Source organism: Podarcis erhardii (assembly GCF_964252035.2).
Source record: "Podarcis erhardii genome assembly, chromosome: 16".
Lineage (NCBI taxonomy): Eukaryota > Metazoa > Chordata > Lepidosauria > Squamata > Lacertidae > Podarcis > Podarcis erhardii.
Window position 1 is genome coordinate 37,508,965 of NC_138514.1, and position 60,948 is coordinate 37,569,912.

General features: G+C 50.0%; 3 protein-coding genes and 1 long non-coding RNA gene across 10 annotated transcripts in view; all 4 read left to right on the plus strand.

The window, feature by feature from the left end:
• Nucleotides 1–2,803, plus strand: part of FLOT2 (flotillin 2) — a 27,182-nt gene extending 24,379 nt beyond the window's left edge. For all 3 annotated transcript variants that reach the window (XM_081844234.1, XM_081844235.1, XM_081844233.1), the window contains one exon: nt 815–2,803. In XM_081844234.1, coding sequence (XP_081700360.1) covers nt 815–853 — 39 coding nt within the window. In that variant the 3' untranslated portion in view covers nt 854–2,803. The remainder of the gene's footprint in view (nt 1–814) is intronic.
• A 5,020-nt stretch (nt 2,804–7,823) lies between these two features.
• On the plus strand, nt 7,824–10,767 carry LOC309331806. Its single transcript, XR_014151976.1, has 2 exons — nt 7,824–7,868; nt 9,578–10,767. It is a non-coding gene; the product is annotated as an uncharacterized lncRNA (long non-coding RNA).
• A 2,939-nt stretch (nt 10,768–13,706) lies between these two features.
• ERAL1 (Era like 12S mitochondrial rRNA chaperone 1) lies at nt 13,707–22,307 on the plus strand. 2 transcript variants are annotated; one of them, XM_081844216.1, is made up of 11 exons: nt 13,707–13,883; nt 15,325–15,486; nt 16,192–16,319; nt 16,422–16,499; nt 16,827–16,873; nt 16,969–17,030; nt 17,988–18,100; nt 19,002–19,361; nt 20,344–20,493; nt 20,619–20,699; nt 21,979–22,307. In XM_081844216.1, exons 1-11 carry the CDS (start codon nt 13,766–13,768, stop codon nt 22,102–22,104), a joined length of 1,425 nt encoding a protein of 474 aa, XP_081700342.1. In that variant the 5' UTR covers nt 13,707–13,765; the 3' UTR covers nt 22,105–22,307. The 2 variants fall into 2 exon arrangements, with proteins under 2 accessions (XP_081700342.1, XP_081700343.1); XM_081844217.1 differs by having other exon boundaries at nt 21,982–22,307.
• A 2,419-nt stretch (nt 22,308–24,726) lies between these two features.
• Nucleotides 24,727–49,219, plus strand: FAM222B (family with sequence similarity 222 member B). 4 transcript variants are annotated; one of them, XM_081844197.1, is made up of 4 exons: nt 24,727–24,845; nt 41,859–41,983; nt 44,147–45,750; nt 49,180–49,219. In XM_081844197.1, the coding sequence occupies exons 2-3, from the start codon at nt 41,902–41,904 to the stop codon at nt 45,709–45,711; spliced, it is 1,647 nt and encodes a 548-aa protein (XP_081700323.1). In that variant the 5' UTR covers nt 24,727–24,845; nt 41,859–41,901; the 3' UTR covers nt 45,712–45,750; nt 49,180–49,219. The 4 variants fall into 4 exon arrangements, with proteins under 4 accessions (XP_081700323.1, XP_081700321.1, XP_081700324.1 ...); XM_081844195.1 differs by having other exon boundaries at nt 44,147–49,219; XM_081844198.1 differs by having other exon boundaries at nt 24,829–24,845; nt 44,262–49,219.
• Nucleotides 49,220–60,948: the final 11,729 nt, after the last annotated feature.

Genomic DNA, 60,948 nt, shown 5'->3' on the forward strand with positions numbered 1-60,948 from the left:
GCACATTAATGGAAAGTTATGCGGAAGGGAAAAGTGTGGAAGAACAAGTTTCACCTGTAAATGCCCCTAAATGCCCGTTCCTGGGAACTGCAAGAGGGGAGAGCGTTGCTGTTGTGCCCAGGTCCAGCTTAGATGTTTCCTACAATGGGCATCTGTTTGGCCCCTGTAAGAACACAAGTTTGACCGGGCGGGCTCCCTTTGGTCTGATCCAGTAGGCTCTTCTGATGTTATATGCATTTGGATACATCTTAAGCTTCTACAACCAGATGGTTCCCAAGCTTAAGGAGCAGTTTTTTTGCCTACATTTGGGTGCCATTTTGAATTCCCCAGCGACGCTGAGTCTAGGCTGCCGATGAGTTCCGGGCCCAATTAAAGCCTTAAACATTCAGGACTGCAATACCTCTCTCCATATGAACTGACCCAGACCCTGCAATTGTCACCAGAGGCCCTTCTTTGTGCGCCTCCTCTGCAAGGTGTCTGGAGGGTGGTGACACGACAACGGGGCCTTTTCTGCGGTGGCTCCCTGTTTGTGAGATGCTCTCCCCTGGCACCTTCATTATACACCTTTAGCTGTCAGGCAAAAACATTCCTCTTCAACCAGGCCTTGGGCTGATTAATACTCGACAGCCTTTTAAATGTGTGGGGCTTTGGGGCGGGGCTTGTTCCTGCTTTGTCGTTTCTCTTTTAACTATTTATTTGTGCTTTTGTCCTGAGAACCTTTGAGGGAAGGGTAGCATGTAAACAAGTAAGAAGCTACGGGAAGGAGGAAACGGTCCCTGACGGCCTTTGTCCCGCCCTCTCTTCTCCCTCGCAGATCCCCCTCATTCAGAAAGCGACCGGAGCCCAGGCCTGAGAGGAGGCCAGCTGGTGAAGAGCCCCCCTCTCCTTCCATTTATGCACTTCCCACCGACTGCCGCAAACACTGCGAGCTCCTCTTCATCCGTGGAGACGGTGGGGGCTACTCTCGGGTGCCTTATATCTTTTTCGGGGGATCTGAGCGGGGGGCGTCCCCGCTAGTCCTTGCATTTCCAAGAGAGGTTTCCTTCTTTTGTAACCCCCCAGCCCTGCTCTGTGTCATGCTAGCCAACACTTTCTCCCCTCTCTTCTCTGTGCTCTTGCAAAGTCTGTGCCTTGACCGACCGCTGCGCCGTTCTCGGGGCAGGGAGGACGCACCCCCAAATTGGGAGGAGGCCCGACGCTGGGCCCTGCTGCCCCAGTTGAGGAGAATTTCCCCCTTCCATATGCTTTTGTGCTACGGAGGGGACACGGCCCTACAAGGCGCTGATGGGGGGGTGTCCCTGGCCACTGCCCCTCTCGGTGCCAATGGCGGATTGAGATTGAGCCATATCTGCCAGTGGGGTGCCCTGCGGTCCCTGCGCTCTTGGAGCTCCAAAGGGGGCAGGTGGTGGAGGGTGAAGGCCACCATATTGTTACACGCCCGCTCAGCCCAGCCCCTTGCCGGGACCTCAAGCTGTGGGCACCCGGCGGGCATCCCCGCAGCCCAGGGCCAAATCAATGCCACGACCTCTCGTTCCGCAGATGCCATGAACATATCTTGCTCGCCATCAGTCCGAATACACACACAACACACACAGTGCCTGATTTCTTCAGTGGTCCATCATGCCTGCCCTGCATCCACAGTTGGCAGGAACCTCAAGAACCCCTCTGGGCATCCTGCCTTCTGCTCCCGTGTCTTGCAGATGCCCGCCAGGCCATGGTCAGCCTGCATATGCTCCCTGGGGCTCCTTCACCCACCCCTCCAGAACTAGAAAGGGAGAGGAAAGACTTGCACTCTGGCAAACTTGTCTGCTTTCTCCCTGAACCGTGGGAGAGAGGGAGCCGGTCTTGTACCCTAAGCTGGGAATTTCCAAGCAGTCCCTCCATGCCCCACTGGCGAGAGGCCCTGGAGCCCATTGCCTGGCATTACCCGGGGGTTGGCATTACCCTGTGTGCACTAGAATGGAAGGCACCTGCCTTCTGCACCTCTTGTCTCGCAAAACGCAGACCCCTCTCTTTCCCCACTCCTCTGTGCTGTAGAGATCCCCTTCTCCCTTTGCAATTTGCTACACGGTGCCCCCACCCTCCAGATACAAACATGGCTCCATGACAGTTTGGGGGAGGTGCAGGAGGGCAGTGGAAGGCGCTCCCCCCCCCTTTTGCAGGGTTTCTATGCACCTTCCTCCTCCCCAGTCTGTACTGTTCACACAAACGTCTGTACTGTTTATTATTCTTACATGTGAAGCGTGCCTGTTTGCTCTCCGCATGGGGGGGGGGTATCCCAGCCATGCTTTCTTGTAATTGCCTCCTGTGCAGGCTGCTGCTGCTGCTGCATTTCAGAGCCCCCCCTCACTTTTTATACCCCACCTAAGTACTGTGAAGGAGGTGGGAGGGTGCCAAGTTCTTTATTTTTATTTTATTCGGAGCAGGATCTGGGTTTGTGCCGCCAAAGGTTCAGTGTGGGGAGGCAGCAGAGGGGTTATTTGGGGGGGGGTCTGGAAGCTTGGGTGAAAGTGAGGGGCTCTTTGGGGCCCAAGCATGTTTCCCTCACCCCCCACCACACACAGAAAGGCCTGGGTGGTGCCCCTCTGTCAGCTTTCAGGGAGAGAGCACTGGATTCCTGTCCCCATTTTACCTTCCCTCTTCTCCCCCCCCCCCCACATTGTCTGCTCTCCTGCCCCCGCCCCACGCCACGCGTTCTCTGCATGGATATGTGGTGCATGACCGCCTGTGCCAGGATTCGCCGGGGGCCCCGTGTGCATCCCAAGTGTGAAATAATGTACAATAAAAAGTTATTGTGACCTCACCAGGCCGCCTTCGTCTCGTCTTTTTCCGTCCTGGTTTCCAAAGAGGAGACGGTGCAAGTGGGGGCCTCTCTGGAGTGGTGGGAACACCACTGCTACTCTTGGGAGATACAGCGGGGCTCTCCCCTTCCCACTCTACCTGCTGTGGGTCTCCAGGCATGGCTCAGCTTATTTTCACATTTCTATCCTGGGAGTCATTCCAGACTCACAGCTGTCCATGGAGGCGCAGGTCAATTCTGTGTCCAGGGCAGCTGTCTACCAGGATGAGGCCCTCCCTGCTCGCAGACTGTCTCACCAGAGTGGTGCATGCTCTGGTTATCTCTCGCTTGGACTACTGCAATGCACTCTACGTGGGGCTACTTTTGAAGGTGACCCAGAAACTACAACTAATCCAGAATGCGGCAGCTAGACTGGTGACAGGGGGCGGCCGCCGAGACCACATAACACTGGTCTTGAAAGACCTACACTGGCTCCCAGGACGTTTCCGAGCACAATTCAAAGTGTTGGTGCTGACCTTTAAAGCCCTAAACGGCCTCAGTCCAGTATACCTGAAGGAGCATCTCCACCCCCATCGTTTTGCCCGGATACTGAGGTCCAGCGCCGAGGGCCTTCTTGGTGGTGGCGCCTGCCCTGTGGAACGCCCTAGTTATTTTTAAAGAGAAAAATAACTACCAGACTTTTAGAAGACATCTGAAGGCAGCCCTGTTTAGTAGGGAAGCTTTTAATGTTTAATAGGTTATTGTATTTTAGGGTTCTGTTGGAAGCCGCCCAGAGTGGCTGGGGAAACCCAGCCAGATGGGCGGGGTATAAATAATAAATTATTATTATTATTATCCCACCTTTTCTCCCAAGGAGCTCACAACAACCCTGTGAGGCGGGTTCGGCTGAGAGACAGCGACTGGGCCCAAGCTCACGCCCAGGGAGCTTCGTGGCCAAGTAGGGATTTGAACCCGGGCTCTCCCAGGTCCTCCTCTGAACTGCACTTGTTTCTGGAGGCAACGGAAGGTGTCCCATTAGCTTCCTGGGTGCCTCTGAAGTTGGCTTTTATATTTGGGTGTCTTTTGAGGCATGCCTGGTGGCAGAGGAGTGGGCTGCAGCAGGTCCAGCCCGGCCTGCTAGTCCCGCAGATAGGTTTGCCTGGGAGGAGACGGTTCCTTAGCCCAGGAGGAGGAGGAGGGCTGGTGTCTCAGATGCAGCGGAGGGGCTTCAGATAAGGCCAGGGTGGGGTCCCTTTTCCCCTTTTCTTTTTTGCAAAAGGAGGCTGGACTTCTTATCCGCACACCACAGACACCACCCTTGAGCCACCTCCTGCTGATGCATCTCTGCAGCAGGGCAAATCTTTGGACTTGGGGTGAAGGGAAGGAGCTTTATGTGATAGAGAACCCTGGAAAAAATGGGGTGGGGAGAGAATGCCGGGTGACCATGGCCTGGCACGAGACAAGTGCCTTTATTGATGGAAGCTGGCTAGGGGCGAGAATGGTTATGCCCAGGTACAGCTTGACCTCTCTCACCAGGAAATAGGTGGCTACCCAGACCCTGAGATCATCTTCTGAGACCCTACTACATGTCCCTCGTCCTCAAGAGGTCCGGAGGGTGGCAACACAAGAAGGGCCTTTTCTGCAGTGGCTCCCTGACTCTGGAATGCTCTCCCCAGGGAAGTTCGCCTGGCACCTTCATTATACACCTTTAGGCAACAGGCAAAAACGTTCCTTTTTAACCAGGTCTTTGGGTTATTGACATCCTATGCCCTTTTAAAATGTGGGGTTTTGGGGGGAGAGTATTGTTTTTATTTTGATTATTCTGTGGTTTTATATTTTGATTTTATTTTGTGAACCACCCTGAGACCTCCGGGTTTAGGGTGGTATATAATTTAAAAGTAAAAATGGGGCACTCCTAAGAAACATTCCTCCCGGCATGACATCTCTCCTCCAAGTAAACACACGTTTCCAAGAGACTTCAAGTTGCTTCCAGACATTGAGCACCTGCCCCCATACATCCAAGTTTTGAGGCAGTGTGTATGAATACCATTTTTAAAAAACAGATCAAAATGCAACTGAAAAGCTGGCTGTTAAAATCGCAATAGCCTGAAGTCTAGTGCCCACAAAGGCATTGGAGTCACAATTTAACAACTCCTCAATCCTATTAGGAACATGGGTCATCCCCTAAGGTCCAAGGAATATGGGTGTGCAGTTTAGTTTGGGGTCAGGAACCTTTTTCAACCTAAGGGCCACACTGCCTTCTGGGCAACCTTTGGAGGGTGAGGCCAGAGCCAACAGCGGGCAGAGGAATGAATGCAAAAGTTGCCTTCGTACAGCAGGCTGGTTTCTATGCCCACATTTGCACACCTCTCCAGGCAAGTGAGAGGCATGAGCACATAACTCCTGCGCTCAGAGATCTGCACTGGTTGCCAATTTGCTACTGAGCCAAGCTCCAGGTGTAACTATTAGTAGAAAAGGGAAAGGGGCCCCTGACCATTAGGTCCAGTCGTGGCCGACTCTCGGGTTGCGGGGCTCATCTCGCTTTATTAGCCGAGGGAGCCGGCGTACAGCTTCCGGGTCATGTGGCCAGCAGGACTAAGCCGCTTCTGGCGAACCAGAGCAGCACACAGAAACACCATTTGGATTCGAACCACCGACCTTCTGATTGGCAAGCCCTAGGCTCTGTGGTTTAATCCACAGCGCCACCTGCGTTCCATATATATATATATATATATATATATATATATATATATATATATACACACACACACACACACACACACACACACGTTTGGTGGGCCCTCTTTGGCCTGGCTGAGCAGGGCTCTGTCCCGCCTGCCCTCCATTTTTGCAATCTACGTGGCCAAATTGAAAGGAGCCCAGATGTCTCCCACGTCCAATTCCATCTGGCTGGGCTGGGCCCCCGATAACAAGGCAGAGACATGTGCAGCCTTAATCGGTCCCTCACAGGCAAGCCTTCCAGGAACCGCCACCCCTGCGGACAAATAAGCTTGCGTCAAGTCAGTTTTTGCAGGGCCTCAGACAGGAAGAATGCGTTCCATGGGCCCATTTCTCTGCCTTGACCATTGAGGTGGCCCCCTCTTAGGAACATGCACACAAAGCTGGTGGTCTGGCTGCCCCCCCCCCCAAATAAAGCAGTCCATATGGTTCTGAACCAAGGGCTGTTTTCAACAGGACACAAGGAATGTCAGATCAAATGCCTCCTAAAAAATAAAGCAAGACCCCCCCCAGCCCTTATGTTTCTTTTTAAAAAAATATTATTATGAAACAAATTTAACAAATCAAATTATAAATAAAATATAACCAATTACATTTCCCCCTCTCTCCAAAGACTTCCCTCAGCTCCCCTCTCTGATTTATACATATTATTCTCCGCATGTTATAAAATTGTATGTATCATTGCCTTATCTATCATATGTTCTGCTAATAAATTTGTGGATGTTTATTCAAAACCTGCCAAGGAATCCAAATCATTTTGTTGTCTTTTTAGATCATTTGTAAATAGTTCCCATTCTTCCTTTAAAGTCACGGTTGTCCTTCTCACGCAGTTTGTATGTTAACTTTGCCAACTCCGCAAAGGGCCTTCTTGGTGGTGGCACCCTCCCTGTGGAACACCCTCCCACCAGATGTCAAAGAGAACAAAAACTATCTGACTTTTAGAAGACATATGAAGGAAGCCCTGTTTAGGGAAGCTTTTAATGTTTGATGGATTACGGTATTTTAATATTCTGTTGGAAGCCGCCCAGAGTGGCTGGGGAAGCCCAGCCAGATGGGCAGAGTATTATTAATAATAATAATAATAATAATAATAATAATAATAATAATAATAATAATTGCAGAGGGTTGGGCTAGATGACCCTCAGGGTCTATTCCAACTTCACGATTCCGCTTCTTTATCCTGAGTCATCAAGCTCACTGCTGCCTACAGTAGCTGGCAGCAGCTCACCAGGGTTTCAGGCAGAGGACATTCCCATACCTTACTTGTAGGTGCAAAGTGGTTGAGCTTGCAAAGCATTACATTGCATAACATTGCATTTTACTGCATTGCAACTGAGCTATGGTGCTTTTCCGAAATATTTAGGAACCTGAGAAGCTGCCCAATACAGTGATACCTCGGGTTAAGAACTTAATTCGTTCTGGAGGTCCGTTCTTAACCTGAAACTGTTCTTAACCTGAGGTACCACTTTAGCTAATGGGGCCTCGCACCGCCGCAGCACAGTTTCTGTTCTCATCCTGAAGCAAAGTTCTTAACCCGAGGTACTATTTCTGGGTTAGCAGAGTCTGTAACCTGAAGCGTCTGTAACCCGAAGAACCACCATACTGAATCAGGTAGCTACGGGGGTCTCATCCCACTCGGGATTGCCTACACTGACTGGCAGAGGCCCTCCAGGGTCTCTGACATGGGACATTTCCTTGCCCACATTCCTGGGCCATAGAATCACAGAATGGTAGATTTGGAAGGGGGGGTTCCCCAGCGGTCATCTAGTCCCACTCCTTGCAATGCAGGAATTGCAGCTTCAAGCACCTCCAGTGAAGGACACTCCATTGCTAATCCATTCCACTGTCCAGCAGCCCTTACTAAGTTCTTCCTAATTTTCAGCCTTTCTTTGGATTGGAATCTTTTGGTTCTGGTCCTCCCGTCTGGAGCAGCAGAAAATAAGCTTGCTCTGTCTTCCATGGGACAGCCCTTCAGATATTGGAAAGTGGCCATCATTTCACCTCTGGGTCTCCCCTCCTCTGGAGGACAGGGCTTAAAGGAGACTGGGGGCCCTCAGCACCTTTCTCTTAGGAACTGGTCCCATTTCAGGGGGCCGGCGGCCGGCAGGTCTCTCTGTCCCTCCCCACCTGATGTCCTCAAAGTACTTTAATTTCCTAGAAGTTACTGGCGGTGGGTGGGTCAGGGTGTGGGGTGGAGGGGTGGAGGGGAGCCAAGTTCAGGCAAGGGGGGGCTGAAATGGGTTGGCAGGGCTGAGCAGCTATGCAAATAAGGCCCAGGGTATATAAAGGTCTTCTTCAGAAGCTCCCATCAGATGCGGATCTTGGAGGGCGTCCGTTGCAACTCAGAATGGTAAGCATATGGAATGGGGCAGGTTATTAGGGCTGTGTCTGGATAGCTTGCACTGTTTTAGATCCCTTTTTCTGAAAGAATATTTGCACTGCTTTATTGAATTTTTTAAAAATAATAGATAATATAATACTAAATTTTATTTATATCCCGCCCTCCCTGGCCAGAGCCGGGCTCAGGGCGGCTAACATCAGTAAAATTACAGTAAAAACATAATGTGTGTGGGGGGATCAATTTAAAACACAGGTTAAAATGCAGTTTAAAATGCAGCCTCATTTTAAAAGTAGCCCATAGATCAAAACCATAAAGGGAGGGAAACATATATACGCATTTTGTGTTTGACTTAGTTGGAAGACACACACAAACACAACACATATTTACTGTATATTATATGTATCAGCTGGCATTAAAAACAATAATAATTCCCTGAGAGTTATCAGTTCATTTTAACAGATTTCCTCTCTCTTGCGTTTATTTTGCATAGCCTCGTTGTACGCCACTTAAAAACTACGGGTGTTAAGCAGCATAAAAATGCCTGGAATAAATAAATAAATACCATATGGTTTTTAAAAATTACTTGCAAGAGGGCTCTTCAGGACGTCTGAAGCAATAGAGAATAAATTAAACCCAGCTAACATAAGACCTAATAATTTAAATGGGTCTACTCTGAGTATGAGGTGGTGGTGGTGGAAGAACCCTTAAAACGAATCGGGGTATGTTGTTTTCCTGAGAATGTTTGTCCTACTCAGAGTAGACCTACTAATATGAACGGACACAACTCATTTAGGCTCCACACTTGAGTTAAGCCTTAGGCGGCTACAGTCCTTTTAGTAGATGACTTAACAGATTTTAAATATTAAGCACTTAAGAAATGCTATTAAATAACTCTGGCTGTGTGTGGGGGAGTGGTGAGCAGTGAAATATTTCTGCATTGCAGGGGGGTGGAGTAGATGACCCTCAGGAGACCCTTCAAATTCTATATATAGAGAGAGAGAGAATTTTTGTGCACTTGTATCGGCCCTCATGCACAAGCCTTTCTTCCTTGTGTTCCAAGGGGGCTGCATGTGGGTCTCCCCTTCCCCCACCCTATATTCTCTCTACAACAACTGCACCAGGCAGGCCAGGCTGGGTCAGTTTTAGAGCTGAGAGGGGTCTGAACCCATGGGTCTCTTAACCCAACTGCAGTCCAATACTCTAACCACTATACCACACTGTGCAGCACTAAAAAAAGGCTGTGAGAACCTGCCGCAGATGGGTGTCTTGCCCAGTACGGCATGCATTGGAAGTTTTAAAACAGTTGTTAGGTGGTCACCTGTCGGGGATTCTTGAGCTGTCTTTGGAGTGGGTTGGACTAGATGACCCTTGGGGTCCCTCCAAATTCTACGAAAATACACCAGCCTTCTCCTGCAACATGGTGCCCTCCAGATCCTACAAATCCCATCCTCCTTGACCGTGCTCTATTCTGGCTGGAGATGATGGAAATTGTAGTACAAAACTAAGTTTGGAGACAGCTGATACACACATTAAAAAGAAGAAAGTAAGTCCTGTTTTACCTCCTGGTGTGAGAATGAGAGAGTTGCACTGGTGAGTCTAGCATTGTGTGAATGATTAAAGTTTGGCAGAGTCCACATGTCAGTTTTGTAGCGGGGGAGCGGGTTCGAATTCCCAGTGTGAGTTTCCCACACCTAAAATTCCATTCCTTCTCCTTCCAGCTCCCCACTCGCCAAAGTCTGCTGCGGAGTGAAACCGACCCATTGAGGTTCCAGGCTGGATATCATCATATACTGTAAGTTGGAATGAGACACTACAGTATAGATGATGTACTACCTTGAACCCCTGGAGCCGCCGAGATCCCAAAGCAACCCTTTCGTTGTCCTCAGCGCTCCCCACCGGAGCTGAGGTTGGGCTGAGCCCAGCTTGGTTGGGGTGGTTGGATAGAAACTGATTATTTTAAAAGCGCAGAGCCCAGCTTTATTTTTAAGGCCTTTCCACCGGTGGTCTTCACCCCACCAGAATGACTGTGAAATATGGGACCTTCTCTGTCTCCCCCGCCATTAAATCTAGATATTTCAGAGCAGAGCAGTTCACCTATGGAACTCCTTCCCACAGGAGGAAGAGATGGCTACCAGCTTGGATGGCTTTAAAAGAATAGACAAATTCACAGATGGCTATTAATGGCTACTAGCTGCAATGGCTGTACTCTGCCTCCATAGCTGGAGACAGTGAGGCTTCTGAATACCGGTTGTTGGAAACCACAATCCTATAATAGGATCCGTTTGGCCCCTGTGAGTACAGGATGCTGAGCTAGATGGGCCATTGGCCTGATCCAGCAGAGCTCTTCTGACCTTCTTCTACGTCCCTCCAGATGTTGCTAGACTTAGCCCCCTTCTGCCCTGATCCTTGCAACATCTGGAGGACAACAGGGTCCCTATCCGACAGTAATGGGGGGAAAGGCACCCTTCTTTAGTCTTCCATTGGACCACAGGAAATATATCTAAGAAGCTGACTTATTGGCAGCTCGGACTGCGTGTCTTTTCTAGTCCAAGATTTTTCACTTGCCTTAGCAACAGTTCTTCAGAAACAAGATTTTCCCATCGTCCTTTTTGGGAAAAAGCTAGAACCAGCTTAGAGTTTGTTTTGCTGGGTGTGCGGGTGTGCAACATTGACTGGACAAGAAGAAAATGCAATCCTGCTCAGAAGACAAATCTTGCGGGGTGTCAGCAAAACCGTTACCATTACTGAGTTTAGTAATGGTAAGGGTTCTTCTGCCATCTTGCCCACCATCTGACTCCACAGAAGCAGGAATTTCAGCTTCATCTGATGAAAGGGGGCTCCTTTTCACGTCGGCCTATATCAGGCCACTTCTTTCTTGTTCCTGTAAGAAATAAAAAAAGTTCTAGAAGCTTTTGCGTTTCCCTTTTATTTGCAGAGGGAGGGGTTCCCAAGGATGGCCAACTGGAGCACACGTCCGGGCATAAAGCCTTTGGTATTTATTTTTATTTATTTATAAAACATTTGCATACTGTGTCATATAAAATATATAAAAGAGGTTGACCGCAATAAAAACATACAAAAAAAGTAAAAAGCAGACATCAATCAAGCACAGTGGAAGGATGCATTCTTAATTGCCTGTGTAAGCCTGGCAGAATGGGAAAGTTTTCAGCAGACATTTTAAAGTTGAAACAAAAGGCGCCTGCTGAATCTCTAGTGGCAGTGAGTTCCATCAGACTGGGTCGATGACACCAAAGGCTCAGTTTCTCATTGCTGTCGGGGGAGGGCTACTGGGAATGCTGTGCCCCAAAATTCTGAAGCCAGCACTGCAGGAAGAGGGAAAATTAGAACACAATCCTTGAAAGTTTCAAATTGTGCCACAGGTTTCTCAAAAGCACATCTGAGCTCTGTTGAGGGAAGAAATTGCAGAAGCTTGCCCTCCATATAATCTTAGAATTGTAGAGTTGGAAGGGAACTCCAAAGGTCATCCAGTCCAACCCCCTGCTGCCATGCAGGAATCTCAACTAAAGCATCCCTGACAGATGGCCATCCAACCTCTGCTTAAAAACCTCCCAGGAAGGAGAGTCCCCAACACCGTTCCGCTGTCAAACAGCTCTTACTGTCCACTCCCCATCTAAGTCCACAACCCCCTGGGAACACTGGGTGGGCTTTAGGGTGGTTTGTGAAAGGTGGGGTGAGGCCCAAAAGGGCCCCCTCCCTGTGAATGGAGCATGTGTCCTAGAATGTTAATGCTCAGAACACTGAAACTTACTGTTATGTATTGAAGTGCTCACCCTGGCCACCAGGGGTATTGTGTATATAGTTTTCACTCAGGTCCATTTCAGTTAATTTAGACGGGAAACCCTGGGGTGGTGTTGTTACAACGTTGACAGGCCGACTGAGCTGTTCAGTTCAGTTCCAGCTTACTATAAAAAACCACTTGGATAAATCTCTGTCGTCTGCTTTGTCAACCCACTACTTAATACTTACGGCATCACCTGGTTAGCAGGAAAAGGAATAATGGAAAGTAGAGACCTTGAAAAGGGAGGCTGGGCTTGACCTCTTCACTCTCATGAAGCTCTCTAGGCCAGCCTGGGGCCATTCACCTTGCAGGGTCGTTGTAAAGGGTGAGTTGGCTAGAAGAGGCACAAACTCTACCCTGAGCAACTTGGGATATACAATCCCATTAAAATTACAATATAAGTTAGGTAAAGGTACCCCTGACCATTAGGTCCAGTCGCGGACGACTCTGGGGTTGTGGCGCTCATCTTGCTCTATAGGCCGAGGGAGCCAGCGTTTGTCCGCAGACAGCTTCCAGGTCATGTGGCCAGCCTGCTTCTTGGGAGGAAAGCAATGACAAACCTAGACAGCATCTTAAAAAGCAGAGACATCACCTTGCCAACAAAGGTTTGTATAGTTAAAACTATGGTTTTCCCAGTAGTGATGTATGGAAGTGAGAGCTGGACCATAAAGAAGGGTGATCGCCTAAGAATTGATGCTTTTGAATTCTGGTGCTGGAGGAGACTCTTGAGAGTCCCATGGACTGCAAGAAGATCAAACCTATCCATTCTTAAGGAAATCAGCCCTGAGAGCTCACTGGAAGGACGGATCCTGAAGCTGAGGCTCCAAGACTTTGGCCACCTCATGAGAAGAGAAGACTCCCTGGAAAAGACCCTGATGTTGGGAAAGATGGAGGGCACAAGGAGAAGGGGACGACAGAGGACGAGATGGTGGAACAGTGTTCTCGAAGCTACCGGCATGAGTTTGACCAAACTGCGGGAGGCAATGGAAGACAGGAGTGCCTGGCGTGCTCTGGTCCAGGGGTCACCAAGAGTCGGACACGACTAAACAACAACAAAGCATTTGCTGCCTCCAACAGTGGAGGGAGAAGAGGGGCGTTGTGGCTGGCAGGCCCCTGGTAGCCCCCTATTTGTTTAACAAAACGGTTTGTTTTAATATTTCTGCAAAGCTCAGTGAGCTCAGCCTCCTGCTCTGTCGACAAAGCCGTTTCTTGACGATCGCTCTAGCAAGGAAGTGCAAGAGGAATAAATCTGCAGTTCTGCTGCGGCAGAGGAGAGACGGTCCGCAGTCCTCCTCTCTCGCTCTCCCCTACAGCTTAGGAGCTTCCCTGCTTGGCTCTGACACTTCCAGACAGGACCCCCCTCTGCGCTGGCCTACTGATCTGTAAACTAACAACTACACGACTAAACGACTCAACAACAACGATGCTTATTGATGTTTTTCCTCATTTCCCCTGCAAATGGTTCCCTATATCAAGACAGACGCGTCTCCCAGGTCCAGGAAACTTAATTCCTCGTCCACGTCCTCAGAGGCTTGGTTTTGTCTCGCAACTCTATGAGCGCTTTCCCGTCTCTTCCGCCTTCCGTTTATTCCCTGGCATGAAGTGACTCCCTGCGCTGTTCATCGTGGGAAATGGATTGCACGGATTCAAGTGTGATCACGTGACTGAAAACGGCCGCCCTGTGACTGCGGAAAAACGGGTATGCAATGGAGACGCTTTCGGAAGTGACATCACTTCCTATTTCCGGTGGTGACTCTTCCTGTTTCCGCCGGGCGAACTGGAACGAGGGGGGCAGAGAGTTAAGCTCACCCCTCAGGGTGTACTAAGTTGTTTAATAATAATAATAATAATAATAATAATAATAATAATAATAATAATAATAATAATAATAATAATAATAATAATAGCAGTTGCTCCAGGCTCTTCCTCCGACTTCTGTCATCGAAGCCGCTCTCGCCACCGCCACCCTTGCTCTCTATGGCTCCCCTCTTCCGCCCCCTCCAGCCAATCAGTTTGCACGGCTGCTTTCTTCCCCCTCTCTCCCAAGATGGCGCCGCCCGTCCGCCGAGGCGTTTCTTGAGCTTCGACGGCGGCGCCGGTGGTTGCCATGGCGGCGGCGGTGGCGGCGGCGTGCCTGGCCCGGCGTGGCTGGCGGGCTTTGGGCCTGGCCGGACTTGGGGCCTCGGCGGGAGGAGGGAGGCCGTCGTCGCGCTGCGCCTGCTCAGGTGGCGTTGGGCTTGGTTAATCTTTGGAACTCGCCGCCGCATGTTGTGAGGTTGTCTCACTGGCGGGAAGCTGGATTAATCTGTAGATAGATCAGCCGAGTAGAAGGCCCAAAGCTAACGCCTTTTTAGTTTTAGGGAAAGGCCACTGGTCTTTAATATTGTTTTTAATGCTGTACGCCGACCTGGGAGCTTAGGCTGAAGAGTGGGCAATTCATTCATTCGTTAATTATATCTTAAGTGCTGGCACGACACCTGCTTTGCATGCAGAAGGCTCCAGGTTCAATGCCAAGTAGCATCTCCAGCTAGCAGCTATAACATTGGAGAGTTGCTGCCAGCCAAAGTAAACAATACTGAGTTTATTGACCCTACTCAGTATAAGGAAGCTGCCCGTTTTCTCCTGTTGTTCTGCATGAAAATCATTTGCCTTAGCTCCCTTCTTCCTGCCAATAGTGCCTCTGTGCTTCCTGGCCTTTAATAGCCCTACTTCCTGGAATTTCTTTGTACAGTGGTACCTTGGTTTAAGAAAAGTCCTGTTTACAAACTATTCGGTTTACGAACTCCGCAAAACTGGAAGTAGTGTCCTGGTTTGTGAACTTTACCAGTTTGCAAACAGAATCCGAACGGTGGAAGGGCACTGGCAGTGGGAGGCCTCGTCAGGGAAAGCGCGCCTCGGTTTAATAATGATTTCAGTTTAAGAACAGACTTCCGGAATGGATTATAAACCGAGGTACCACTCTATTCTTTAGCCTACCTGCAAAAGTGTTTCCATTTCTAGAACCTGCTTTCACCAGAGGAAAGTGTACTCCTCCTTCCCCTTCTTTCTCGGCAGATTGACTGCAAACACTCTTTGGTTCCTGAGAATTTTCCTGCCTCTCTCATTAACACTAAAACATGTGGGCATCCATTGAAGCTGAATGCTTGAAGATTCAGGAGAGTGAAAAGGAAATCCTTCTTCATGTAGTGCATAGTCAAACTGGAAAACTCACTTCCATAGATGGCAGTGATGGCTGACAACCTAGATGGCTTTTAAAAAGTAGACAAATGCATTACAATTAGCCATGATAGCTATGCTTTGCCCACCACAGCTGGAGGCAGGAATATGCCTGAAGACCAGTTGCTGGAAACTCCAGGAGGGGGCTCTTGTACTCAAATCCTGCTTGAAGGTTTCCCATTGGGGCATCTGGTCGGCCACTGTGAGAACAAAATGCTGGACTAGTTGGCCCCAATCCAGCAAGCTCATCTTATCTTCTTATGAGTAGCTGTAATGTTTGCCAGCATTCTGTGCCGTCACACCCATAGATCAGCTCATATCAGAGCAAGTTCAACCCCCACAAATGCCTGACATTCTGGGTTCTTGGTCCTGAGGTTTCCCCACCACATCCTTGATCTGCAAGAGGAGTATTTCTAAAATGCGGGTTTTCTCTCTTGTTATTTGCTTTAGGTATCAGCCTCCATTTCTTGAAGGACCCATTCCATCAGGGCAGGATTGTCCCAGCTCGCTTGTATGGAAACGACTCTGCCCTGGATTACATCCTTGGGATTACTAAAGAAGATGCCCCATCTTTGGTTGGTCAGCACCCACCGCCTTTGAGCGCCTTTAAAGGTGAACCTTGACTTCTGTCAGTTATGTTTGGGTAGCAGGCCGAAATTGATTTCCTTTGGTAGAAGCTGATTGGAATTCCTTTGGTAGAAGCTGATTGGAATTATCGTAGGGACGCGGGTGGCGCTGTGGGTTAAACCACTGAGCCTAGTGCTTGCCGATCAGAAGATTGGCGGTTCGAATCCCCGCAACGGGGTGAGCTCCCGTTGCTCAGTCCCAGTTCCTGCCAACCTAGAAGTTTGAAAGCACATCAATGTGCAAGTAGATAAATAGACACCACTCCGGCGGGAAGGTAAATGGCATTTCAATGCACTGCTCTGGTTCTCCAGAAGCGGCTTAGTCATGCTGGCCACGTGACCTGGAAGCTGTACGCCGGCTCCCTCGGCCAATAAAGTGAGATGAGCGCCGCAACCCCAGAGTCGGTCACGACTGGACCTAATAGTCAGGGGTTCCTTTACCTTTACCTTTAATCATCATATTATTATTAGTTGCCAACCCTTCACCCTCAGGTCCCAGGGAGGGCTACAACATTAAAACACAATATTAAAAACAGTTTAAAACAACTTGCAATCACAAAATTAGCCTAGTTCTGGATGTGGAAGCCTTTAGTTTAATCTATTGGGACTCGCAAAGCACTGAGGTCCCATAGAGATTGTTCATGTGAAACCACTGGAAATAGCAAGTGATGTCTGGGCGTTCTTTCTGCAGCTGAGCAAGACATTTTGCTGGGGCACCAGCCGGATCAGCCTGAGAATCCCAAGATCTTGAGAATCGCCATCATTGGGGCTCCAAATGCTGGGAAATCGACCCTGTCGAACCAGCTCTTGGGACGGAAGGTAATGAGCTGGAGCACACAGCCTCCATGGGTGTGGGAGGATTGGGGCTGCCCTCCAGCACTCCCTTGCATTATACAACCCCTTGGCTTCTCTCCTTGACAGGTCCTGCCTGTCTCCAAGAAGGTGCACACGACCAGGCGCAATGCCCAGGGCGTCATCACAAAGGACGATACTCAGCTGGTTGGTATTAAGAATTGGCCCAAGCACTCTCCAACACCCCAGGCACACCTTGTGAAACTCACATGCCAAGGTTTGGTGCTGTTTGCCCACAGCAACTGGCATTTGGTGGTGTGATACTCCAAAACATGGAGACTCCATGTTCAGCTAACACGGTTGACGGCAGAGCTACCATTCATTAATTGAGGAGTATTCTGTTCTACTCCCTTATAGCAGGAATTCCTCTCTCTTTTTTTTCTTCAGTGAAGTTCTCAATGAGCAAATTCATTTCTTCAGCCAAGTGTTTTCTTAAACCTTTTAAGTGATTTGATTCTCTGTTTCTTTGCCTAGGTTGTCTTGGACACTCCAGGCCTCACCACACACCTCAAAGCCAAAAGGTATAGAAGTAACTGGAGCCTGGGAGAGAAGCAGTTCTTTTGGGGCTGGGAAGTACTGAATTCACGCTGTGTGTTTCTTTCAACTTTTCTTTCAGGCATCAGTTGGAAAAAACTCTGCTTTACGACCCCTGTAAGAGCTTGAAGAATGCAGACCTAGGTAGAGAATAGGTTTCCTTTTCTTACCTTGACCTCTCTCTCCCATCATGCCACCCCTGGACCACTTAGTGGTCGCCATCCTTTGCTGCTGCAGTGATTTATGTGGTGATGGTGGGAAGGATGAACCAGTGTCCCAGTGTGGTGCAGGGCTTAGAGTGTTGGACTAGGACCTGGGAGACCAGGGTCCAAATCTCCACTTGGCCATGACTCACTTGGCGACTCCAGGCCAGTCACTATATTTCAGCCTGTCCTACCTCAGAAGGCTGTGGGGATATAAATGGGGGTGGGGGGTGGACATTGCTTTATATCCCTTTTTTTCTCCATGGATACAACATTAAAACATTAAGATGCAGCCTCTTCACAGGAGGAGAAAGCAAAAAAGAAAGAGGGAGAGGGAATCAAACTGATTCTAAGCCAAAGGCCAGGCAGAACAACTCTGTCTTACAGGCCCTGCGGAAAGAAATCAGATGCCTCAGGGCCCTGGTCTCATGAGACAGAGCGTTCCACCAGCCTGGAGCCAGTGTTGAAAAGGTCCTGGCTCTGGTTGAAGCTAATCTAACTTCCTTTGGGCCCAGGACGTCTAGGGTGTTGCTATTTATGGACCGTAAGGTCCTCCGTGGGGCATGCCAGGAGAGGCGGTCCTGTAGGTCCTCCCCCTCCTCATTTAATCTCCACAACAACCTTGTGGGGTAAATTATGCTGAGAGTGAGCGACTGACCCAAGGTCACTCAGTAGGCTTTGTGGTCAAGTGGGGATTCGAACCCTGTTCTTCCAGGTCGTAGTCCAACACTCTAACCACACTCTGGGCTGCCAGCGCTAGAGGCTTTTTTCCTCCTTGGACCAGCTGATGTTACCGTTAAGGATCGTTTTGCTTTAAGATGGGCTGGTGGCTGTCTGCTGCTTGGGAGTGAAAGGTTGACCCAGGCTGACCTTGTGACCCCCACTTCCTTCTTTGAAGTGCTAGTTCTCGTGGATGTTTCAGACCATTATACCCGGAACCGCCTCCACCCAGAGGTGCTCCAGTGTCTGGCTCGGTTCCCTGATCTTCCCAGCATCCTTGTCTTGAACAAGGTGAGTGTGCCCAATTTCCTTATCCCAAAAGGGATGGGCTGCAGGGCTAGAGAATGTAATATAGCAACAATTTCCATTTATTGCCAAAAGGTTCTTTTTTTTTGTTCCGTGGTGCAGAAACCACAGCAGAACCAAAAACGGCTGCAGAAAACAATCAAGGGTGCTTGCAGTTTGTTAAAATTTGCACCCTTGGCTAAAATTGCCCTCATCTCTTATCAAATGCTTTAGCTGATAGATCTCCTCTCTAATCTATGCAGCTCTAATCTTAATCTCGTCTTCCTCTCTCATTCATATATATGATTGCTACTTAGACTTGCATCTTTATTTTCACTGCTATTTTTTACCATGCCTATGGCATCCTGCGGCCTCGATGCCACTCATCTCCAGTTCTGCTTTACCCCTGGAGCTGCTGATGCCATCTTCCCTAGATGCCACTAATATTGAGATTTCTTTCAATGTTTTTCAGGCAACAATGCAAGCCACAAATTCTGGCGAAGGGATAAAGTTCAGTTGAGCCAAGGGGCTAGGGACCAAGCCCCTCAACCACCTCAGCTGAGAGAACTGGCCATTCCAGCTGGCACATAATACTCATTCCACAATTGTAATATAGTGTGGCAACACCTACACTTTGGAACTCCCCGCCTATTGACATCAGGCAGGCACTTTCGCTACACATTTTTCAGCACCTGCTAAAAACGTCGTTTAGACAAGCCTGGCCAGATGTTTAGGAAGTCAAAAGGTGTTTTAATCTGCCTTTAGTCTATTGTTGCTTTAGCTTTATCTTTTCGCAAACTGCTTTGAGGGTTTTCCTCCCCGCAATCAAGTGGTGCATAAATTTAGGAAATAAATAAGTAAATACATTCCTGCAACTCCTGATTCCCTTCCATTTCTTCTGTTTCAGGTGGACCTTCTGAAGAAGAAATTTCTCCTGCTGTACCTGGTGACGGAGCTGACCGAGGGGGTCGTCAATGGAAAGAAGCTGAAAGTCAAGTCCAGAGTCAAGCCAGACTCCCTTACGGAGGTCACCCAGGTGTCAGCGACCTCTGAACACCTGTCCCCAGAGACCAGGCATCTGGAGGCAGATCAAGGGCCTCAGCCTGGCTCCGTTTTGGATGGTGAAGCCAGTGAGGCTGCAGAAGACTCATTTCTTGCAAAGGAGAAGAGGAAACATGTGAGGGAGAAAGCCAGGAAGGGCTGGCCCGGCTTCCAGGAGATCTTTATGCTGGCTGCTACGGAGAGAGAGGAAGTGGAGACTCTGAAGGTAAATCGCAGGGCTGTTGCTTGGGGTCATGCTTGGAGTACCTGCTTTGCCATGTGGTGGGTCCTAGGTTTCAGTCCCCAATAGCATGTCCAGGTAGGACTTGGCGGGAGGGAAGACTTCTGCCTGGCAACAATTTCCTTTGGGGGGATGGGGGGGACAGGACAGAGGGAAGGCTGGCCCCGCCTTGCATTTTATCGAAATAATGCTTTTGTTTGTTTTATGCGTAAATAATATTTGTATGCTGCTGTGTCGTAAAAAATATATCAAAGCGGTTTACAGAATTAGAAGGTTAAAAACAGACATCAATCCACCATTGCGGAAGGATGTCTTCGTATTTGCCTTCTTAGACCTGGCAGAATAGAAATGTTTTCAGCAGGCGTTTAAAAGTCAGCACAGAAAGGGCGCCTGCTGAATCTCTAGTGGCAGAGAGTTCCACAAGACTGGGCCGATCACAACGAAGCCTCAGTTTCTTGTTGTCAGATGAGCCTTCCCATAAAAGGAACGGCCAGTGGCGCTCCTGCAGGTGATCGCACTTGACTGAGCAGCGATAGAAGGGTTCAGGCAGGGCCTGAGGCACTCTGGACCCAAGTTGTTCCAGGTCTGTTATAGAACAGGAGGCTGGGTTGGTGTGCCATTGGTCTGAAGCTGGGAGGCCAGGGTTCGAATCCCCTACTCAGTCACAAAGCTCTCTGGCTGACCTGGGGCCAGTCTCTCTCTCTTTCTCCACCATGCCTACCTCACAGGGTTGTTGTGGGGGTAGGATCATGAAGGGGAGCACCACATCCACCACCTTGAGCTCTTTGCACAAAAGAAGGTGTGATGTAAATGGGGTATAGAAAATAAAATAAAATCAAAATGCCAAACACCCTCTGCCCCCCAGAGGCAGTGATGCAAGAATCATGGGACTGTAGAGTTGGGAGGGACCTGCAGAGGACATCTAGTCCAACCCTCCTGGCCTGACCCTGGCTCTTGTTTCCAACAGAGGTACCTTTTGAAGCAGGCCAGGCCAGGCCCCTGGGAGTTCCACAGCGAGGTCCTGACCACCCAGACCCCGCAGGAGGTCTGTGATAACATCATCCGAGAGAAGCTTCTCGAGTATCTGCCTGAGGAAGTGCCCTACATGGTGACCCAGGTGAGGTGGGGAGGGCCAGGAGGTGATGGGTTGGGATCCTATCCCCTTCTTCCCTTCCTTACACATCCTAGCATGTGCGCTCCCCTCCACTGTAGACCTGAGGGCTCCTTCTCTTTTCCTTGCAGAGGACGGAGGTCTGGGAAGAGGGGCCTGGCGGGGAGCTGGTCATCGTGCAGAATTTGATAGTCCAGAAGGAGACGCACGTGGTGAGTACCTGGTCAGAAGGTGTCTCTCTCCTCCCGCCACCAGCCAAGAGAAACATTTCTGCCAAGCTGTCAGTTTGGCATTGAGGGTGGCTATTTTTTCCCCTAAACCTCCAGCCCAAAGCAGTAATGGTAGTGGCCATGAAGAGAGGGACCGTCTCCACCATAGGCATTTAAAGCAGCTTCATGCCACTTCAGATAGTTGTGGCTTCCCCCAAAGAATCATGGGAACTTAATAATAATAATAATTATTATTATTATTATTATTATTATTATTATTTATTTATACCCCACCCCTCTGGCTGGGTTTCCCCAGCCACTCTGGGCTGCTCCCAACAGAATATTATTATTATTATTATTATTATTTAAGCGATAAAACATCAAACATTAAAAACTTCCCTAAACAGGGCTGCCTTCAGATGCCTTATAAAAGTGAGATAGTTGTTTATTTCCTTGACTTCCTATGGTAGGGTGTTACACAGGGAGGGTGCCACTATCGAGAAGGCCCTCTGTCTGGTTCCCTGTAACCTCACTTCTCGCAGGAAGGGAACTGCCAGAAGGCCCTCGGAGCTGGACCTCAGTGTCTGGGCTGAACGATGGGGGTGGAGACGCTCCTTCGGGTCTACGGGGCCGAGGCTGTTTCAAGGAACTGTATTTTGATAAGCCTGCTGAGAATCTTTAGGCTGCTCCCCTAGTCCCTCCCACCTCACAGAACTACAATTCTCAGAGCAGTTTAACAAACAATGAGTGTTGGAAAATTCAGGACACATAAAAGGGGAAGACCTTCTTTATGCAACCCATACTTAGACTGTGGAACTCTCTCCCACAGGAGGCAGTGATGGCCACCAACCTGGGTGGTTTGAAAGAGGGTTAGACAAATCCATGGAGGAGGAGAGGGCTATTGATGGCTACTAGCCAGGATGGCGGTTGGAGGCAGCAACGTCCAATGCTCTCTGAATGCTGATTTCTGGAAACACCCTGGGGAGGAGAGGGCTCTTGGTTCAAATCTTGCTCGGGGAGTTCTCATGGAGACACTTCGTTGGCCCCTATGACCAAAGGATGCTGGACAAGATGGGCCATTGGCTTGTTCCAGCAGGCTGTTGTTATGTTCTAATATAAGCCTTCTTCCCAATGAACTTTCTGTAGTTGCAGATAAGCTTCTCAGCTGGGGAATGGGGTAGGGTGAGCAAAAAAGGATGCCTAGGCTGTGATGCCACAAATGATAAGCTGTCTCGATTCCCACTGACACTCCTTTCTTCTTGGCCTTCGCCTTCCCCTGGAGCAGAAGATGCTCATTGGCTCCCGCGGCCACCTGATCAGCAAGATCGCCCAGGAGGCCGGCTCTGACCTGATGAACGCTTTCCTCTGCGATGTGCACCTGAAGCTTTCTGTGCAGCTGAAGAAATGAGAGCCGTCGCTCCCCCTGCAGCAGCCTGGCCTTGCCACGGAAGGGGCCACTCCAAGCCAACGACAAGGCCCTGCTTTCCTGCTCATGGGTCTCGCCAGCAACCGGCCCCAAGGACTTCTTCCCAACTTCTTCTTCTCTCCTGTCCCAAAGCCTGCAGCAATTGCTTGACGGGGGCGGCCTGGCTCTCCTGACTCAGGTCCCATTTCAGGACCCCCAGATCATGTGGCTGAATCTCACGCTCTCTCTGGCTCACACAGTGACTGCTGCCTGGGGTGGGTGTAGGCTTCACTCTGTGCTAGCAGGAGAAGAGACGCAAACATTTCAGAAGCTGCTGCCTGGAGCCTGGCACATGGGGCAATGGCTTGTCTCTTTCAGCCAGAGACCCTTCTGGACTCTGATGCGGCTGCCAATAAATTGAGGTGGTCACTCAGGCAACATTTTGTTGTCCCTTACTACTTAGGTCTAATGATCTCAGCCTCAGTGCCCTTCATCTGTAAAATGGGAGCCTTAATGGGTTGTTGACCTTTTTTTAGGATTTTACCCCAGGAAATAAACTGCCGCAGGGGCCGGATTACACCGAGCGATGGACCGGATTATGCCCCCGAAACGGACTTTGGACATGCCTGCCCTAGATTATTTAGTCCGGATTTATCTTGTGAATTGCCCTTTTGATGAAGGGCGGTATGTAAATCTAATAAATAACAATAATAAAAAATTATTATTTAGGGTTACTGTCAATCTTTTGTGGGCATTTACAGAGCGAAATGTATAAAGGCCATTTTTCTAGGAAGGCCCATCCTTTCTAATGGCTGAGGAAAACAGATTGTAGTAGTAGTAGTAGTAGTAGTGAACCATCCCGCTACCCATAGTTCTCAGGGTGGTTCACAACATAAAAATACAAGATAAAAGTAACACAATATACATCTCTGGCTCATGGGTTTGAGTCACACATTGGGTGAAAGATTCCTGCATTGCAGGGGGTTGGGCTCGATGATCCTCGTGGTCCCTTCCAACTCTGATCTACAAGAACAAAAACATACCAATAACCCTGCCCCAAATACATTTAAAAGGGTATTGGATGTAATCAGCCAAAGGTCTGGTTGAAGAGGGATGTTTTCACCTGGTGCCTAAAGGCGTACAATGAAAAGCAACCCCTGCCCTCTCAGCTTCAGGTTTGCTTTGGCAATCTCCATTTTACATATGGAGGACCACAGATTCCCCCATCCGTACAGGCATACAGGCATGCCTGGTGTGAGGGGTCTGCGCCTTTTTTGCTGCTAACCAAGAGTCCGGTGGCACTTAGTGAAGATGTAACCATTTTACTATCGACACTAGACAGATTTTTCAACGTGATGTCAGGTGCTTGAGGCTACAACGCCAGGCACACTTTCTTGGGAGCAAAACCCCACAGAAACACAAGTAGAGCTTGCGTCAATGTATGCCCACGTAGGATTGCATCGTTGGGTCTGGTCAGAGCAATGGGTACTTTTTGTTCTTCTCCATTTTGCAACAGCTACCTGGGCCCTCTCCTTTGCATAATTCCTCTTTATAGTTTGCTGCATCTGGCTAACAGGCGTGGCTTTATCCTGTGGCAGCAGAGATCTGGAATAACGTGTCCTCTCTTAACCTCCCACCTTCTCTCTCAAAACAGAGGTCACAATGAAATAATAAGATTTATTCCTTGACCTTTGACACAAGGGCCCAGGGTGTGGCTCGCAGTAAAGCACCTTGTGCCATTTAAAAGCAAGTTAAACAGTTTATGCAGCTATTAAATGAGGAGAAAGGGCCAGTGTGGTATAGTAGTTGGAATTTCGCACTAGGACCTGGAAGGGACCAGGGTTCAAATCCCCACTTGGCCATTAAGCTCTCCCTGGGTGACCTTGGGGCCCAGTCACTGCCTCTTGGCCTAACCTACCTCGCAGGGTTGTTTTAAAGGGGTTGAGGGTCATGTACACCAGCTCCTTGAAGCTGGGGCGTAATAATAATAATAATAATAATAATAATAATAATAATAATAATAATAATATAATTACTAATGATAAAATATATAGGGCTGCTACAGTCTCTCTACCCTAACTCAATAGGTCACAAGGTAGGGCAGCCTGGATGTCCTCCAGATGTTCTGGACTACAACTCCCATCAGCCCCCAGCCAGCATGTGCTCGTATGTGGAGGAAAAGAGAGCGCGTGCGCTGCGCGTGCGCACCAGGATGTCAAAACCGGCATTTCCTCCATAGCACAGTAGCGAGCGATGCAGAGACTGGCACAAAAAAGCCATAGGGATAAGGAAAGGTCCGCGTCTCAAACGAAAAAAACCCAACGCAACTGTCACTTCCGGTTTCCATTTGACCTCCGGAGATACGGTGGGTGTGATGGAAACGAACGCGCACGTGCACGTTCAAGCTGTTATCTCGCCTTGCTCCGAACCCGCAGAAACGAACAAACCTCAAGGCCGAGCCTCTCTTCTCTTTCGCCACCCCACCCCCACCAGCCCCTAACAGAGAGCCGGAAGTATCTGTGTGCCCTTTCTTGCTGCTGTGACCCTTCCCTCTTGGAGGCGGTGGTGGTGGAAGAGGAGGAGGAGGAGCCTCTTCTGGGCCGGGCGGCGCGTGCGCAGAAGGGGGGGAGCGGCCGAGCCGGCTCTGAGGGGAAAGAAGGCGGCGGCGGCGGCGGCGGCTGAAGGCGGCCAGAGGAGAGGCGAGGCGGCGGCGGCGCCATGAGGGCCGGGCGGGGGCTCCCACGGTGGGTGAGGCGGAGGGAAGCTACGCTTGTCCGGGGGGGGGGGCGGTTAGAAAGATACCCTCCCCCCACCTCTCCTCAGGCCCGGCCAAGCGCCCCTCCCGCTCCCGGTGGGGGGAGGGGCGGAGGGCCTACCGGGGGGGGGCGATGGGAGGGGGGCAAAAAAACCCACCCGAAAAGGGGGGGAGCACGCAAGGCCTCTCTGCGTGAGGGGGAATTAATGGGGGGGCGACTGAGGGGTAACTAATGGGGGTGATAATTGGGGGGTTGTGTATTTTTGGAGTATTTAATAGGGATGTTAAGGGGGGCTTAGGACGATGGAGGGGGGCTGTGTATTTGGGGGGCAATTAGGGGGACCTGGGGGAAGTCCATCCCCCCCTCCCATTAATTTTGCATTTGTTGCGGTGGGGAACAGAGGACTATTCCCCCCCCCCCACATTCACATATATGTACAGTATATCTATATATACACGTGCTTTTTTCAGCCTGCTCCAAATTCAAACGCCCCATTTTAAAATTTGTTTCGATAAAGATGGTAGCCTCATCTGCTGCTCTTCCCCCCCCCCACCCCTTTTTGTCATTCTTCCCCAATCCCAGTATCAAGATGAATGTTAGAGGAAAAAGAAAAAATTCCCCCAGGGGGTCGGTGGGGCCTCTTCCCGCCCCCAGTTCCGCTGCTGCTGAGGAGCCTCCTCTGGCTGCACCTCCTTCTTTGCCCCTGCTTATCTGCCTACCGATTTTGAACTTGCAAAGTCACCTGCTTCCTCGCTTCTTAGGGAAGCCCCCCCCCCAAACCCCCTTCCGGCCTGAGTTGCTCCTCCTCCTGCTGCACCATCAGAGTCTCCTCTTTCCATTGCAGCCACCCCCCACCCCTTGAACTTGCAGCCTCTCCCCCCCCCCCAGCTTCCTCTTTCCATCAGGTGGGCTCCTGCTTTCTTTTCCTTTTCCTTCCTGCACAAATCCAGCTGGGGCTGCTCATGTTTGCTCTTGCATCATTTCTCTCTCCCCTCCCCACACCTGGGTCCTTGAACTGGCTGCCTCAGCTGGGTTCCCCCCTGTGGGAGGTGGGCCTCTTGCCCCTCCCACAATGAACTACAGCTTGCATTGCAGCCCAAGCACTTAACTCCACTTCTCTCCCCCATTGCAAACTGCAGCCCCCACTTTCTCTTGAGGTCTCTCTCTCCCCCCCCACTCCCATAAATCTTTCCCCAGTGCCATATCCTGCTCCATCACCAATATCCACCCCTTTCAGCTTGCAGCCTTGCCTGCTGTCTTTACCTGGATATGACCCCCTCCTGCACCACCTCTTGAGTTTTCTACCGTACTGAATTGGGCGTCTGTGTGTATCCACCTTTAGTAGCAGTAGGAATAAGGTTTGGTCTCATTCCAAAGGTGGGGGGGAGACATGGTAATTTTTATTTCTTTTTAATAAGGGATGGTCTAGGGCCTTGCTTTGCCCCATACCCCTGTTTGGTCAAGGAGGCAGGTGCCCCTGAAAATCTATTTAATGCTATAGAGCAACTGCCTTGAGTGAACCTGGTTTGTTCCATAAGTTAGCTACCTTTCCCCGCCCCTACATATCAGTCCCCTAAGTCTTGGCCAGTCTAACCTGCCACGCCTCCCCAGTGTGTCCAAGGCTCTCGTGAAATTCAAACTTAATTCAAATTCAATTTAGGACATGTGTCCTTTTACAAAACAGACTTGCCCTATAGTCCCCACGCTCTCCTTGTTCAGGTCCCTTTGCCCAGCTCCCTTGTGGCAGGAATTCAGATCCGAAGGCTCCCTCACCTCCCAGCAAGGGCACCCCTGGTAGTGACATTGCATCAGGCAGGCCTGCAAGGCATCACGTCCTGCTTCTGTCCTCTGTCACAGAGACATTCAATGTCCTCTGTGGATTTTGGAAGCAGGGAACAAAAAAGATGCTGGTTTTTGGTCTTGGTGGGGCCTGGAGAGACAGCCCCCCCCCCCTGTTCCTAGGGGAAGTAACGGAAAGAACAGGTGCCTTTTGGAGACCACCTTTGGCTTCTCCTGGAATTGAGAGACTAGGCTTGGCTGATTTAATTACACTTAAGGGTCTTTCCCTAAATTTCTTTAGGTGTTCTTAGTTCTCTCTGCCTCGGTTGAAGTGTCTGATGAGTCAAATTTAGATGATATGAATGGGTTGAGAGAGCAAGGGTGGGGGTGCCATCTAGGGGGAAATCCACTTTGTCCTACTCTCATTATGCAATGCCCCCCTCCAAAAAAAAAACCCCCCCACCCCACCCCCCTTTGATAGAGTTTGCAAACATGTGAAATTCCATGGCTGGTTGCCTGAGGGGCGGTTCTGTCACGGGGAGCTGAGGTAGCTTTAATCAAGCTGCCACTTCCATTCTCGGCCTCGCTCAGAGGCCTTTTTTGCATCTGGCTTGAAAAGCCAGTTCGGATTATTTCCTCTCTGTCATGGACTCAGCCTCTCCCTTCCTCAGGCTACATATCTGCTGCCAGAACTGGGGATGGTAGTGGGGGCAAATGTCTGGTGCTCCTGAACGTGTAAGGATTCTGGTACTTAGAAAAATAAATAGGAAGTTGCCTTGTATTGGGTCAGGATTTATGTCCCATCTAAACCAGAATTGTTTGTTCTGACTGGCAGCAGCAGGCTTCCAGGTTTTCAGGCAGAGGGGCATTGTTCCCAGCACTCAATCCCTTTTTATCTGGTGACTGAATCTGCAACCTCCTGCACACAAAGCAGGACCTCTGCCCCTGAGCTGTGAATCCTACACTTTATGTGAAGGTGAAAACCAGAATTTTGTGATGCCACAAACCAGAATTTTCCTAGCCCCATTGATGATACTGATTTACTGGGAATCCTGAATGGGGAGAGTGCTTTTGTTGTGCCCAGGTCCTGCTCGTAGTCTTCCCAGAAGAGACGTTTTGCTAGGCCCTGTGAGAACAGGAGGCTGGACTAGGCCTGATCCAGCAGCCAGATTCTCTCCTGTTGCTCTTGTAAGTGGTAGGAGTTCTGCCCCTGCTCTCAATTACCCCATCTCCATATTGAGTTTATGGTCTCCCTATGTTTGTGGGGAGTGGGGATATTTACTACCACATACTTGGAAAACTTTGTTGGGGCAAGTTAGCCTGTCACAGGACATCACCTTTCCTCAGCATGAGATACTGGGATCAATGGAGGACCGATTCCTTTGTAATCAGGGCGGTTGATAGCTTTGATGGCCATCTGTACCAGAAAGATATTGAAAACTGAGGATAACTGCTTATAAATGTATGCTCATCACAAACCCGAGGTATGCATCTCACATGTCAGCGATGCTGTATAGTTACCAAATTGAGAAGCCTAAATAGTTGGCCTCTTTGGGTGTTTAAATGATCATACCCAGGAGGAACTCCAGCTCCCATCCCATGCTGGCTGGAGCTGATGAGAACTGGAGTCCCAACAACTTCCGGAGGGTCCCAACTCCTGACCTATGGGGCTGAGACATTTCCCCTCCGGTTTCTAGTACTTTAAGCCCCAACTGTGCTCAAGGTTGGAGGACAATTGTGGCCCATTTAGGAACTGATGCTAGATTTCTAGATGTTTTCCTCCCCAGTCCTGATCATATAAGTGTAATTTTCTTGAGAGAGAATGAGCCCCTCAAGTCTTGTGTTCAAATCTTCAGGAATTTGGTGGGGGGTGGGAAATCATAGCTCAGTGACAAAGCACTGAGTCCTGGTTCTCTGGACTCTTGTTTTTACAGTCAGAAAGCTCCTTGCCTCCTAAGGTGCATATCATGACCTTTCTCAGCCAGGTGCCCTCAAGATGTTGTGGACTACAACTCCCATAAGCCCCAGCCAGCACCTTGAGGGCACCCAGTTGGCAAAGGCTGGCAGTGAGGTAGGTTGTGGCATTGTCTGTGGCCTGCCTGTGCCTTTTTGGGGTGTGTTAGGAGAACTTCCTCCAAGCCCTATGTGCACATTTGCTGTTCTTGTTCACTTGCCATTTTACAGGTGAGCTAGCGGTGCAGATAGAGGTTACCTGCAGAGAGTTGATTGGCTTGGCTTCCCCCGTGCCTAAGTCCCCTCCTGCTGCAGTGGGGGTGCAGAAGTCTCTGAGGAGCAAGAAAGCTCATCAGGGTTGAGTCTGAGGCTGACTTTCTAAAATTATTATTAAAAGGAAGAGTGGCACAGCTTTGATAAATGTTTTGTGATGACCTTTGGTTTGACACAAGTGATAAATGGAGGAACAGCATTTGACAAATGCCACGGGATGGGGGATGTGAGTGGCAGGTGAAATGATCTGGTTCCCTTTTCTTATTCTCCCCTCCACCTCCCCAAAATTCATTTTTCTGTGTCTGAAGTCAAGGAAATTGCTGTAAGCAAAGTAAGGTTTTGATGGTGGTCTGTTCTAACAAGCCTGATCAAATAACCTCCTCAGAATAAGAGAATTTATTCTGCTGCTTCCCCTCTTATACAGCCTAATCCAATGCATATTTACTCAGAAGTAAGTACTGCTTTGATCTGATTTTTCTTTTCACTACACATTTATCTCTAAAAACACTGCTGACCTTGAACAACTGAGGGCCATGCTTGTTATGCTTCCATTAAACCTCCCCCCCAATTGCCTCCAGTTCCCTTGAGACTTTCCATGAAGTGTGTCACAGGTTTTTTCCAGCCTGTTTAACCCCTGCCTCCCCCACTTTTGCCTCCATTATAACAAATAAACCATGCAAAGCCAAAGTGCTGCCTCCCCTAATATTTTTTGTCTTTTGGCCAAAGTTGTTGAGCTTTTTTGCAGATTCTCAAAGAAAATAAACACAGATTTTCCCAGATTTTTGCAATTTCTGCCTGGACATTTTTTCCAACTGCCATATTCCGGCTATGTCCAGGACATTCCAGGCGTATGGCAACCCTATTTTACTTCCATCTGCCTAGGAGTAAGTGCCATTGAATTCAGTTCAGGTTGTATCCCAAGTAAGAACACTGCAGATCACACAACAAGGTGGTGGTTGTAATCATGTGGGTCATCTGCTCCTCTCATGTTTACGTGGGAGTAAGTTCTTCTGAGTTCAGTATGGCTACCTTCCAAGCAAGGGAAACATGCAAGAGACCGCAGCTTCAAGGGGTTAACTATTGAACTTGCTGGAATTTACTTCTGATTAAACATGATAAAGATCAGGTTGTAAAAATGAGATTGGACTGTGTCTTGCCCAAGGTATCTTAAGTCTGAGGTTGAACAGATCACAGCTCAAATGCTGTGGGATTCATGGCTGAGAAGTAAAATTTGATCCTTGCATGTAATAGTTTGGTAAACCCAGAGTTATTAAGATGTAACCTTCATTTAAGTTCAGTTTGTATGTGTGCAGCAGAAGCAATGGTCTGGATCCAGAGTGTAAAAAAGTGTGGCATCTCTCATGGGCTGACTACTTTATTAAACCTATTATTTCATCTGAGGAATAGGGCTGCTTACAAACATCATGAAATAAAATGGATGTACTTGTGTCCCTGAGCTAAAACACAACAGGAACACTCCCTCCCTCCAAGCATGTGCAGTTTCCTTAAAAATATGTAGGTCCTTTTTAGCGAGGCGTCTGAATAAGCCTGTGGCTGCTTTTTGGTTTTAATTGTGCAATTTATCTTTGAACTTAGCGGTCACCTGATTTGAGCACTAGTTTGGTTGAGGTGACCTAGAGACAACCCACTGCATATGTTATTAACCCAGAGTTCTTTCCGTTTTGAGCTGCCTTGCCAAGTAAGTGCTGGAAACATTTAGGTTTTCCATCCCCTGGATGGAAGAGAGAGTTCTTACGTATGTCTGATTGCACAGCGATATGAGTTGATCCCACTGAGGCTCTCTGCTGAATTCTTCTTTCCCAGGCTGGCCCCTTTTGGTGTGCTGCAAAGTATTCTGGGGTGTGGTCTAGAGCAGCCTTGGGGCTGATGGGCACCAGTTGGTCAATGTTGTTCTAGAGTCACTGGCAGTGTCTTTGGACCTCAGTTGCCATCATCTCCACTCAGCATGGCCAATGGTCAAGCATGGTGGGGTTTGGAGGGCAGCATTGTAGAATTGTAGAGTTGAATGGGACCCAAAGGGCATTGTGAAGTAGGTCGGGGAAAGGCTGCAGAATCCTGGCTTCTACCTCATTGGCACCAACATGGCGCAGTCCTTTTGATTTTTGGCTTTTTCTCAAAAGTCAACCATGCTGACCAAATTGCACTCATGACAAGGAAGGAACCGTGCCGGCTCTCAGAATTGATCTCCTGAAACCAATCAGCAGCAGCATAATCAATTTTCTTTTACTTGGAAGAGGAAAGGGAAGCGTTTGTTAATGCTGTATTCAGTGTGTATTAATTGAAGGGCAATCCTGGATGTAAAGGAGCTCGTGACCTCAGCCACATAGAAAGCCTTTCTGTGTTTCCTTATCTCCCCTCCCCTCTATGTGATTCACAAAAATGCCTAGTAATGGAGGGTTTGCAAAAAAAAATTCCCCTCCCTCTTCTGGGACAGTCAGTGGGTGCTCCCCACCCCCTCTTGCCCCTGCCCAGCTGCACTTTCACAAGGGCAGAGAGACCCTTGTTTCTAAATAATCTTGGGAATGGGTACTTGTCTAGGATCCTTGTCTTTGGTTCTGCTTACCAAATATTTCTCTGTCTCCCTGTCAGGAGAATTGGACTAGCAGTGTGATGCTGAGCTAAATGACTCTTGGGCCAAGGCTCAAGACACAACACTGCCCATACTCTTATCTGAAATTACGGAAGCAGGCCATGAGAATTGTTCGCATCCTTCACTTTTTGCTTGCTTTTTTAAAACAAACAAAAATGCTTGCATTCTTCTTCTGCAAGGCACAGAGAGAGGTTGTTGGAGAGAGCGTGGTTGCATTCAGGAACTGCTTCCAGGCATCCCATTGGGGCATCTGGTTAGCTACCAAGCAGAACATTGGACTCAATTGGCCTTTGGACTGACCCAGTCGCAGGGCCCTTCCCGTGTCCTCCTAGGATTTGCAGAGCGCTGGAGCTCTGCCCCTCAAGGTCTGCAGGTCCTCTTGACTTCTGAGAGTTTACCAGGTAACATGCTTCCAACTTCAAGCTTGTCTTCCAAACCTTAAGGGTCAGAGGCTTGTCTTTTTGCTTTGAAATGAAAGCGAATGTCTCTAAGATGCAGAGGGTCTTCTCGGTAGTGGCGCCCACACTGAGGAACAGCATCCCATCAGAAGTCAAGGAGATAAATAACTATACAACTTTTAGAAGACATCTGAAGGCAGCCCTGTGTACGGAAGCTATTTAAGGTTTGATGTTTTACTGTGTTTTTAATATTTTGTTAGGAGCCACCCAGAGTGGCTGGAGCAGCCCAGTCTGATGGGCGGGGGGTACAAATAATAAAATGATGTTGATGGTCCATACTCCAGTTCATTCTGTTTGTGCATTCCTGTTGTGGCAGCTCAGATTTCGTACATTCTTTCTGGAAGCTGAAGCAGAAGCTGCTTGGGCAAGTAGGCATGGGAAATGGCAGACGGGGAATTTCTTACTTGCTCATTTGGTCTCCGAATGACTTGCATTCCCCACCCCCACCCCCAGTTTTTGGTGTTGTTTGGGTGTTCCTTTTCCAGGAGCCAGCTTGGGATCACAGGTCTGGAGGGTGCTCGTTGCAGCAGGAGAGGTGCAGAGTGTCACGAGCTGAAGGGATAGCCTGGGGTATGCCAAAATCTACAGGGAGAGCTGTGGCAAATTGAGCCTTCTGAATCTTCCCTGTTTTAATCTTGGTTGATTTCTGTCTGGCCTGTGAATCAGAAGTTAGAGGGACATTGTGACTTTAGATCATAGAAGCATCAGAGCTAAGAAAGGAAAGTCAAGGGAAGAAAGGGCCAGGGGGGCGAGGAGGAAGGATGGCTGCAGTTTGGGTAAAATTTGCTCTGTACATCATGCTTTTGAGATGTTGACAGAGAGCAGGAGGGCTTTTAAAATTGTGATGGAAAGGAGCTGAGGTGCTCGGCCTTCTACAGATTCGCTCATTACAGGAAAGGTAGTGAAGCCCTCTGTAGAGCAGCCAGGACCCCTACCTCCAAACCTGACCTTTCATATGAATGTAAGAAGTTCCCTGACACTGAGCCAGCCCATTGCTCTTTCTGGCTCAGTACAGTCCACATTGACTGACAGCAGTTGGCTTTCCAGGGGTTCAGGTGGGAGTGTTTTTCCAACCCTCCCCCAAAACAAAGTAAAAAATACTTTTTTTTTTTAAATGATAGGGTGTGCAGAGTTAGCAGCTCTCCCTCTGTTGTAGACTTTGCTCCTGAGCAGCAGTCAGACTCTGTTCCTGCGCGGTGGGGCAAGCAGAACTATTTGCGACTGCCAGCCAGGAGAGCAGATCTCAGATGCTGACCAAGCACTGAAGCTCACCTGTTTGGTGCCCTTGGCAAGCCAGCATCTCTTGGCCTGCTCTGCTTCCTAGGGTGGTTGCAAGGTGAAGTCGAATCATCCCCCACAAGTCGCCTTGGAGGCAGTGGGAGAGGACGACAATGTAAGTGTGATCAGCTACCCCTCCAGGCTGTTGTAAATTGTGAGGGTGTCAACTTACTGGCACATTGAATCAGCTTGCAATATTAACGTTGGGCCGTTGAAATCTGGAAGCCGCAACTAGTGGAAGGGCAACCAACTCAGGTTTCTTCTTTAAAAGAAAAAGAAGTTGCCAGGCGTCAGAAAGAGCCTGTTGATGTGTTTGTAGCAGACATCCTGGTTGAGGCGTTGAGTGTTGTATGCCGCTGACTTGGAGTCACAGGAGCAAAGGTGGGAGCAGGTGAGATGGGGCAGGTATGTGTGATCAAGTAGCTATGTATAATAACCCTCCTCCTCTCCAACTCATGGAAACACATCCTTTCCTTAGCTGGCTGGAAGAACAGCTTCAAATATATTGGTGATCTCCTTTTGCTTTTCTCTCTCTCTCCCACTGCCTTTCCTTTCTTCAATTCACATCTAAGATGATAAATTCAGCTCCCTTGAAATAGAATCTGCCAGAGTGGATGTGGGGTTTCTGCAACTGGCAGTGAGAGTTATAAAATCAGAATTGTCAAGTTGGAAAGGGACCTCAGGGATCATCTAGCCCCCTGCACTACAGGAGTTACTGCCTTCACTGGTTCCGATTTAAAAGAGAGGTAGAGCTGGGTACCAACCTGGTCCTCTCCAGGTATTTAGGACCAAAAGTCCTATTTTTATTGTTATTTATTCAGTTTTTGTACTGCCAATTATTAAAAGATGTCAGAACGGTGTACAGCATTAAGATTCCCTTATGAGTGTTTAGTCCCCAGACATCTGGAGGTCACCAGATTGGCAAAAGATGCAACCACTGAAGCATCACAAAAGCAGAGAGGCTTGTAAGAATTTGTATGGCCTAGTAACTTTTGTGGACTTAACAGCAATACTGACCTCAAAAGAATCTCAGCAGTGTTGTGCACCCTTGTAAGTAAGTCCACAAAAGTTACAAACCTGCTTTAAAAAAGAAAAGACAGAGAGAATGAATTTAGTGATGCCCTAAATAGAGAGCCCTTTTGTGAAGTTTCCCTTCTTTAGTCTCCTGGCCATGACTCCATTCTTCGTAGCAAGCAATGATTTGCAAATATTGTTCCATATGAAAGGCAAGATGTGAGGCAAGATGGCTAAGCTGTGGCCATCCAGGATGTTGTTGGATTCCAGCTCCCAGTAGCCAGCATGACTGTTGATCAACTATAATGGGAGCAGAAGTTTAGCCCCATGTAGGGCAGGGCACAGGTTGGACATCCCTCCTGAACAGTCTTAGGTTGCAGAGAAGATGGGGACAAAATAATGATTCATGCTCCCACCCAGTGTCCAAGAGAGAAACTGTCTGGTTAAAAAGTCATGCTCATCATTGCAGCCTGTCTTCATCAGTGGCCTTTTAGTGGGAACATGACTTGCCAGGTAGCTTAAGTCTTCCCTTTGCCTTTAAACCTTAGTGGTTTGTAATGGAAAGAAAAAGGCCTGCTATAGCTTTGAGGTTCTTTCTTACTGTGTTTTCTTCCCGTCCCTTTTAAAGTTGTTTTTCTGGGGGGTTTCACATTTAGGTTCTGCAATTTTTGAATATCTTGTAGCTGCTGCTGCTTCTGGCAGTAAATGAAAGTGCCTGTTGCATTTGTTGAAGAAGCAATCAAGGCCTGGTTTCATTTATCTTGTACATCGGTAGGGAAGAAGTAGGGGAGAGGAATGCACAAAACTTGCTGTTCTGTGTTAAAGGGAAGATGTAACGGTCCTTCAGTTCTTTCTCTCCCATGTCAGAGGTGGTTTTAGGGTCACACGACTGAGGGCTCTTGGTCTTGTGGTTTGCAATCAGGGCTGTGTGTGTGTCCTCATTCACAGGAAAGCGGAACATATTTATGGTTGTCCTGGAGATCACTTTCCCAAGGATCTAGGAGCACAGGAAGCTGCCTTACACTGAGTCAGACCATTAGTCCCATCTAGCTCAGAATTGTCTGCACTGACTGGCAGCAATGACTCCCTAGGATTTCAGGCAGGAGTCTCTCCCAGCCCTACCTGTTGGTGCCACTGGGGATTGAACCTGGGACCTTCTGCTTGTGCAACAGATGCTCTGCCACTGAACTTCTCTGCTGCTGAAGGTTGCAAAGATACAGACCCGATGAAAGATATGCTTGGCTAAATCACAGGTGCCTGAGGTGGTAGCCCCAACAGGGTTGCCAGTAATCAGGACAGAATTTAAAGTAAGCAGAATAGGGTTTCCAGTAATCGGGATTGCACCTCATTTGCATAATTTATAAAGGTTGCGCCACTTGCCCTGCCTGGATTGCATTGGCCCAGGTTGCTCTGCCAAGCAGGTTGGGGCTCTGTGCAAGGTGGTGGTGGAGACACGTGCTGTAATTTGGAGAGTGATTCCCCACCTTCAAAACCACGTCAAGCCTGGAAAACTTCAACCTCCAGAATGTGGCGCTTTATACCCAGCCGGACCCAACTGCATAATTAACGGCATAATGTATGCGCAATTAGGCCTTGGAGTTGCTGCTGTCAGGCTCTCTTCCCCACCCCCTCCTTGCCTTGCTGGGAAGGAGCAACGGCCTCAGAAGCATTGATCATCCAGCAGCAGTTTGGCTGAGTAATGTCAAGGGGGAAAAACAGAGAAGGCAAGGGAGTTTTTCAGGCACTTTGGTAAATATTAATTAAAGTGATTCATAGTCCAGATAGCACAGCCCAGAGGTTCTCAGGATCCCTGAAGCGGAGGGGCTGGTTGCAGCAGCCCTTGTTAATGCAGCAGAACCGAAGAGGCCTTCTAATGGCATGGACTTTTCCTTCACTCTTTAACATTCTCACACACCCCCCACGCTTTACTTTTAGGGCATGTAAGCATACAAAGTGCCTGCCCTCTGAAGAGTCCCCCCTGCCTGCTATGTTCTCTGTGCGAGTCGCTGTTCTGGGTGTGCCTCCTGATGAGAGTGAAGCCAAGCGCGTGGCTTCCTCTGAGGACAGGTAATTTTGCTGCCTCCTTGCGGGGAGTGGCTGTAGCCTCATGCAGCTCTCCAGATATTTCTGGACTCCCGGCTCCCATAATCCATGGGACGAGTGGGCCTTGGGGGTCCAGCTACACCTGGGGGGCCACATGCTCAATGCCCTTGTCGGCAGAGGTGGAGGAAGGTAGCTTTATCACCACTGCACCAGGAGAAGAAAGCCATTGGAGCAGGAACAACCTATTTCCTCTTCTCCCCCCGCCCCCCCCCCAATTTGTTTGAGCAGATAATAATAAAACAGTGACTTGTTTTTAAAATCTTGACACTGAGAGCCAGTGTGGCATAGTGGTTAGAGTGTTGGACTAGGACCAGGGTTCAAATCTCCACTCGACCATGAAGCCCTCTGCGTAACCTTGGGGGCCAGTCCCTGTCCCTCAGCCTGACCTACCTCGCAGGGTTGTTTGTTGAGAGGATTAAATGCGGGTGGTGGAGGGAGGGCTATCCGCCACATTGAGCTCCTTTGCAGGAAAAAAGGTGGGGTAGAAATGCAAGAAATAAATGTATATAAGAATAAAGGCTTCCTTCTGAGGAGGAGGACTTAATTTTCACCTCCTGACATAGCTTCTTCATCTCAGGAAGAGGAAGGGCAGTGACTAGAAACCCCCCAAGAGGGAGGTGAGTTGCCGGACAGTGGGCGAGCGGGAAGCATGGCTACTGCCTGTATTTTGTTAAGTTTTTTTAATGGCCACCTATGAAAAGCTGGGCCTGTGTGGTCGTTGGGTTGGAGCGGATGGTGACTGACACAGGTGCTTTCTGAAACTAGATAACATCTTTTTGAGGTTCAGAACTTGTGAAAGCTCTGTTTATGTGAAAGGAGGCAGCAGGGACTGTGTGTCTGTTTATATCCCTCCCAATAAGGAGGATCAGGAATAGTGCCCCCCACCAGCTTCTCAAATCAGTTTAATCCTCAAGATGTCCACTTACAGCCTGGCTCCCTGATGCCAGTTTGTTTGTTTGTTTTGTTGCCAAAGCAGCTTAAGTTAACAGGCTTGTTTCTGGGGATTGTGGGGGAGGGGGGTGAGCCTGGTGGACGCCCCACTTCCGAAACTCCTGACGTCATCCCCATTTCCTAAGTGAGATATCGGGGAATTAATTCAGGAAATGGCCTGCAGTTCTTGCACCTGTCCTTCCCCCGCCCCTTGCCATCCCAGCCCGCAGAGTGGGGGCATTTGAGCTCCCTTGCCTGAAGGAAACGTGGCTCAACATCCTTCCTGTCTGGACTCCAGTTCACAGGCAGCGCAGGGGAGTGAGAGGACCCCAGAGAAGATCCTTCAGTGTATCCCCAGCCCCTAAGCAGAGCTCTGCTGTTCAGACCTCCTGTTGGCCTGGAGCTGTTTGGGGCTGGCAGAGAACCCTCCCTTGTTGCGTGGCATGCACCTGCTATGGGTCAGGGCTGGCTAACTTGAGGGCTGAATAGGGAGTGGGGCTCCTGGAGAGCATTTGGCCTCAGGTTTGCTTTCCCACTCCTGGTGTCTCTCTCCAGGGGACCACAACCTCCTAGGGCAGGGGTTGTGGGAGCTCTGGTGACCCTCCAGATGTTGCTGGGCTCCAGCTCCCATGTCGCTTCTTCCGGGTTGCTGGGGCTGATGGGAGTCTTGCTTCTTTTGCTTCACAAATTTGTGTCCTCCTTCATACCTAGGATGTCTCCCCAGTCTGTAGGAGCCACCACCTTGTTTTCGGGGCAGACCTATTTTGCTTCCAAAGTGATGGGCTTCCTTCAGCTGCCCATGTTTGCTCTTGGAAAGAAAGAATGAATGAATGAAATTTTCAAATCAGAGAGATGCTGAGGCTTGCAGGCTCTGCTGGTCCTGGGAAGGAGGGAGGGTGCATCCCTGTATATAATTTGCCTCCAAGGTGCTTTCCTGGGAGCAGCAGCTGTTTGCCAGGGGCAAATTATCAGGCAGAATTACTCAGTGGTTGTCTAGCCCTCTTAGAACACGCCATCTGTGACCAGCAGTGTTATTTCAAACCCTTTCCATTCAACAGTGTCTGCAAATCAGCAGCCAATTACTGCATAAATTGACTCCATTCCGCGGAGGTGATTTTTGCTGACTGACCGAATGGGCAGAGCGAATGCCAAGAGTTTATGCTGTAATACCTTCCCGCCCTCCTGTGTCACTTCAATAGCTTTCGGCATGGATCAGCTGTAAGAACCAACCTGGGAGTGGGGCTGTTGGCATTGCAGTAAGAACATATGAGCATAAGAAGATCCTCTGGATTAGGCCGAAAGGGGCCCACCTAGTCCAGCATCCTTTTGTCACAGTGGCCAACCGGGTGCCTGCGGGAAGCCCACCAACAGCACCTGAGCTCAAGAGCAACTCTCCCCTCCTGTGGTGTCCGGCTACTGGTACTTAGAAACATGCTAGCCCTCTCCTCCATGAATTTGTCTAATCCTTTGCCTCCTGTGGAAGCAAGTTCCGTAGTTCAACCATGTGCTGTGTCTCAGCATTTCTTATTCCTTTTGTCCCCCAAGCTGGGCTCCAAATGGAAAGTATTCCAGAAACGAGCATGCAGTAATTTGGTCACTTGCATGCTGATCTCATCCGTTTGCAGAGTCTGGCAGGGGATGGCTTGCCAGACACTGGAGTCAAACCCTGACTTCCTGTGCCAGGACAGTTTGCACCTAGATGGATCTGATGGGTAGCCAGCCAGTCACCTGCTTCATTTGCTAAAAAGGCTCCGTGTAATGATTGACTGCTCTCTCTTTCTACCTTGGGGATTGGGATTAGATTCCCCGCCTCCAAAGCCTTTCTCCTTGAGAGTGTCCCTTTAAGCATCAAGGGGTGGTGTGAACGTGTGTTAAGAGACAGATCCAAGTCTTCAGAGCTGAGCTGATAAATTGCTTTTCATTTATGGGCAAGGAGGGCCCAGGAACTGAGGCTGGCTTTCCTGCAGAAGCTTTTATGTGTATATATCCATCTTGCAAATCGTGCAGGTGCCAGGAAAGGAGAGCAAGCCTCTTCTGTCACCTCCAGAGAAGCCAGCCTGTGGACCCGGCAGGTTTACACGGAAGCCAGTGCCTGAGTCCAGTGCAAGCCCTGGACAAAGTCATTGGCCTGTTGACTCTCTTGTCCCTTCCAGGACAGTGCGGTCTCTCTCAGGAGGAGTTTTGCTTTTGACCTTCCATGGATTGCGCTTCTGTGACTTTCAGACACTCAAGGGCAGAATTGGGCACTTGTTGTGGCATTCAGTTGCCATCTGGGGGCCAGACGGCTCGAAAATCATAGTTTTCAATACAACTTTTTGGCTCCTGAATTTTTTTCTGATTGCGCGGATAAGATGATAGAATTTTACAGAATGTGTTGTTAGTGTGTGAAAACAGGCAAAACCTAAGGAATCTCTAGGCATGCACCTCCAGATGGTGAGATCAGGCGGCATCCTGGCGCCTGGCAAATTTCAAATGCTGGTGTAGACAGGTGAGCTATTAACTTTGCTAGACTGAAGTTGCAAAGTTGTTGTTGCAGCTTTGCAGAGAAGACATGGAGGGCTGAGAAGGGCTCCCACTAGCGGGGGAAGAGAGGTATCAGTGCTTGGCAGGGGAAGCTGGTCCATTTGGCCAAGTGGGGCTCTGCCCTTAGCCAGCCCTCCTGTGCCTGCCTTCTTGCAACCAGCCCTGGAGGTAGCCCTGCCTCTCAGCTTGCTCCTCCTTCACCTCAGTGCTGGAGCCTTCTCGAGCAGGGGGAGAACTAGAATTACGTAGTTAAGAGCTTCGGAAGCACCCTCCATCTTGCAGAATCCATCTCTGAACAGCTGTGTCCTATCAAAGTACCAGCTGGCTTTACTTGAGGCTGGTGTGCAGTACTGCCAGAACAGACAACAACTGGGGGGGGGGCGACCAGTGCTGCGTGGGTTCTGGGGTCAGCCACTGGACTTACCTGTTCATGTGCTCATGGTATCGGGATGATGGTGCAGGCCAGGCTTTCCCCTCTGCAGAGTGCTTTGAACCGTTTATCTGGGAAGAGCAGGGTGGTGTTAATAATTAAAAAATTAAAAGCCACGACTCAGGTGGGAGGAGGTCAGCAGCTATTTTCTGGTCTGTTGGTTAGAAAAAAACGAGGTGTGTGGGCAGGGAAGGAGGCCAGAAGCTTCCCACAGCCCCAAGCCACCTGCACACAGAGCATGAGAAGGTGCTAGTGTAGCTTCCTGTTCTCCACGGAGAGTGGGTGAGAGGCAGGCAAGCACTCAAGGCTTTCGCCTTGTCAGATCATACTGTTTTTAGCATTGACCTCCCCGTCACCAGCACCTCTCAGACCCTTTCACGATATGGAGACATCCACATCGTGCATCATTTTAAAAACTTCCCTCACACCTGGGATGCTGGGCCTTTTGCTTGGTTCAGCTGCCAGACTGTCCTTAGAAGCAAGCAGCTCAGGAGGAAGGGTTTCTCAGCCCCAATCTCTCCCTGCTTGTCAGTTTATGCATTTGGGCAGTTTGCAGGGAAGGGACTTGGGTAGCTTGAAGCTACCCAGCAGAACTTTAAATAGCTTCCCTCCTGATCGCCTCTGGTGAGTAAGAACTGCCTTTAGGCAAGTAGGAAGAGGAGCTTTTGCAAACTGGTCTGCGTCTGTCTTCCTTTGCTCCTTCTTTCCTGGCCATCAGAATGCCAAAAATGTCATTGACGCAGATGCAGGAAAATAGTTTGTTTTATGGATGAACTCCCCCCCCCCCCACTCCCCTTCAGATGTGAATTGATTTGCAAAGCTAAGCCAGGCAAGCACTGTGCCTTGGAAACATCATAAAGATCTAATGCTGCCACGTCAGGCAGACACTGAAGGAGGAGATAGCATCTCGTCCAACCTGACTGCTTTCAGGCACCCCCACCTGGTGGAAACATCAAATAGGTTTCAGGGTTTAGGTTCTGAGAATGGGGCGTGGGGGCTGCTGCGGCTTCCATCTTCAGTAACCCCACTGCTATTCAATCTTGTTATTTCAAACACCTTTATTTTTCCCAAGTCTGAACTTGGATCTTTCATATGCTCTTTCCTTCAGTGTGTTGCATTTCTCTCTCCCTCCCAGCCCTCCCAAAGCAAATGCATTGATCAATGTTGGGGTGGTGAAAGTAAGATTCTTCCCCTGTTCTGTGATGGGAAATTCTGGGAGAAATCTGCAGTGGACCATGAAAAAATAATATGTGAAGAATCTTCTGCTTTTTGCATACATCTTCACATCTGTAAAGACTCACAAGTTGATACTAGATCAATAATCATCTAGAAACTGTGTGTGTGTGTAAGTAAAGTAAGTAAGTAAGTAAGTAAGTAAAAGTGTAAATGCGGTCCTTTTTCTTCCAACCATCAGCAGTAGCTTCTGTTTGTTTTTAAAAGCAAATTAGATTTACTGTCCCATATATCAAAAAAGGCACCTATGTTCTTGATAATAAGCAAATACACATTTACCAATGAATTTAAAGGCAGATAACATTTTTGAAGGGAATCTTTCCAAAGAATGAAAGCCTTTATAATAGCCTGGCGGCCGGCCCTTGTTCCCCAGGCTGGAGTGGATTCTCACCTGCCTGCCTTCTCTCTCCTTGCAGTGTGCAGAGGACTGAGGGCCCCATGTGCTAGTGACCGCCTGCCATGCTGGCCTGTCTGCCGGGACCAGGCGACCTCTCCTTCCAGCTGCTTTCTTACCCGCAGATGAACGCTGGACTTCAGAAATGTGAGTAGCTGCCACCCCCATGAATCTGGACAGTGCAGCCGTGAGCTGGGAGAACCCACAGGAGGGGAGAATTGCTGTTGCGCTCAGGTCCTGCTCAAGGAGTTCCCATGGGGGCATCTAGGGGGTCACTGTGAGGACAGAAGGCTGCACCGTGGACCAGCGGCCTGACCCAGCAGGCTTCTCTTAGGGTCTTCCATTCATTGTGGGTTGAACCCAGGACCTTTCTCTGGGGTCCCTTCCACCACTCACCCAGATTGACAGCAGCCACTCTCCTTTCGGCCAACGCAGGCAGAGAGAGGTGGCCTTTGGGACCCTTCTTAGCAAACTCCCTCCCTGAGTGACTCTCCCATCATTTCAGAAGCCAAGATGGGGGCAGCCGTGACCCGTGGTCATGCTGCCTGAGGCTGATGGGAGTTGGAGTCCCCACGGTATCTTGGGCAGGCACGACATACTTTCCTCCACCTTTATTCTAAAGTTGTTTTTAAAAGGAAAAAAGCTGTTTTAGTGAAATCTAAGAAAGAAGCAGGGCGTCACGGAGGAAGTGTTGACTGTTCTCACAGCTATTATTTCCACCGTGCTTTTCAGCACCATTGATGTGCTATAACAGTTGCCTTTGTCTTGCTGACACTGTGAAATGTGCTTTATCTGGGTTTACAACCCGCCCTGAAGCTGCAGTGTTTCGTGGCGGGTTGACAGCTTCCATGCTCCCAAATCCTGTGCTGCAAGAAGGAAACAAGGCATTAGAGGCTCCTTTGAGCCCCAGCTACTCTTCCTCTTCTGGGTATGTGTGGACACAGAGAAGACTGCCCACCGCAGCTCTGTGTGCCTCCCTGTCCTCTCCTTTTCGATTGGCTCTGCCGGTAATTTTTGCCCTATCTCCATGTCTGCTGTGGCTGGGGTGTTCAGTCGCCCCTAGAGGCGTGAGAGGCTTGCCTGCCGATGGGGGAGGCTGCCCATTGCCTTCTGCCCTTCCGTCTGGGAACGGGGTGTTTTTTGTTCTTTTTCACACACCCATTGTCTGATTCCAAGCAATGCCTATGCTTGAAATTCATTTTAATCAGAGGATAGTAACCTAAACTGAAGCTGCAGGGGGTGGAGTTAAGTCCTCATCCCAAATAAATAATAATATTTTTATTATTATTTGTACCCTGCTCATCTGACTGGGTTGAAGGAATGCTTCAGAGGAGGTTGCTTGCATTGAGACAGGACAATTGGATGGCTGCCTGTCAGAGTTTCTTCAGCTGTCTTCCTCCATTACAGGGGGTTGCACTGGATGACCCTCTGAAGACCCCTCCCCACTCTACAATTCCATGATTCTGTGAAGCTGAGGAATGGCCCACCAAGAAGGGCTGGTGGGCTGCTTTCTTTTTGTTTTTGATGGACCAATCTGATTCAGATTGAATATCTTCCTTAAGAGTTACATGCCTCCTCATTTAGGGAAGGGGAGGGGGGCAGTCATTGTGGGGCCCTCCAGGCATTTCTGGGCTCCCAACTCTGCGCATGGCCAGTGCTGCAGGATACTGCTGGGATTTGGGAGCCCAGCAACAGTATGGGCGAAGGCACCACCTTGGCTGCTCCTGCCTTAGGACTCCCGATCTGTCCTGGCCCAGCAGAAGTAAGCTTTGCTCCGTTTCCGTTGCCTCGAGCAAAGAAGAGAGCCTCCATGTTCAGGCGCAGTCTACCTGAGGGGGTGGTTGCCAGGTGCTGTGGGTAAACAGTGGGACCGGGGTTTGGGGACGGAGAGCATTGCCATCTATGCCCTGCTGGTGAGCTTCCCAGAAGTGTCTCTCTGTCTATATCTGGACTAGATCAAGGACAGGGAACCTGCGAGGCTCTCTGGACTGCAACTCCTGGCAGCCTGAGGATGACTGATAGCAGGGGACGATGGGAGTTGTAGTCCAGAGACATCTGGAGGGTGCAGGGTTCCCCACCCCTGGCCTAGACGGACCTTTCTGGGGGGGGGCAGTTCTTTTTGTTCTTAAGAGGCAGCACTGGCTGTTTGTTGAGTCAGTGTTGATGGCGTCTCTTTTCTTTCTCTCGTTTTCTTTCTCTCTCTCTCTGTCTCTCTGCCTTTCTCTCTCCCTCTTCCTGCTTCTCTCCTTCGTCCTCCTCCTCCTCCTCCTCCTCCTCTTTCCCACCCACCCCTCCCTTCCCCCCAACCAGGGGACACTCCACAGAAAATGAGAGCCGCACAGCAGCACCCTACTCCAGCAGAGTTGGACGCGTATGCTAAGAAGGTGGCCAGCCATCCTCTGACTATCAAAATTTTCCCCAACAGCGTCAAGGTCCCCCAGCGGAAACACATCCGCCGCACCGTGAACGGGCTGGACACTTCCGGGCAGCGCTACAGCCCCTACCCGCCGTCGCAGGCCTCCGTGAAGACGGGCCTCCTGGCCATCGTCCGGTCCCCGCCGGCCAAAGGGATCGTCAAGGACTTTGACGGGACCCGGACGCGCCTGCTGCCGGAAGCCATGATGAACCCCCCCTCCGCCCCCTACGCGGCACCCAGCACTTTAAGCCACCCGCAGGCGTTGGCCCGCCAGCAGGCTCTGCAGCACGCCCAGGGCTTGGCACAGCAGCAGCAGCAGCAGCAGCACCCTCAGGGGATCCCCACGGCCCTGCAGCAGCCGCAGCACCCACAGAGCATGGCCCACCCGGCCCTGCAGCCTCCGCCACACCACGCCAACCACTTGCTCCAGCAGCAGCAGCCGCCGCCGCCGGCAGCAGTGGGCCTGCATGGGGGCCGGAAGATGGCCGACGCCGACGCCCCCCCGAATGTGACTGTGTCTACCTCAACCATCCCCCTCTCCATGGCTGCCACGCTGCAGCAGAACCAGCCCCCGGACCTGAGCAGCATCGTCCACCAGATCAACCAGTTCTGCCAGGCCCGCGCGGGCATCAGCGCTACCTCAGTTTGCGAGGGACAGATTGCCAACCCCAGCCCCATCAGCCGCAACCTCCTGATCAGCGCGAGCACCCGGGTGTCCGCCCACAACGTCCCCACGCCCCTGCCTTCCTGCGTGGTGGACCCTGGGGTCCCCCCCTCGGGCCCCGGGGCCATGGGTGTCCCGCCGCTGGGGGGTGTCGTCGGCCGGGGGCCCCCCGCCTACCAAAGCGAAATGAAGCAGGTGGCAGCCTGGAACCAGCACCAGCTTGCTCACCTGCAGCAGATGTGCGGCGAGGCCGTCGGCCCCTCGGGCCTGATGGGGAAGCCCCCCGGGCGGGAGCTGCCTGGGCAGGGCTTTGCCGGCAAGGCCCCCGGCTACGCCCTGGACCTCTGCATGGGCCAGCCTTTCAACGTGAAGCCCCCGCTGGAGAAGCCCACCCCCTCGCCGCCGGTCAACAGCTTGCCGGGCCCCGCCCCCTACACCAACGGGCACTACTTCCAGCCCCTGTGGAATAACATTCTGCCCACGCCCAACAGCGACAGCTCGGGCTCCCAGGACCTGGCGATGCCTTTCCACGGCGGAGGCGGGGGGCAGCCCCTGGGGGCCGGCCTGGAGTGCACAGGCGGACCTCACTACAGGGCCGGGGCCGGTGGCCCGCCTGCCCAGGGCGGCCTGATGCAGACGATGGAATACCTGAGCGGGGACTTCCAGCACTCCTGCCTCCGGGAGCAGCAGGGCGGCGGGGGGGTGCTGAGCAAAGCCCCCCGCCCCGCCATGAACCGAGCCCACGATCCCGCGGATAGTCGCAGCCTTCATATTCAGCACCCAGGGTATAGATAAGGCAGCCGTCACTTTTCACTGACCAGAGCGAAGATTAGGGTTAGTCTTAATTTGAATTAATAAGCAAAAGGTGTGTGGCTGTTTGTTTGGTTTTATTCCTTTTGGTTTATTGCTTTTTTTTTTTTTTAAACGTGCAAACTTTGGTGATCCTGGTGGCTAACTGCCGAAGGAGGTATTTAAGCGGAGGTCTAGCCCCCTGCAGTGCAGGAATTGTAGCTCGAGAAACCCTGGCAGGTGGCTACCCAACCTCTGCTTAGAAACCTTCGGCTAAGGAGAGTTCACCCTCTTTCCCAGGTAGTCCATTCCACTGTCAAACAGTTCTTACCCTCAGGAAGCTATTCCTAATGTTCAGCCAGAATCTCCTTCTTGTCATCAGTTTGCGTCCTCCCCTCTGGAGCGGCAGAAAACAAGCTCGCCCCATCTTCCACGTGACAGCTATCATGTCGCCTCTCAGAGTCTTCTTTTCTGCAGGCTAAACATTCCCAGCTGAACTGTTTCTTGTAAGGCTTGGTTTCCAGGCCCTTTATCACCTTGGGACGCTCAACTTCTGTTGATGCAGGCTAGAATAGCATTTGCTTTTTTTGCTGCTGCATCACACGGTTGACACATGTTAAGCTTGTCATCTACTGTGACCCCCCTAGGTCCTTTTCATAGTTTATACATAAGGCCCTGCGGTGCCCATTTGTGGGGAAGGCTGGCTATTTTTGGAAGGGGTTTGTGCTGTTGGGGCGCAGCCCTACAAGAAAACGCCCATGCCCAGGGTCCTGTTCACCCCCCAGACAGGCTTCTCATGGTCGTCGTCATGAGTTTATTTGTATGTTGCTTTTCCATGACAGAGCCACACTCAGAGCGGCTCACAAGAACATGCAGAATAAAATACAGCATTTCAAGATAATACATTTAATACAGTGGTACCTCTGGTTATGTACTTAATTCTTTCCAGAGGTCTGTTCTTAACCTGAAACTGTTCTTAACCTGAGGTACCACTTTAGCTAATGTGCCAGAGAGGGATAATATTTTCCCAGTTTTCTTGCGTCCTCTCACAGCCTTGCCTCCAAAGACAGAACTTGAGCATACAGTGATCACCATCAAGTTTGCAGTTTAAACGAAAATAATAATAATCACAATAATGATTAACAGCTGCATTTTTAAAAAAATTCTTTCTCTGTACACTGGCTAAAGCGATTGCTGTACACTGTAAACTCGGACGTGTAATATTTCTGTGTGAATGTTACCTGGTAGCGTGGTGGGGTCTGAGTAGCACTCTGGGGGTCCGCCCACTGCCCCTTCCCCCCTCTCCCCCCCTTCCCTTCCCACAGCCCCGTGGGGGCTAAAAACACATTGATGACAAATTAATGAAGCCTTAAGCTGTTGCTCCTCCGGTTCTCCCTAACGAGCATGGATTAAACTCTGAAAGCTATCAGACAAAAACTTCCTTTTTTAAAAAAAAGAAAAGAAAACCACGACAAAATTTCCAAATGTTTAAAAGTGACGTCCTAGTTGGCTTAGAGGTTCTTAAGGATTTTTCAGAAGTTGGGGAAATTAGGATCAGTTTTTAAATCTGTGTATCTCTTTTGATTTAGGTGTCTAGTTCTGGGCTGTAGGAAACCTTGGTGACCTTCTTGAGCTTAGCTGCCATCTCTCTCCCCGCCCCGCCCCCCAACCCAGTGCAGGATCCTGAGCACTACTTTGGCTATTTTAAAAATCCCTCGATCAGGGTGTTAGAAGAATCGTGGGGTCCTTCCTTTTTTAAAGTGCTGTTGCGCTGTCTCCTTAGGACAAGATTCAGTGATCTAAAATACTTTTTTTTTTTAAAGCGGATTAAATTATGCGCCGGCTTGCGTTGCCTTAACAGGATGCCTGATCTGTTACGCCAAATCCTAGCGCCACAGAAATCCTAATTTATTGTTCTTAGAATCTGACCCCTGCGGCCTTTTTGCTTGCTTTCTTTTTTTATTCGCTGGGGAGAGGGAGGAAGAAGATGGGGTCCACACATTTTGGTGAAAAAATGGGTGGTCTCCAATCTCACTTCTGCCCCCATCCTACTTCCAGCGAAGGGTTCTCCTGCAACCCGCCCCCCCGCCCCCCCCCCGCCCCGCAGCAACAGGGCCAGAGGCCTCTCCCTGCTTCCCTCCTCAGCCAGTCAACCGCTGCTGGGTGCTCTTTGGTTTTGTTCCGTTTTTTAAGGTTCCTGTAAACTTCTGATACCTGGACATGTTTTTACTGAAAACCTTCCCTGTCCTCTGTCACCTCTCCAGGTACCAAGCTTAGACTGTTAAACTGCAGCTCCTTTTAGACTCCTCCACCTTTTGATCCCAGAGCAGTGCCGGAGCTAGCCCCCAGACTGCCTCCCCCCCCCCCCCCCGCACGGCAGAGCTAGTGCCCAGACCTCTCCCCCCTCTCTCAAATTATCACTGTTGTTGCTGTCGTTTTTGTGGAGAGGCACCTCCGTCTACCTTCATAGTTTTGTTTTTCTGTTGTTTTTTGAGCTCCTAAATCAGGGGTCCAGCACAGCTCACTTAACCACCGTGTCCCCTTTTTCTCCGGTGATGGCCAGGGCCTACACTAGCTCAGCTTTGAGGTGCTCCCTTCCCCACAAGGTACCCACATGTTCCCCCTGCCCCCCCCTTGCAGAATTTGGGCTGGAAGTGAAGGGCCTTCAGCCTGCTTTGGTGCTGCCCAATTCCCTCCTCTTTTCCCCCAGCACCACCACTACAAATAAACTAGTTTTAAACAGACTTCCTTTAGCAAAGGGACAGGAGCATTTCCTCAGACACATTGGCTGTTGACCACTCCGTTCTTGACCTGCGGCCATGTTTTTACAAGCTTGGTGCGGTGGGCATCATGTAGCATGTTCACCTTGAAGAGGAGGAGGGACACGCTACTTGTCCCTTTGCACCTTCTTTTCCTTACAGTCCATCCTCCTTGGGCCACTACTCAGAAAGGTGTGGGCCTCCTAGGAATGGGGGGAGAAGGATGTAGAGGCCTGTTGGAGCACTGTAGGAGCCCCCGTCCTATTTCATCGCAGTTCCAGTAACGCCAAGACAGCACCTCCCTCTTCTCTCCCCCCACCCCCCTTCCCAGAATCAAGCTACAGGCCCACAGTTTTGCTCAGAATGCAGAAAAGTCCTGCAGCTGCCACTTGGAGAGATTCCCCCGTCTCTCTGCAGGTTGGGGTGTGAGGGGAAGCATTTGGGGAGCCCTCAGAGCAAAAGCAGTGACCCTTGCAGGTTCCCATGGGGTGTCCACAGTGCCCCTCACCCCCCAGGAGCAGGGAAGATCTTCTGCATGGGGGGAGGAGGAGGAAGGTTGATGGTCTTAAACTGCTGCTGTATTTTCCTTAAAAAACACTTCACTGATTATAATTACTGTTATTAATATAAGCTGCTGCTCATGTGCTACGGGTATCCAAACTAGAGTTTCTTCTCTCTTTCTCTCTCTTTATTTTATTTTTTTTTTGGTCTGCAGGAACAAAAAATAAAAAAGTGAAGCCAAAAAAACCCTCAAATCTCTGGTCACGCTTTCTCTGTCTCCCGCAACCCTTTCTGAAGGGTGCCTGAGTGTGGTCCGTCCACCTTGCCCAAAGCCTGCCTGCACTGTTGTGGGTATTCTTGGAAAGTTGGGGGTGGGAAGTGTCTCTGTGCCATGAGGGGTTAAAGTTAAAGGGACCACTGACCATTAGGTCCAGTCGTGGCCGACTCTGGGGTTGCAGCGCTCATCTCGCTTTACTGGCCGAGGGAGCCAGCGTACAGCTTCCGGGTCATGTGGCCAGCATGACTGAGCCGCTTCTGGTGAACCAGAGCAGCACATGGAAACGCCATTTACCTTCCCGCCAGAGCGGTACCTATTTATCTACTTGCACTTCGACGTGCTTTTGAACTGCTAGCTTGGCAGGGGCAGGGACTGAGCAACGGGAGCTCACCCCGTCGCAGGGATTCTGATTGGCAAGTCCTAGGCTCTGTGGTTTAACCCACAGCGCCACCCACGTCCCACCCATGAGGGGTTAGGGACTCCTTTTCAGCCTGAGAAGCCCCATCTCCACAAGGGCAAGCAGGGAGCCCACCTGTCCTCAGGGGAAGTTATGGAAGTGACTTTGCCTTTTGGGGTCCAATCACTCCAAAGCTGGAGCGGTTTTCCATGACTCATGGTAACGCTGGCACCTCTCCCCACCGTGGCATGTGAGAGACATGGTCACCATTCAGCAGCACAGACCAGCTAGGCAGAAGCAGGCAAGGAACAGGGGGGAGGCCAGTGAGGCAAGAGTCCCAAGGGTGGCCTAGAGAGAGCTCTGATCCTGACACCTCACACCCGTGTTGCACAGAGTATGAAAAGAGGATCGGACACATTCATGGAGGAGAGCTATTGAAGACTGCCAGCCACAATGGCTGTGCTCTTGCCTCCACAGCTGGGAGGCAGCGGTGCTTCTGAATTCCAGTTTCTGGAAACGGCAGGAGGGGAGAGTTGCTCTTGTGTCGAATTCTGCTTGCTGGTTTCCCAGCAGAGGCATCTGGCTGGCCAGCTTGAGAACAGGGGGCTGGACTGGATAGTCCATCTTGGCACCTATTCCCACAATTATTGTTTGGAATAATGGGATTTTATATTATTGTAGCCCACCCTGGGACCTGCTGGTAAAGGGTCAGCTAACTGAGTACAGTATCTGAAGAAGTGTGCATGCACACGAAAGCTCATACCTAGAACTAACTTAGTTGGTCTTTAAGGTGCTACTGGAAGGAATTTTTTGTTTTGACTATGGCAGACCAACACGGCTACCTATCTGTAACTGAGTACAGTAATAGCAGCTCAGCTGTGCCTAAACTGACTGGCAGCAGCAGCTCTCTGGGGTCTCAGGCAGGAATGTCTCCCAGGACGCCGCTGGGAACTGAACCCTGGAACTTCCAGCCATGGTGGCTGCTGGGCACTTGAGTTCAAGAAAATGCCCAACAACATTTGGAGGGCCATGCATTTCCCCTGTCTCTGCCTGAGGCGTGGCATGTGCTAGACCAGGACACTGAGCGTCAGGACAGACCAGAACAGTGTTTCTTGGGAGGGAGGAAGCTGAGAGCGGCATTGTGTTGGTAGGAGCAAATTGGCAGGAGCCAATGATGCAGGGGAGCCTTACGACTGTCTCTCCACTGAAAACATCAATCATTCATTTTATTCATCCATTGCATTTATATCCTGGCTTTTTCCGTCAAGGAGGCATGCTTGCTGCTCCCCTTCCTCATTCTAACCCCCACAGCAGCCCTGTGAGGTAGGTTAGGCTGAAAGGCCGTGACTGGCCCAAGGTCACACCCAGTGCATCTCATGGCAGAGTAGGGATTTGAACCCTGGCCTGAGTCAGAAAGTCTAACCACCACACCACACTGCCTCTCAGCTGCCGCCTGGGAGCTGCAGTCTTCCTGGTTCTTACTGCAGGAATCCTCAGCTTCCATGGCCTCTGTATCAGAGTGTGAGCTTTGCGCACAGCAGGATGTGGGCCACCCTGCCCAAGCGCATGGCTGTTGCTCACTGCAGCTCCCAAGCTCGTACGCTAGAGGGCAGGCTCGCCTCGCACTGCGCTGCTTCTGCACTCTCCAGAGGCTGCCTCCAGCCTTGAGAAGCAAGCGCCGCTCCATTCCTTGCTCACCTACCAAATGCCTTGTGACGTGGCCTCCTTTCAACCGCAAGCCAAGCCTCGCACTCTGCTCTCAAGCCTCTTGGCCTTCTGGGAAGTAAACAAGCTGCCAGCTCTGCTCCGCTTTCCCCAAGGGCCTGGCAGGTTGTGCAGTGCGCTTGTACAAGTTTTGGAGCGCAGAGGCCCCTTTTGAGAACTCTCACCAGGGGGTTGGACTAGATGGCCCTTTGGGTTCCCTTTCCAGCTCTACAGTCAGGCACATGGCCAGGGACAAAGAGGTTACGCAAGACAGACAACTGCTTTTGGAGGCCCCTGAAGGAACATGGCAGTGTGAGTCGTGCCACCCCAGGGGGGCTGCTGGAAGGGGGACAAGGGCTAATGCAGGCTGTTTTTTAAATGGTTGAGGATCCACTTGCCACCTAATACGATTCCAAGCCGGGATTAGTCAAGAGCTGAGCTGGCCAGGCTCTTTGCTTATAGCTGTAGAGGTCAGTGGGTGGTTAGAGGCCTGGTGGTCCCATTCTGCCCATCTTTGCTGGCTTGGAGACTTGCTTGTCACAAGCCTAAAAACCTGCTCGGTTGACGAGAGTCCTAGGTTCCCAGACATTTTCTGAGCCACTGCTTCCTTGGTTCCCAGTTCCCCCTACCCTGTAAAAAGTGTAATTCAGAACAGTGCTTTGCCCCAATAACACAATACAACTCAAAACAGCAGCAATTAATTGCACATTCGTTCAAACCCCAGTTAAAACGAGTTAGTTTAAGGATTTGAACAAAACGGATGAACTTTATCCTGGGAGAGCAGATTTTTAAAGTCTGATAGTCATGTATCCCTTCAACATCCCCTTGCCTCTTAGTGCCTCCTGGAAAATTCCAATACCCCACAGGGGTCAGTACTTTGGAAACCGCTCATCTAGAGGGAAGCCTTTTGCAGCCTCTCCCAGGAAACCAAAGCTATTCTCCCTCCTCCACCACTTCAAATTCTAGTCCTCATTGCTCCCAATAGAGGGGGACATAGGAAACTGCTTTATAGAGGCTCTGGCTGAGGTTTTGGTTCACAATGTGAGACTCAGGCTCTATTGCATGCTGGACCATTAGCTGATGCTTCTCTTCCACCCATGGGCAGGTGATAGTTTTTGGAAGATGCTGAACCTGAGATCTTCTGGACTGAGCAATAACCCACCCCAACTGTAGCTTGCCCCATCCCTGCCCATTTTACTGGTCTCCTTAGCCGCCTGCTGCCTCTAAAAACAGATAATCTCCTGGCCAGCAGCTTGTACTAGCCATAGTGGCTTGGCTCTGCCTCCGCAGTCAGCCTGCAACACTTTGGAGCAGCAGCTGGAAACCTCAGGAGGGGGCAACCTGCTTGCGGGTTTCCCTGGCTGGCCACTGTAAGAACAGGATGCTGGACAAGATGGGCCTGATCCAGCAGCCAGGCTCTTCTTGCCTTCTGGTAACCAGGGCAGGTGACTCCACAGTTTCTCACCTGGTGCCCTCCCCTCCAGGTCTGCGAAAACTGGGCTGCACTTCAAAGGCCTCTTTGGAGAAGAATATTGGCATCCAAATTCACACCTGGAGAGAAGGCTGCCAGGGATTTGATTGTCTTTCTCTCACTTGACTCCAAGCAGAGCCGCTCCCAGCTTCGCTGGCTCTGGTTTCAGCAAAGGAAGAAGGCTGGAGGAACATTAAGGAGCAGCAAGACTTGTAGCCCCCAGCCAGCGCAGAGAGCCTGGAGGTTCTGGCCACCTCCCCTCAAAAAGGATATTGCAGAGTTGGGAAAGATTCAGAAAACGGCTCCCTTGCGAAGAAGGGTCCCAGAGTTTGGGGCTTTTTAGTTCAGAGAAAAAGCGAGGGAGAGGAGACAAAACAGTAGTTCACAAAATCACACATAGCCTAGGGAAAGGGAATAGAGAAGAGTTTTCTCCCTCTGTTGTAATACTAGAACTCGAAGCTGGATGTTGGAAAATTCAGAGTGGATCAAATAAAGGCAGGGCTTTTTTTCCAACAAATCCATGGAGGAGGAGAGGACTATTGGTGACCACTAGCCAGGGTGGTCTGCCTCCATCGTTAGAGGCAGTGATGCTTCCGAATCCCAGAGGTTTCAGGGTTAGATGGGCCATGGCCCTGATCCCGCACGGGCTCTTCCTGTGTCCTTATGGGGACATTGGTGGAGAGAATAACTGGGTGCCCTCTTCCCACCTTGGATCAAATCTACGCTTCCAGGTGCCATAAGAAAGCTGCAGAGATAGCACAGGATAGTGCCCACCCCGGAAATGATCTCTTTCAGCTTCTGTCTTCTGGAAGAAGGTCCAGGGTTATAAAGACTAGGACTAGCCACCTGAGAAACAGTTTCTACCCAAATGCGATTTTGGTATTAAATGCATTGTAAGGAGTCTGTATGGGAGTATATTGTATTTAAAAATGGGGTATCAGAGTTTTTAGGGGCTTAACCAGGCTGGGATAGCAGGCTTGTTGGTTTTTGAATGTCTGGTGCAGATTTTTTCAATTTTGTTGTTCTGGATGGGACAATGACAATAAAGATTATCGTATTGTGTGTGCACTGGGGGGTGGGATTCAAAGCTAGGGATCAGTTGAGGCAGCTCCCCCTCCTGCACATCTGGGAGGGAGGGGGAGCCCAGCAGGGCAGGTTGCTTGAGGTGAGGTTGGCAGGGGATTGGGGGGCAGTGCTAGGCATATAAAGATGATTTAGTAGTGGCTGCCAGGAAGCCCTCCTTGCCATCCCACTGCCGGAGGGTTGCTGTCATCATTCATTATTGCTTAAATTAGATTCTTTGCTCCATTTGGCTGCAACCTCCAACCCCCTGCGGTTCTGCAACCCTATAATCTTGGGGTGAGGACAAATGGGATCATCAGCACTGTCTCTTCCCCTCCTCCAAACACTCACAAACATTATCTGGGTCTGGCTTTCCTAACCCGAGGAAGGGAGACTTCAGACTTGCAGGATCTACTTAGGGTGGTTTTGGGGTTTTGTTTTGTTTTGTTTTTACCAGAATCCCAAAGGTCTGCTAACCAGAGTCCGTGTTAATTACAATTAAAGAATTGCGAGCCCAGGAAGCTGCTGTTGTTTGGTAAAGAATAGCTGAAAATTCAAAGGTGGGAAGCGAAACTGTGAAACAGGCACACAGAATGAGTCCAGTTGCACACACGGGAGTTTAAATAACAAAGTCCAAGTAAAGAATATTACCTGATTTATCAAATAAAGATCCAGGTTTGGGATAAGGGCTGCCTTTAACATGATGATTCCACCCCATGTCATAAAGGAACGCCAAATCATATGGAAAGTGCCTGGGGGTTCTCAACCCTGTCAAAATCTCAGATTATTGTTTCCTCCATTATAGCTCTATTCCAGAGCGAGGGCTGTCAAGTGTCCAGTGTTGAGATTTTGGGCTGTTTTCTATCAAGTTCAGGAAGTTGCTTTGAGCTCTAGAACTGAAGTGACTCCTCAGACTTTCTGTACTACCACTTGTTTGTTTGTTTGTTTGTTTGTTTGTTATTACATTTCTCCCAAGTTTCTCAAGGAGGAGTACATAGTTATTCTCCTCCCCATTTTATCCTCACAACAACCCTATGAGGTAGGTGCGGGTGAGAGGGAGTGGTTGTGACTCAAAGTCACATGCAGGGAGCTTCATGGCTGCGTGGGGATCGAACCCTGGTCTCCCAGCTCCAATGCTCTAGCCCAGGGGTCAGCAAACTTTTTCAGCAGGGGGCCGGTCCACTGTCCCTCAGACCTTGCACGGAGCTGGACTGTATTTTTTTTTGGGGGGGGGGAATGAATGAATTCCTATGCCCCACAAATAACCCAGAGATGCATTTTAAATAAAAGCACACATTCTACTCATGTAAAAATGGTAAAAACACGCCGGACCGTCCACGGGCCGGATTCAGAAGGCGATGGGGCCATATCCGGGCCCCAGGCCTTAGTTTGCCTACCCATGCTCTAACCACTCTGCCACACTGACCCCCCCAAACACACTAACACCTCCCCAACTGTCTTCATGTAAGCAAAGTAATTGGGGGGTGGGGAATCAGTGGTGCCATTGCTGAAAAAATGGCAGACATCCATGTCTATAAATTCATGTATATAAAGTCAGCTCTACAATCCTAGAACACTGGCGTTCTTATGGACGATGTTCGACACATTTGTGCAGGATGAGGCTATCAGGGGCTACCACATTCTCCCTCCAGTTCCAGAGGCAGTCTACCTGGGAGTAGCAAGAGGGGAGATTTCCTGCTCTCGTGCTTAGGTCCTGCTTGCAGCCTTTGCAGAGGATTCTGGCCAGTCCCTGTGAGGACAGGATGCTGGACTAATAATAATAATAATAATAATAATAATAATAATAATAATAAATTTTATTTATACCCCGCCCTCCCCAGCCAGAGCTAGGCTCAGGGCGGCTAACAGAATAAAATCACAGTAAAAACATAATAAATGAAAAAGCGGGGGGGGGGGGGACCGGGACCCAATTTAAAATACAGGTTAAAATGCAATTTAAAATGCAGCCTCATTTTAAAATACAGTAGCCGATAAATCAAGATGGGCCCCCTGTGGCCTGATCCAGCAACCAGGCTCTTCTTATGTTTTTATGGAACCTCCAGGTCCAGAGGCAGTCTACCTTGATTCCTAGGAATATACGGCCACTGTGAGAACAGGATGCTGGACGGGCCAGTGGCCTGATGCAGAGAGGCTGAGCTTGCGTTCTAACGTGAAATGGAGAGAGAATTGTGGATGCCACCTTGAGCCTGGAGGAAAGCTGGGGTAGAAATGGGATAGGTAAACCCCTGACCAGTCGCGGACGACTGTGGCGTCGTGGCACTCATCTCGCTTTACTGGCCGAGGGAGCCGGTGTACAGCTTCCGGGTCATGTGGCCAGCATGACTAAGCCGCTTCTGGCGAACCAGAGCAGCGCACGGAAACGCCATTTACCTTCCCGCCGGAGTGGTACCTATTTATCTACTTGCACTTTGACGTGCTTTCGAACTGCTAGGTGGGCAGGAGCAGGGACTGAGCAACGGGAGCTCACTCCATCAAGGGGATTCAAACTGCTGACCTTCTGATCGGCAAGTCCTAGGCTCTGTGGTTTAACCCACAATGCCACCCGCGTCCCTAGAAATGGGATAACAACTGATAAAGCACTTGCCCGGCTAGCAACAACCTTGGGCCGCTTTCACCAAGGGCTTTAAACCCCCCTGGAAGCTGGACTGCAGCAGCAAGAGCCCCAGGCTCTGCCCCAAGGATGCCCCCCACGGCCTGGCCCATGTTGCCTAGTTAGCAGCTTTAAAAATAGCCTCGTGATTGGATGATGCTAATCGGGCTTTAGGGCACCAAGGGGCACATCGCCCCAGGCAGCAGCCTCTGCGTGGCACAGCTAAGTCTCTCTGCTCAGAGGAGACGCACCACCAGCTGCCTTAGAAGAGAGCATTCAATTAAAACAACAACAACAATTTTAAAGTAATATTCATATTCTGAATTAAGGTTTATCTATTGCTAGTCTATCAATCCAACTCAAAGCATTAGTCAAGATTTTGCACTCTGTTTTTTGGCTTTGGTTCATTTTTTATAACATCGTGATTTATTATTATTTTTTTCCTGCAGTTTGATTAATTTGCCACATTCTTCTATGGCTTGGCAAGTTCTGTTGGCTTCACACCAGCTCACTTACTGCATGTTACTGCAACAGAAATTCCAGTCTTGGCCTTTTTACAGCTCCTGTTTTGGATATGTGATGTTTGTTGTTCTTTTTGTTACAAATGTAATTTTAAAAATATTTTATTTATTTATTATTATTATTATTATTATTATTATTATTATTATTATTATTATTACAGTGGTACCTCGGGTTAAGTACTTAAGTCATTCCAGAGGTCTGTTCTTAACCTGAAACTGTTCTTAACCTGAAGCACCACTTTAGCTAATGGGGCCTCCCGCTGCCGCCACGCTGCTGGCTCACAATTTCTGTTCTCATCCTGAAGCAAAGTTCTTAACCCAAGGTACTATTTCTGGGTTAGCGGAGTCTGTAACCTGAAGCGTCTATAACCCAAGATACCACTATATTATGAAATTCAGAGAGCTGAGAAACAGCAGGATCAACCATTCTGCGAAGTACTTTAGAAGTTATAGACTGAGGGGGTTGGGGCTTTCAAAATTAAGCCTTCTGGGGCAGTGGCCAGAGTGATGGACTAGGACCTGGGAGACCAGGGTTCAAATAAATCCACACTGTGCTGGGTGACCTTGGGCCAGTCACTGCCTCTCTCAGCCTAACCTACCTTGCAGGGCAGTTGTGGGAATAAAATTGGGGAGGAGGGAGGCGAACTTGCTGCTCAACCCACCCTGTTAGATGATGAGACCACCAGGAGGCTTCCGTCGCTCAAGTATTCAGGCCATAAAAGGATTTTGAAAAGGACCAGCCCTTTGGACGTAATCTGGATCTGGGTGGGGAAGGATCAGCTCAGATATATTGCGATACAGACAGGTTACAGGACTGGTAATCAGCCTAAAGGCAGGACCCCTCTAATGCAATTGGGAGATTAGCAGGGCAGACATGGGACCAGGGTGCTCAGACAGATTTGGGGGAAGAGGGTGTCTCTGCAAAACAGGAAGCGGGGGGCAGAGGCAAAGCGAGAGAGGGGCTCTTGGTAAGGGAAGTTTGCCCTCTTCTACGAAACCCTTGCGCCTTGCTGGCCTCCTTGGGCTTTGGGCAGGGGCTTTGATTTGCTTCCCAAGCCGAGGCTGGCATCTCTAATGCCAAATCTTTGCCCTTCTCCATCCCACCCCCTCCCTGGAAAATGCTGGAATTGTTATTACGCTGGGAAGACAGGCCTCATCCAATTCTCCCTCCTCCCTCACACCAGGCAGTCATTTCCTTCCCGTCCTCACCTCCATCTGCTGTGAATTAGCACCCAGCTCTCAGCAAAGTGCACCTTAATTACAGATCCGGCTAATTAGGTGCTGAGATTTCAAGCCCTGCACAGCTGCTGCTGGCTGTTAATTTTGGGAAATGAAGAAGGAGGGGCGGGGGACTACACTGAGTTCCAGCTGGTGATGCTGGAGAATTTTGGGGTGGAGAAAAGAGGAAATCATTTTCTGACCCCTTCCAACACTCTTCCAAGCGTCTGGTTGTGAATCTGGATCCCCCCCCCAAAGTTAAAAAAAGAAAGGGGGAGTTTGCTGGCACAGACAGTTTGCAAATGACTTTTGTGTGATATAATTGGGGGTGGGTGCAGAGTGGAATTGAAAGCAACTGCATTCTCTGTACATTAATGCACCAATTTCTTGACAATTATAGGGGGGAGAGCTGTATCGACTACTTCTACAGAAGCCGCATCACTGGGGGGAAATTATCACTTTTGCACTATAGAAAAAGGAGGGGGGAAGAGCGGAGGTTTTATCCCCCGCCTCCCTGCCCCCATTTGAATGCTTGTCAGAGGCTCCAAAGAACCATTCCCCCCTTTCTTCCCATGCTGGGGGGCGGGGGAGGGAGGGAGAGAGGGGTCCTGAGCCTCCGGGCAAGATTGACTTCCCAGCCATCTCCTTGTCTAAGCCCCTGTTGTCTGGGGCTGTATGTGGGTCACCGATTAAGGCAGAGCCTTTTGCCCCAGTTCCTAAGAGTCGGGATGGCAGGAAGCAGAGACACCCTTATTTTCCAGAACAGGATCCCCATCTGCCGCTTAAGCCCACTGGCCTCCAATGCATGGGGGGGTGGAAAGCACTCTGGGTTGCGACAGGACCACTCTGCACATCGGCAACCGCGGGCCGACTTGGGCAGAAGGTGGGTCCCGCTCTGACCGTTCCTATAAACACCACGCGACAAATTATAGAGATGCAGGAAGATGCTTCAGGCAGAATCAGGCCGCTGGAGCCACCGAGCATTGAGTGTGGTCTACTGTCCTGGACTGAGACCAGGGTTTGCATCCCTACTTGGGAAGAAGGCTGGGATTTAAATTCAAAATAGCTGTCATCATTTAGTGTCTGTCACAAGGGAGGGCAAGAGAACTATCAAGGGAGATCTTAACCCCTGAGAGGGTCTGTAGGCAAGGAGGCACTGGGGGCCTGAGTCATTTAGGGCTTTAAACACTAATGTGAGCATCTTGGATCGGGCCCAGAAACCAGCTGACCGCTAGTTGATTTCGCACCCTTGAGGATTTACGATTGTGCCAGGAGTCAGACAGGAGATTGTGCATCCTTTGAATGGGCCCTTACGGATGCATCCTGCGACAAGATGCAACCTGTGCCGTGGTATAATTCTGCAAGGAAAAGAAGATTCACCACTAAGCGACTGGGTGGGGCTGCTTCCTTCCGTTTCCTCATTCAGTAAACCTTGTACCAGCAGTTGCCTAGGATTTTCTTTGAGAGAGATTTGAATTTCCCCCAGACAAAACCCGCTGCAAACACACCTTCTGTCTTTGATGCTCTAACAGGCTCCCATGGCACTCCTTTGGCTCCGGAAAATAGAATAATAGAACTGTAAACTTGGAAGGGACACCCAAGGCTCATCTAGTCTCACCCCATTGCAAGGCAGGATTTCAAAGCTTGTCTGAAACAACCTTCCTGCATTGGTTTTACAGATCACCTGATTTTAGGAATCTAGGATGCTGGCTTATCCAGACCTTTGGTCCTTCTGGCCCAGTACTGCCAGCTCTGACCGGCAGCTGCTCCCCAGGGCCTTGGGCAGAGAAGGGTCTTCTTTAGCACCTGAGACCTGATCCATTTCAACAGAACGGGAAACCTGCCTCCAGAGCTCATATTTTTTTAAAAAAATGTTAACCTTTCGTGGGGCAAAGGATCAAGATGGCAAGGAACTGGAATGCAAGGAATAAGTATGCCAAGCGCAGGAATATCACCTTTGCACCACAGAAAAATCGAAAACTGTTCCACCCGGATCTGCCTGGCAGGTGACTCAGAGGTGAAGCATCTGGCAAATGCGGAAGAGGAACCTGAAGGCGGTGGCTGGATACACCCCGGGAGGGCAGAACCCACAGGCCAGGCCAGAGTCCAAAGAAAGGGCCGCGTTCCTGCCTATAAACAGGAGATTACGCACACAAGGAGAGGGCCAAGGCTGGGGCACACAGGCGATCCGTCATTGATGGCCAAAGGCTACCTGCTGGCACAGCGAAGCTTTTCTTTCCTTCCTTGCTCTCTGCAAGAAATTTCTAACCCTGCATGACAGCACCCAGGCACCTCTCCGCACGCTGTGCATTCCCCATTCATCTAACCCCAAGACTGCCGGGAACTGTAGTTTACAGGTGTGGGGAATTGTAGCTCTGAGAGGGGTAAGCCAAAGTGCCCAGGATTCCATGCTACTCTGCAATGGATCTTCAGGGTCTCAAGGGGAGAGGGACCCGGTACCGGATCTCTTTTAACAAGAGATTGAACCTGGCACCTTCTGCATGCTGCGTAGTAGCTGCTGAGCTACGGCCTTTGTGGCCCCCCCACTCTGGGGAGATGAGGCCCAGACACACATCCTGCACCAATATGTTGCTGTGCAAAGCATGCCACAGATACGTAATCCTTTTAACACTATTAAGCAGGCCAGTATTATTATCCCCATAGTACAGACAGGAAGGTCGAGGCAGGAAGGACAGGCAGGTTGTCTATGGTTCCTAAAAGA

Coding starts and splice junctions, on each gene's coding strand:
- ERAL1 (XM_081844216.1), top strand. CDS start 13,766: ATGGCGGCGGCGGTGGCGGCGGCGTGCCTGGCCCGGCGTGGCTGGCGG. Junction 18,101..19,001: donor GCATCCTTGTCTTGAACAAG/GTGAGTGTGCCC, acceptor CTTCTGTTTCAG/GTGGACCTTCTGAAGAAGAA. Junction 19,362..20,343: donor AGGAAGTGGAGACTCTGAAG/GTAAATCGCAGG, acceptor TGTTTCCAACAG/AGGTACCTTTTGAAGCAGGC.
- FAM222B (XM_081844195.1), top strand. CDS start 41,902: ATGCTGGCCTGTCTGCCGGGACCAGGCGACCTCTCCTTCCAGCTGCTT. Junction 41,984..44,146: donor GAACGCTGGACTTCAGAAAT/GTGAGTAGCTGC, acceptor CCCCCCAACCAG/GGGACACTCCACAGAAAATG.